This window comes from Cryptotermes secundus, unplaced genomic scaffold, assembly GCF_002891405.2.
Source record: "Cryptotermes secundus unplaced genomic scaffold, Csec_1.0 scaffold1064, whole genome shotgun sequence".
NCBI lineage: Eukaryota > Metazoa > Arthropoda > Insecta > Blattodea > Kalotermitidae > Cryptotermes > Cryptotermes secundus.
Window position 1 is genome coordinate 444,784 of NW_019720585.1, and position 55,232 is coordinate 500,015.

Here is a 55,232-nt window from a genome sequence, read left to right on the forward strand (position 1 = left end):
ACCGCCTTCCGGTAGAAATACATTTTTCGTTCCACTTTCCCTTCGTGTATTGCCAATGGAATGTCGTGTTACATTTATATTGGAGTAATTATAAAGAGTTGACTGTGTCCTCGGGAGAGTAATGATTTGCTAGTGGTCACGCATGTAACATTCGAGTGCCTTAGACACACAGAGAAATACATGCAAAAGTTTAAACAGGAGACTTGAAAGGAAGAGTCTATTTGGGAGAACTAGGACTGGATGGGAGGAGAATACTAAATTGGATCGTATGGTTATAGTGTACGTGTTTCTGCTTAATCTAACGCTGAATAGGGTGAGTTGACGGGTTATGTTGAGAAAGATTAAAAAAAAAAGTGGGCGAATTTTCTTGACTGAGTGAGTAGTGGTTTCTGTGACAGAACTCTGCTCTATGGCGTTATTGTGTTCTACTCAAAATCTCCGGATAAATTCCTACAAGCATAAAGATAATTCTGGAAACAATCATCATCATGGTTGATGAACCTGCAAATATTGACGCTTAAAATTCTGTTCATAATAACAGACCATTATATTACAGTATGAAACGGCGTAATATAAGCCTGTAATTATGAAGGATAATAATGTTCTTCGTGTGCATTAGTTTCTGTACTGTAGAGAAATCGCGGGTTCAAGTCCCGATGAGGTCATTGGGTTTCTTTCAGTTGACCTAATCCTTCCAGCCGCACTAGGCCCTGTGGTTTACTCAGCCTCTAACAGAAATGAGTACCAGGAATTAATTAAATAATTTTCGTTGGGACTAAAGCACTGCCGGCGCGTAGGGCTGACAACCTTACCGCCATCTTTGAGCCGATTATCTAGATAATGTGGGACCCTCAACGTCTCCCAAACCTATTGGCCTTCACGGCCTCTTATAGGGATAGCTTCACTTTTTTTACTCCCCGAAATACAAGGAAACATTTCGCTTNTCCTGTGGAGAAATCGTGCCTGTTGCCACAACGTAAATATTAAAGAAGTTGTGTCTAAGGTTTTGGATTGGACTCATCTGGTTCGGCATAATATTTTGTAATGGGCAGTTGTGAGCACAGTAACTTCCACGTTCCATAAAAAGCGGTAAATTTCTTTGAGTGGATGTCGCCTTCTCAAGTAATACTCGCTTCTTAAAGTCAGTAATTTTTTTTCTTCAGATTTTATTATTTTTGAGAACTGAGCATCGAAGAATTACAGAAGAGTGAGTTGATGAAGTGCAGCTTCAAAAAGATTATGTGAGCTGTCGGCATAGCTTTTTAACTGCCCAAGTGATAGTTCATTAAATAAAGTCAATATATATAATATTCGAACGACAACTTTATTGAAATGGAGAAAGTTGTTATTCGAATGACTTACTTAACACCTCTCAGTATCTACTGAGTACAAGGAAATGCAACAATTCAGTTTAGTTGCTGGTTATTTTATTTGTAAGAATATGAGCTCTATTATTCAACAATTTAATAAAGTTGAACCTTTTTTTTTTTTGCCTTTGAACCCACGCTGAGCTTCAAGAAACCATTGAGATCTCTGTACTTGTGATTTACTTCGCAAAATCCTATAATTTCACGAAGACACAGGAAGACTAAATCAACTCTCCTTCTGCCTCATGTTAATTTGTAGACACATCATGTTCATGTATGTAATCTCAGTATGGTGTTACAGTATTTTACAAGCACACCTTCCCTCTTTTCCTCTCAGATCCTCGTACCCCCAATTAATAAATGTTCGCCAAAAGTAACTTAAACTTCAGACATCTTTGCTGGATTTTTGGTTCTCAAAGCGTTAGCTACGAATATTTCCATCTTCTGGGATGAAACTTCGTGTAGTTCGGCGAAAACCACCACTAAACGTTTTGGAGCAACATATTACCTACATCTTCAGAGTTTAATAATAAGCCAAAATATGAGTAGATAAACAAGAAGTAAATTCTGCTTGTTATCTGGCTAATGCTGGATTCTCACCACGAAAAAGGAATAATATGTTCCTCCGAAACTTCGGCTGATTTTCGTTATGTTACAAAAGATGTTACTCTTCATGTTTAGTTCAGTCAGAGGGGAAGCAAAATCACATTATGATCTCTTAAAATGCAGAATATACATGTATTTACAAATATAGTTGATGAACATTAGTTTATTAACGTTATTCAGTACATTTGAAATATATAAGACTAGATAAATAGAGATTATGTTCGTCGATAGTTATGAACTTAAAATATTAAAAAAAAACGCAGGTATTTTTCTTCCTTTGAAATCAAATTTCTGAAATTACTTTACCTTTTTCACGTCACATTTGGAGCCAAGTTGAGCGCAAACTGATATTTGTCTTGGAGATTTATACTCCATTTCTTTTTCTTATTCTTTGGCCAGATGAGTGAATGTCAGTATCTCAGTAACAATTGTGCTTCATGAGTCAGTTACATGCCAAGTACAGCTGTCGTCTTATTATGCAGAGTGGCACAATACTCAGTTAACCTCAAACATTCTCTCGTATTAACGGGAATGTTTAGATTTAAACCGCCAGTCAATTTATAAGAAGGTATCATAGCGTTGTGAGTTATTTACTGAACACGGAGGACCTCATCTCGATAAAATGTTGTAAATTTACTGAGTAATAAGGACATTTTGGCGGAGACATACAGTAGCGTATTTGATTGAGGCATTAAGCTACAAGCCGGAAGGTTGCGGGGTTTGATTCCCGATGAGGCCAATGGATTTGTCAATTGACCTAACCTTTCCAGCCGCACTATGGCTCTGGGATCCTCTCAGTCTCTAACAGAAATTAGTACCGGGAATATTCCTGGGGGTAAAGGTTAGCCAGAGCGTAAATCTGACAACCTCACTCCCATCTTTGAGTCGGTTTTCTAGAAAATGTGTGACCCTCAACGTCTCACAACCCCATGGGCCTCCATGGCCTGTTACAGTGATATATTTATAAAGAAGTTTGTAATGAAGTTTAATTTATATTTTACCAAAAATTTAACTGACTTCTGGGTCAACCTTTGTACTCAGTAACGGAAACTTATTGAAATGGAAATACATTTTATTTATTAATGCTATCTTTAAGTTCCATCAGAATTACTTCACAGTGGTTAGTTGGTAATTGCTTAGTGTGGAATGCTTTCACCCGAACATTACTCTATTGTTTATTTTAGACTTTCACTGTAGTTGACTCCTGATGCCAACAGCGAGCCACCGTGAAATTCTGAAGTCAGTAGTTGCACACCCCTGTGGGGACGACATACATCACAGATTTTGTTTACCAAGCATCACGGGGGATCGAATTTAATTTGAATGAATGTGTGGGTTCGAGAGTGTTCTTACACATTTCCTCATGAAATTAAGCCACTGAGACCTTCTGTGCAGTTAGAAAAAAAGTGACCGACAGTTGGTAAATTAATTTTACAATGCAAAATAACAGCATTTCAAATCGATATTCTGTTCATTTGAACTAAAGATGTGTCAGTAACTCAGAGCCTTGAAAGCATCAGTTCTCGCCTAGCATTTTTTCATTTCACATAAATATATTGATGAAGAACAGTCCTGAAGTGATGCTGCTACTTACCTTAGTGACGTCACAAGGTAGGGATGTCAGTTGATATGAAAAACTGTACCGATATTGCAGGCATTTATACTGATATCAAATAGTTTTATTGGTCTAGTGTTTTATAATTGAAATATAGGCCTACAAAATTATATCTAGCCTTAACATTTATATTCCCTGTATTTGTATCACATAGATTTGTTGAAGCACTGTTTAAATAAAAGCTTTAAAATATATTAAATCGAAGAATGTAATTTAAAATATTACATATTATTTCTATACACATCGTACCAGTAACATATTTATTAATTTTCCTCCTTGTTTTTAATTTAAGAAGTGGGGGGGGGGTACCGGAGCCCCTCGATATTGCAACATAAAATGTGATTCTTACAGCAGCTTCTAATGATGCATGAATATATGGCATTGATGAAAGCATAAGTGGCCTGAGAAAGCCAAAGTTCTGAGTGAAATTAATTTTGATCACCATAAATTCAAAAGATCTTACCATGGGCACTGAACCCGGGACTCTGCGCTAGGAAAGGAAGAGCCCTAGTTACGGCATGGTGTGTCTTCCTTCTTAGTAGCCAAGTAAATTGTCTTCCCAAATTCTATATTATAGACAGATCACAGCTATTTTGTTGTTTGGAAAGAATAAAATAACTTATGCTACCAAGAAATTACACATTTTTTCTACATAACTTCAGGAATTACCGACATCAGTTGGCATCCCTACCAGAGAAACATTATTTTCCATGCTCGTCTGAGGTATTCATATCTCCAGATACATATTAATATTACTTAAACCACTAACGTAGTTTAAACCACAAGTTACTTAAAGTAAAATCATAAATTTCTTAGTTAGCATCAATACAACAGGAACACTTGGACTTCTTTCATCATTTCTTTGCTAAATTATTCTAAAAAATTGATAATGCGCTTTTTATAGATTTTTAAGAACACAACTATTGTTCAATTGCAAAAATAATAGCAGCACTTCTTTACAGACGCAGTTGAATGTCATAAGATGATATAATGAGGGTTAGGCCTTCGTAAATGTTGCTGAGATCTCAAAGTGATCTTCTGTGGTCCTTGACCTTCGCCGGAGCAGCCATTTGAAAAGTTCTGTGAAGGATCATTTTATGATCTTAGTTTTATATATAACTGCATTACAGATGATTATGTCACACTTGAAAAATAATGCCTAAAATAGTCTTATGAACGGCTTGTGAAACAAACGTGCAAATGACGTACGCATGCTTCTGCATGACACTCAGCATCATGTGAAAATTTACATTAATTTCATGCAATAGCTTCCTTCAAGAGAAGTTGATTTTCACTCATCTGTTAAAGAATTTTCCCGAATTTTCCTTACAGAGTATCCAAGAGCCAATTATTGGTCTCTATTCTGAGCCTGTTGAGTGTAATATACATTTTGATAACAGAATTCGTCAAGAGCCATTTTAATGTTACCTCCCGTTTACGTCTGTGTCCCTCAGAGCGAGCTGTGTGATGTAGCTGTAGCGATCACTACTTAAATTCGCTAGGTATTTCCGTTGGGATCTCGGCCGCAACTTTGGCTATTTTGATCAGGGCTTTTGTGCTTTTCCGCGGTCTCGTTAGGCAAATGTCGGGGTAATAAACTGAAGAAGCCACAACTACCTTCTTCCAAGTCCCTTCCAGGTTCACTCCTCAGTTATCTCACCCCTAGAAGCTACATACTTTAACCTAGTTACTGTTACCGTCGTGAAACAAACCTCAAAAAGAAAAATGGTGTATCAGTTTGACAATTCGCTTCAGATATTTCAGCTAAAATCTTCTGTTCATTTATTGCCTTTTCTCTACATGCTCCGCCTATCATGTCCTCCTTTATTTTATCTTCGTAATTGTATTTGGTGTAGTTTAACTTGGACCGCCTCTGTGGTCTAGTGCTCAGAGTTCCTGGCTACAGATCCAGAGGGCCGGGTTCGTTTCCACCAAAACAGTGAGTCTGAAACGGGGTCAACTAGCCTCGTGAGGATAATTGAGGAGCTATTTCAAGGAAATAACGGCTCCGGTTCAGGAAACTGAAATTAACGGACGTGGGGATTAGTTGTTCTGACCTCACGACACCCTCTATCCGCTAAAGTTGGCACTAACTTCGCCGAAAAGCGGCGGTCGCTAGTTCGGTATAGTTCGCTTGCGGACTAAAACCACGGAGTTAGTGTGTTTTTGTTTGTAGTTTGCCTTGTGAAATTCTTCATTATACAATTTCCTCCAGTGTCCTATAATTTTTCTCTCCTGCTTCCGAAAATTCTTTTCAACGTTCCTCTCCAAATACATTCTTGTCTTGTGGGGTGGTGCCTAGTTTTATACCCATGCAAAACAAGATGCAAAATTACGTTTGGAATGTTCAACCCATTTTAAACCGCTTTCAAATTTTTCATTAACACAAAAGAGAAGAGAGCGTTCAGATTTTACACTCATATAAAATTGTGGATTTTCCAGGAAAAGGGAAGACAAAAAATCTTAATTAATAAGATAGAATTTCCTAATTTTCGAATTCAAAATTATCTTAATTTTCTAGAGAATTTTATTTCCATTTATTTCTGTTGTTCCAAAATATTTGAGGTTTGCCCTATTTCCGAGGGCTGCATTGGATATATTTACATTAGATTACGAAATTTTTACAAGCGCAAAAGTTCCTTCACACTCACACATTAGAAGTGGTCGTAAGCGTGTCCTCCATTGTGTACGCTGTGTCCTGACTTGGTGACCACAGCATTGAAGCCGTTGTGTTTGTCCGCGGTGTAGTCCACGGTGCGCACAGAGCCGTCCGGTTCCACGAGGCTGTACTGCCCCTTGACCACGTCACCATCACGAACCTCATGTTGGCTTTTCACATCTCCAGTGTGGTAGTCGTTAACGGAATACTTGAAGCTGTACTTGGGGTGGGCCTGGGACACAACAAAGCCGTTCTTAAGAAGTTGGCAGCATAATAAGGCTACTCCAGTACGTGTGGCCTCTGATTTCTCGATCATCATTATATGCAGCCGAGTCATTCTTGATAAGTTCCCACTCACAATTTCATAGAACTGAAAGACTCTTTACCGTGTTCACAAGAGACCGTCACTGTTACCTTCCCTAAGTCAAATTTATTCAATTCACACCACCCAGTTCTGTTTACCCACGACTGATGTCAATATTATTTTTCCATCTACATCTGGATATTTATAGTGGTCTCTTTCATTCAATTCTGGTCGTAGGAATATTGCATCTAATGCTCTTCTACTTGTGATTTTTACATGTCCTGTTCCCCACAACTTTGACTCGATAATTCGAACTATATGTAGCGAAGAACTATATGAATTTATTCGTTAAAAACATTTTCCAAGCCTCCTATTATTTCATCCCTCTTCGGTCCACACATTGTCCTCAACACCGTGCTCTAAAATACCTTCAGTCTATGCTCTTCTCATAATATTAATCACCAAATTTCACAGTCATACAAAACTGCAAGGAAAACTTAATATATATCAATTCTTACAATTTCAGAAAGCAGACGAGAAAACTAATGTTTCTGAACTGAATGGCAACAACCAATATCCGAGTTTAATTTGCGTTTATTTTCCACATCGCTCAAATTTGGTACTTTACTGTCCTTCCCAAATGTTCGAATTCAGCCACACTATCAAATCGTCTATTAGCTGTATCTGGATTATGATTTTGCCTTGTATTCTGGTGACTGGACATAAACATATGCTTAGTTTTCTCTGTGGTTATGTCTTAACTAATATGGCTTCTAGCACCAATTACAGCTTACTTATACTCACTAACTGCAGGGAGAAGAATCCTATATGCGAACCCATGTCACTGAAATAGTAAAGAATACGCCTGTTCCTCATCTTTATTTATCCCGAACGAATATTATCGTGCTCACGAGCTCGCTACTGGCCCTAATTTGAGTAGAATCCAGTTCACACTCTCACATCCTCTCCTTTAAAATCGGCATTCATATTGTCCCCCCTTTATGCTTTCATGAGCTGATCACAGTGAACGTGGTGTCTAAGGCGTAAACTGTCTTCGCCCGCTCAAACAGTGGGATCGTGAGTTCGAATCCAATTTGAGGCATGAATGTCTATCTACCTTTATTCTGGTGCAGGTAGCTGATCCCCTGTCCAAGGTGTCTACAACTGTGTAAAAGATGAAGAAACTGAAAAAGAGGCCAAGGCCCAACAAATGACTGCAGATATATAGATACGAGTAAGTAGATAGATAGATAGATAGATAGATAGATAGATAGATAGATAGACTTACGTGTCGCTAGTAGTCTCTTCAGTTCAGTATTTCAATTTAAAATATTACATGCATTTCTTGTTGCTCTCATGCCTGCTACACGTTCTGCTCATCTTCTCCTACTTTTGCTACCCTAACAATGTCAGGTATAAAAGAGAGGTTATGAATCTCCTAATTATGTAAGGTCCTAGCACCTATCTTCATCTCTCGTAGATTAAGATATTCCCCTAAACATCCTTTTCTCAAATAAGCTCCAAATTATTCTTCCCTCATGGTGGAAGACTACATTTGTTTCATCAGTAACACAGACATATGGAATACTTGCTTCAGTGTGCACTGTGAATTCCTGAAGGAGGGGCATTATGAAATGGGAACTTGTCATTTCATCTTGAGGAATATCCACTCAGCTTTCCCCTCCTCTGCAAGTAGCGTTCATTTCGAAACAAAATCAAACCAAGATACTTACGTAATAATCCACGTCATGTTCCGTTTCGCCTCCGTGTCCGCCATAGGCACTAATTGCGTGACCTTCGAGGCCACCTGCTCCTTCCAGCGCCAGTCCATGGCCTTCCAATGACAGTCCGTGGCCTTGGAGACCTTCAGCCCCGTAACCTGGGTACGGGTAGGCACAGACAGCAGCTAGAGCCACCAGGAAAGCGAGAGTGGCCAACTGGAAGCGTGTGTCACTGCCGTTAATTGTTGGTAGTGTGACAAGCTACAGCAAGCAAGTTCAAACTTTGCACGCTAAGATAAATATGGACAGATAGTACTGGACGGCGAAGAGGCTGTGAAATCGTATATAATACAAGTTCTAAGCCAATGTGGTCTAGTGGTCAGAGTTCCTGGCTACAGATCAAGAGGTCCCGGGTTCAATTCCCGGCGCTACCATATTTTCTGAGAAGTAGTGGGTATGGTACGGGGTCCACTCAGCCTCGTGAGGATAACTGAGGAGCTATTTCAAGGAAATAGCAGCTCCGATCTAGAAAACCAAATTAACGGCTGGGATTTGCTGCGCTGACCACGTGACACCCTCTATCCGTTAAAGTTGACACAAACTTAGCCGACAGAGCACAATAGATCACTATAGGTCGCGGTGCATGGTCGAGAAGGCCCACCCCTTATACAACTTCGATGACAAGCGGTGGTCGCTCGGTTGATATAGTTCGCTTGCGGACTCAAATCACGGAGTTTGTTTCTTTATAAAATAAGTTAATATACCCCCCCCCCAAGTCTCTTGCAGAGCTCTCATGGCTAGAAGACTTATGCTATGGATAGTTTCGTTAAATATGACACATTTAAACCAAAAAGTACGGTGCCTGGAATTCATAAAGAAGTCATATTGACAGAAAAACATCCTCTCACCGGTCTTTGTATCATCCAGACGAATATAGTCCATGTCCTCAGACCTGTTACTTTAAGATCTACTTTAATGTTATCCTTCCATTTACGAGTAAGTCTTCCATATTTTTGTTCCCTCAAAGTTTTCACACAAAAATTTAGTGTGTATTTGTCATTTGTGTTTCTTGTTCCATAATGGTACGCCCTATATTGTCATGAAATTACAATATCTTAAATAAGCGCTATGCATTCTCAGTTCCGTGACGCTATCACAGATTTGAAGCTATGTTTACAACCATAAGATTGACTGGATATTATGAATGTGTTGTATATTTTACATCGAAATGTTACTTCATCTACTTCCTAATTATTACGGAAACAATTTACTAGAAACTTTGTTGTGTTAAGCAACAATTTTTTGGGTCTATTTCGTATTTATGACTTCAACACTAAGTGCTTACACAGGGCTAGCATTACCGTAACGTAAGTTACAAATCTTACCGCACTGTTTATATTTGTATTTATAATATCGTTACGAAATGAATTTAAGGTCAGTAAGGGCCAAATTTGCAGTTGTGGGGGCCCCGGACAAAGAAATTTAGATTACGAAAGCTCTCATGTACTTTATATTTGTTATAACAACTAAAAATACGAACTAACTTTTCGTGATTCTAGGAAAACAAATGTCTCAATAAAACCTGAGGATAACTTTTCTGTTTTGCGGTGAGCCCGGGGTGACCATCCGGGTCGATGACCCTTAAATACGACCCTGAGCTGAGCAGCGTTTTCCAATTTTCACGCACAGATAGCCAGGATATTAAGAACAAGGCAGAAGTACTTACCGCCATGAATGTCATTTCTTGGTGTGTGAGGCGGCTTGTTTTATTATCAAAAAATATGTGAACTGATACAGTAGCTCGCTCCACTTTATTTATATACGGTAGGTCGGTGTAAGATGGGCATGGAAGCGAATCGCTGAATAGAAAACCATATCAGTGGAAGGGGAAAGGGGGGGGGAGTGATATTTTGTCGTAGCTCCTCTTTCCGCCCTTTCCAACGGAAGCGTATCAATAATTAGTGAGAGTGGATTCCTTATATTAGAAAGGGACCAAAATGTGTGTTTTGTCAAGTTTGGGGATGGGCTAGCAAGAAATACTGTATTACTTCTAATATAAGCTGCCCTCGAATTTAAGATGCATCCAATTTTTAAATGAGGAGTTTAGGAAAAAATTATAAATATGTATTTAATTCAATAACTTCATTTTCTCCTCTGTGGTTCTACAGCCCTTCGGAACTTGGCAGCTTATCATTTCCCTATTTTATACATAGTTGGAAGGGCACCTTGGACGGGGAATCAGCCTGTCCTGAGGCCCTTATCTACACACAGAACAATAAAAACAGAATAAAAGCACAGAGATATCCATGTCTCGAGTGAGATTCAACCCACGATTCCAGTGTTCGAGCGGACGATGACAGTTCATGTCTTACACCCTACCCCTGTGATGAGCATGGCTTTATTTAGAACAAAGTATTTATAGCCAATTAGAAATTTTCATGGAAAATATACCAAAAAGAAGTGGACATTTAAATTTTTCACTACATGCACACTCTTCTGTGTCTTCTTTATGTACTTAGAATGCTCATCCAGTGATCCTTCAGTCACACTTTCATTTTCAGGAGGTGATGAAATCGCACTATTTTGTTCTGTGTCATCCCAAAGAATGTCATCTTGCATTCCATCTTCTGCACTATACATTGACTGGAGCTTCTTTCCAAGCTTTTGATATCCACTCCACTATTACTGACACTGATGCTCTTTTTGTTTGGTCACTAGTTGTCAATACCTGACGGTCTTTTTTTTTCAGCCCAGCGTTATAGAGTTTATACACACGATGCTTGAATGATTTGTTAGTTGACAATCAAGTGGTTGTAATTGACTTGTCATGTCACTACAAATTATCACTAGATCCGTGTTTTTGGTCCGTCACCTGTTTCTGAGTCTGTCAGAGAAATGGCACTGAAATGCAGCTGCTGCAGGCGTGTTCTGTGGGTCCACCGGTCTAACGGTCCCATACACATCCAAGTCAGTCTTTCATTAACTCCGATGTCATACATTGGGGGTGGGGGTGGGGGGCGAATTATTACATTTTGCAAACATTTTCTTTTACCACTTCCACTTTTCATAGCCTGTGATTTTCATTGTCACTTCTTTTTCGCTTTTGAAATTTGTGGTATAATTGGGAAAAGAACCGCAGTTTCGTCTGCATTGCAGGTTTGATTTCAAGCATGCTAATTCCTTTGGTGTCGTCCAGTAGCTAAACGATTAAATTCATTTTATTTCCAAATTCGAAGGAAGTTTTGACTAATTTTTGTCCTTCAACTTCTCTTTTCATAAAATTTTCACGCATCCACGACTGGTCTTGAAAATATGTTACTATTCCTAGCACATTCTTCTGCTTTTGACATTAAGGCTTCCTCAGTTAAAGGTAATCCCTTATTTTGAATTGTCTCATTCTGGTCCCCTGCACTATTAAGTTAGAAAGTTAATAGAATTTTCCGTCCAGTGCGGCAATAGATGTCACTTCACTTTTATTATTCTTGTCTTACATGTTTCGTTTTAATTAAAACCATCATCAGAGACACTTTCCATACGGCAGAAGACACTGTTAATTAACCTGGTTTGATGTTCACTTTCAGTTGTGTTATTCAGAAAAGTATGTTTCGTATTATTGTCGTAGGTTTTAGTTACGAGGGCACTCGTCGTATAAAAACATAAACATGTAAAATAATTGAGTATGCCAATAGGCTATAAATCTTTGAAATACTCTAAAAGCGAGGCATCAATCTCAGGATTTCCAGAAAATTCATTTGACTGCTACACCATACGTAAAATCCGTTTCTATGGCTAAATCTGATAGAAAAATGAACACACCTGAACGATAAGACTGTCAAGCAATGACTAAACTAAAAGTTGGAGGTTGTCTCACAGTTAAAGGTAGGGGGATGATGTGACTTGATATCTTACTCCGAATATATTTACGTTAAGTTCATTCCACGCTACCCCGTGGACAGTTTGCAATCTGGTGAATAACTCCTCGAATTTAATAGCACCTCAAATTTTCAACGGGGAAAGTTGTGAAAAATGTGTCTTATTCTCGAAGCATTTTACGATAAGATTACAGAACATGTCTTAAACGTGAGTTAATATTGCTGCATGCTTCTTTCAGGTGTTCATAGTAGAGACATAGAATAAAAGGCGGATTTTTTATATAATTTTTTCTGTTTCTATTTAGCACACGGACAAAAGAATATTTCAGACCTCGGCACTTGGGAGGCAAAACGGTAACCGTAAGAGTGCTGCATAATTACATTCATAATTATATTTTATACACCGAGCAAAAGTAACAATGGTCTTAATCGTATACGGAAGGTGCCATGTTCGAAGCTCGGCTTGAACACCGAATAACCTGATTTAAGTTTTCGGGATCTTGCTCATCCCTCCAAACAAATGCTTGAATAGTATATCAAATCGTGTTACAGCTGCTGCCTTTCACATAATTTCCATTTTATTATTTATTAATCATTTAGTCATATGTAAGATTTGAGGCTTTCACAGCGGCGACTAGGAAGAATGCCTTCTTCTGGGATGTGGCTGCAGCCACTGCTGACGCTGGTTCCTCGCTAGCGGATTTTTATACCCTGGAAATGGAGACGGTACTTTCCTCCGAAACGTCGGTTCACACAAGATCTACATGGTGCAACATCCTAGAAGACGGTATTCTTCCTTTAGTCTTATGATTCAGTATTACCTTAGATGCTGACATTATCATTAATAATTCACAAATAAATAAAAATAAACTACATTATATTTGTATTTGACCGATTAACTCTAAAAGCAAATAATTTTAAAATATTTTTGTAAAATCTGAAGCTTTAATGGCGGTCAAAATTTATAAAGCCTTCTCAGACTATCAGGCATGACGATTAGTTGAAATCGACGCTTTTAAACCAACTGATAAAGCTGATAGTTCGAGAAGATTTTATTAAATATTATTTGTTGCTTATTAAGGCTGAAGTAGACCGCTCGATAGCTCAAGCGGTTAGTCGCTGGCTTCACAGCGCGGCGGCCCTGGTTCGATCCTGGGTCTGGTAAAGTGGGATTTGTGGTGGACAAAGTGGCGCTGGGGCAAGTTTTCTCCGAGTACTTCGGTTTCCCCTGCCAATCTTCATTCCACAAATTGCTCCACAATCACCCTCACCTATCATCTGGGGCTGGCACAATAGGCCAGAAGTGGCCGCAGTACAAGGGACTTAGTCCCACCCCACTAGCAATAAAAAAAGGCTGAAGTAAAATTATTTATCCTCTTATGAAAATGTAATTAATGCACTGGATACGAATCAGTGGAATTTCTGAATGTTTGTATTCTCACGAGCAAAGAAATATTGATTTTAATACAGTGGATAGTGGAAACTAACAGAGCTAAGTTAAAGTTCTTGTATTCACCTGCAAGGAATAAAGGAACTGCACATAAGTCTGCCATTAGAAATTGAAATAGATATATCCCTACTAAGAAAGAAAAAGTGGTAATCCCTCCCTTACAAGTGTGGTACTTGGGGCCGCTGGTTGAGTAACTATTATAAACAGAAGCTCTCGTTCCGCTTAGCCATTGTCTTAGATAGAGACACGTGCGGTTCGTCTGCAGGTTTCTCTACTCGTTACGTCAGATTTAGATACGAAAGTGAAAATTTAGTTGAAAAATTCCGCAACAGATAGAACGATAAGCAGTTCCGAAGCGGCAGTCTTGGTACTACTCGTGTTCTTTCTCTTTCCCGCTCAACTTGCTGGACTAGAGCGCAGCTTGCCGATTCCTCACGTAGTATGCAGTTCTGTACATCTCATATTCGCCTAAAGATGTATAATTAAAAAGAGATTCGACCCCATTCAACGTATGGCACAAAGGATGCCCGTGCTCACAATCATTTCGCCGCAGAGCTGGGTCACAAGGAGATGTGTTTATGTTCTCAACAGTCAGTAACACGGAAATTGCTCCTGACAGTACCTGCAATGATAATAATGTTGCCATAATTGCTACAGCTATTGTATTGTATTGTATTGTATTGTATTGTATTGGAGAGGGTGAGTTTCCCCATGCACTTAGATCATCTGTTGGTCCATTGTGCGTCCTCCTATGATATTCTACCAGTCTCTATTCCCTACCGCTACTGTTGCGTGCCATCAGTCCCGACTCAGCCAGCGAGTTCGGCCTCTACTGGCTCAGCGGTATCTCGATGCTTCCCCCATCTACCAGAGGCGTTAGAGACTACTGTTGGGCGGGAAATGTCCTGAATTTGGCTCAGTGGTCCCCTTGGGACATGAGGTTCTTTTACGTGCCGTAAAGCTACGACACTGGACCCACGGCTTAAAGTCCCTCCCGGAGGACTTGTTCCCTGAATTTTTCTGCCCTTAAAAATTCCACGACTTCCTCCGGGTTTGAACCCGCGTTACGTTACCCCTAGACTACTGAGGCCGCTAATTGCTACATCTAACACTAACTGGGATGACTTATATTCTATAACGTTATTAGCAATGTACCTACTTTTGCTTTCAGTTCAGGCTAAGAGAATGATGTACACGCAACGAAGGCGGAGATAAGTGATCAGTTTCACGCTGAGGAGCTTCGTAAATTCTAGTATACTCTTCACCACTTATTATTCATTCATTCATCAATGGCCCTACAGCCCTTTGTTGGGCCCTGGCCTCTTCTTCAGTTCCGTAATCTTTTTTACAGAGACTGTAGGACTCCTGGGACAGACGAATAGCCCCTAGAAAGGCCGCTACCTACACACAGGTCAACACAAACAGAATAAATGCACACAGACATCCATGCCTTGAAAATAATTTGAACCCACGATTCCAGCGTTACAGCAAGCGAAGATAATTCATGTCTTAGACCTTGCGGCCACTGTGATCAGCCAACTTATTATTAGGGTAATTAAATCAAGGAAGAAGGGATTGGCAGGGCATGCGACCTTAGTGTGTACGTTATTTGCCTGACTTCAGAGCTCGTATTGGCGGGATGCGTCGGAGTAAATTGTAGCTACTTCAATAACAACCAGAATTTTGGTAAATTTTCACTCATGTTCCAATTCTAACACCAATATTTTCACAACGTACAAGGAAATCGCGATGGGTTTCCTCGGTCGCTGCTAAACAGATACAAAATTCTGGAAACTACGAGAAGAAACAGATCAAATATCTGTTTAGTTGGTTACGAACCGATACCACTTTTGTATGTAGTGACATCAAGCAGAGAAAGAGAGAGAGACATTAAATTCGGTCCACTTTTGAATTAATGGTAATAATTCGTAATAAATAAAATACCACGTTATTTTTTCCCAACAGAAATTTGCTGCTTATACAGTTATGTTTCGACATCAAATTTTTCTTCCTTTCAGTATTATTGCACCGTGTAAATCATGTAATGAAAATAAGATACTGAGTTTTATTTTTAAAAATTTGCTACTTTGTGTATAATTATAAATCAGTATGATTTAACGCAAGTCTTAAATAATGAATCAAAGAACATGGTTCCGACAACACGTGACATATGACATGCCCATTCGTCTATTTTTCCAGGAGATTCAAACGTACTTCACCGGCACTTATTTCCTTTCTTGTTTTGTATTTGGAGAAGATATCCACTGGAGACTTTTTCTCTACATTTTTAATTGCGTAATTGTATATTTTCATTTAAATTTCTTTTTGTATAAAGGGACATGTGTGAAACTACTCTCTCAAAACATACACTACTGTCAAAATAAATTAAAAATAACAAACGGGCCAATATTTGGGTAACGGCAACACACAACGAATTAAGTTCTTTTGGATAATTCTCATGAACAAGGATCCCACGTTTTACCATAAGATTATTATTATTAAATTAATTATGTCAACCTGAAGCTGACCAAAAGATAGGGTAGAAATATGTAATGGCAAGAATAAAAATACTCTTGATACTACATAATTATTTAAAACATTACAGGATGCTAAAATCAAAAAGAATTAATTTTAAAGTTTTCCTTGCGACTGTTTCAGATATTCATTAAAAATATTCTTTTAATTTCCGTTCGCCCCCCCCCAGTTTCTTTTTACCACAATTTTTCGAAAATGATACTATTTCCGTCATTATTATTATTATTATTATTACTATTATTATTATTATTATTATTATTATTATTATTCTACTCCTGTTGCTCTAATTTGGAGAATAGAACATTCTTGAAATACTTCGTTTCGCTTCAGTGTCTTAATGTAAGACATTCGGTAGGACCCTTGGACGGGGGATCAGCCTGTCCAATGCCGCTATCTAACAAAATCACAGAATTAACGCAAACAGACATCCATGTCTTGAGTGGAATTCGATCCCACGATCCCAGTGTTCGACCGAGGGAAGAAATTTCACATCTTAGACCGCTCGGCCAGTGTGATGGATATTTCTCTCATAAGGTAATAAAAAACTCAATTCAGTTGATCCATATGTAGGGCTAATCTGAAACCATAGGCGCTCAAGGAGTAGTCTAAATAAATTTGAAGGTAATGTTCATTGACCGTCCTACAAAGTTTGGATTACGTTCTTGAAAATAAAATAGTCTAATGGACAATAACAATAACAATGTAATTCTTCTCTATCATCCAAGTGGTTCATAGCCTTGGATTTTCATTTGCCTGTATACGAAATACCTCTTACAGTGACCGCGCGGTCTAAGGCATGAAATGTCTCTGCTTACTCGAATGCTGGGGTCGTGGATTCCAATCCTACTGAAGGCATGGATGTTTGTCTGCGTTTATTCTGTGTTTATGTTATCCTGTTCGGGTAGCGGACTTGCCACGGGCTGATCCCCGGTCCAAGGAGTCCTACCGAATGTCTGCGATTAAGAAATTGAAGAAAAACGAAACGTTTCACGGATGCCCTTTGCTCCGAGTAGAGCAACAGGAACAAAGGGAAGGAAGAAGAATACACGAAAAAAAATTAAATCTAAATTCATAGTCACTGATAAGGACCTCTAATTCTTTATTGCCCCGCGGCCATCACAACTCCAAATCCAGCCCTCTGTGCATATCAAATGTACCTCAAAGAATATGTAGTGAGCAACATAATAATGATGTGATGAAACCAGTCTCGTCTCCGAACTATAGATCTTCTGTAAGCATCTGTACAGTTAACGAAATGCAGTACGTCAGTGCTTAGAAACGTAGCGTGAAGAACCGCACCCGTTGAGACGGTCTCCACGTCTCTCCTTACTATGGAGACTAGGGCCTTTTGACTCGGATAGCCTTGGAAACATTACCACTTGCTATAACAAAAACATTTCCTGCCGGCGGCTGATTAGCTAATGCAGACTCTGTCCCCAGTTAATAACGAAAGGGAGCTTGGCTTTGACGTCTCTGTTTCTAATAACGGATATATCTCACTTCCGGGATAATGTTATTACATTAAAACATTTAAACTCACTGTGGTGATGTACAGAAGCGTAATCTAGTCACTGTCAGCTTTGAATTAGTCAGGAAACGCTTTCACCTGTAAATCTGTAATGTGATTTTAATAGCAGTCTTCCCAACTTCGGCGAAAAAGAAGTTTACTTGTTATAAAGTGTTGTAAACTCACGTCAAGGAACGGAGTCCTTCTTGAGAATTTGAGTTCATCACGAAGTTTACTGCCTTTTATGAAACTATGTCCATTACAGTGTTTAGAGTAGGCAACTACTGAAGTCGGGTCAGGAAAAGGATGAAAACTTAGGCTGTTCCAATCACCTGCCTAACAACTACGCCGCCTCTGTGTCCTTTCCTCCAGTTTCTTATATCAAAATGGGGCTGTCTGGACAACAATAAACAGAGCCGCAACGCGAACAACACAACAACAACAACAACAACAACAACAACGGGGATCCTTTTGCATAAGCATACGTGTAAGCATTAAAATTTATGCTTGCACAAACAGAACTGCGCGAGAAGGACACAAGACAGAGAAACCTCAGAGCAACCCTTATACAACAAAAGAAGTAAATCAACGCTACAGAGACTCTGAGAAGGGCCTCCTTACTTTGCTTCGAACTGCTACTTAGTAACATACCATCCCATCAACATATAACTACGAGAAAGCCTAATGACTCCAAAAACTACTTCTAATTTTAAGCTTATTTTAGAACCAGAACTATATTTCAAGCGTAACTCGAGTACGTAATTTGAAAATTTTGGAATATTTTTAATTTTAACATTTAATTTTTTTCTTCAAGAACAAAACTACATTAATAACTATGTAACGTTAAAATTCAAACTACATAAAAAGTTATCAGTCTTAATATCTAAATAGAATAAAAACTATATTTTAGAGTATTTTAATGTGTATTTATTAAATATATTTAATAATAAGGTAGTATTCGCTATCAGAAATAAACAACTGTAATAATATGGATCCATAATAAAATACAATTCAAGAATTAATGCCGAATTCTTGTAAGTACGCCTGATGATGACCTCTTGAAGGTCGAAACATGTAGCGCAACACCTTTGCACAATAAACGAAAGGTGCCACAAACGTATCGATCAGTTTTTGTTTACATTCATAGATATGAGTGTTATGTAGACGGCTTCATTGGCGATATCATGACACAGAACACGATGCATGCCATAAAGATTCACGGTGTTGCTTTCATTTCAACAGGCTCTCTCTCTCTTAACCTTCCCGGTTCATCATCTGAGTTGACGGAGGGAATTTGTGAAATGGAGCCAGTGGGGGGAGCAGATGACACACTTGAACCCATATACGCAACTTGCATTAGTTTTTTTCCGAGTTGAGCGCAAGCCCTGAACATAAGCCACACCCTCATAGTCTATTTCTTCAAAATGGTGGGTTATCTGTGTTTAACTTACAACCGTCAAAATCGTGGATCATTCATTGAAACAGAAAAATGGAAATCTGATACAACGACGATATAAAGGTGTGTCTAGTTTGAAATTTGATCTCAGCTTGATATGAGCGTTATGACCATCCTGTTGCAAAAGAAAAGGGAGCGGCGAAATTCGGGGGCCATATTTTCTCTCAGCAGAAAGTGCTGACATTAAGCGGCAACTAAGTAAACTACGCCTACCTATCGCAATGAGTCTTGGGTACTACGGGTTGCCGTACCGTTGAAGGTTGTGTTATAAAACAGGGCTCACGCTGAGAACTTCGTTAATTTTATAACTTAAAGCCCGGAAGCAACTGAAAGTAAGATAAATTCTTCATTGCTTTTCTTATGGAAATTAACAGAGAGGTATGTAATAGTATTTCGGATGCTGTTGTGTAAGTAACAAAGCAATTATTTTCTACAGTTATGACACAGTATTTCCTGAACTCAAACAGTACCCCTCATTAGTGGGGCAAAAGGGGTACTGTCCTGTTGTATGAGTATCTCATCTATATTTTCTTCTTCGAATCAAGTTGGTATCTTAAAATACTTATATTTATGAAGGAAATAACCTGAATTAGATACGAGTACACACAGAACAATGCTAGCAGTATCCGAATGTATATACATGTATATGCAGGCCGTAACTAAAATTTGTGGACAAATTTTGGGCACGAGTTCCATAGAAGTATTATGTTTTTGGACATTATCCATTGTTTTGTCTATTTCTAAAAACCGTCCAGTTTCTTTGTAAAAACACAACGTTTCGGAGACTGGATTCTGTTCCTGCACTCAGGTAAAATCTACTCTCTCTGGAGATAGGGGATAGCTCTATCTGTTGGACCCAACTGAGTAGGTTTTACCTAGGACAGGGACAGAATCCAGTCTCCGAAACGTTGTGTTTTTAAAAAGAAATAGGACGACTTTTAGAAAATATACAAGACGATGGATAATGTCCCAAAACATAATACTTCTAGCAACAGACCATCGTCACTAACTTTTAGATCATATTCACGAGTTCCATATTCCGAAACAAGAAAATTTCTAGATCAACGTGTGTCCATAAACATTTACTTAGTGAGTTACAGCTGAAAGAATACTTTATAATACGTGCTCAAAATGTCCTCCATAAGATTCAATGCACGTCTCGACAAGTCTCATCATGGATGGCCACATCCACTGAAAGGGGCCGAGGTAGTTGCGGGCAGTCTGACAGACATTCACAGTGCGATGGTGAAATGCTTTTTCATTGTCAACAGGGGCTGTTACACAAGGGCATTAGGTGTCCCCATAGGTGCAAATTCACAGGATTCAAATCTGGCGAGCGTGGAGGTCATGCTATGGGTCCTCCATAGCCGAGCTAAATAAAGCACCATAGAATTGAGCCTTCAGAGACTCTTAAGGAAGGTATAAGTGCTCAGAATATTTGCTCATCTTTAAATTCATGTTTTAAGTTCCCTGAAGTTCCCAATTCTGATCACAGTGGACGTGCGGTTTAGGCATGAACTGTCTTCGCTTTCTCGAAATCTGGGATCGTGGGTTCTAATCGCGCTCAAGGCAGGAATGTACGTCTTCGTTTCTTCTGTGTTTGTGTTGTTCTGTGTGTAGGTAGTGACATTACGACTGGCCGATCCTCCATCCAAGGAGTCCTACCGGCTGTGTAGAGATCAAGAGAGTGAGAAAGCAGCCAAGACCCAACAAAGAGATGTAGAGCCAGAGATAGAAATTCCCTGTGTAATTGGGACCCATGCAGCAACTGTCAGTGTTGGTTAGAATTATAGCTTTTGAGGTTCAGACAAGGGTGGCTATGAAGAGTTCTATTTTCTGGGGTATAAGGCCATGTCGTCCTTCCAAATAAAACCAGTGTTACGGAGGAATATATCGCCTGTATTTTCAGGTTCAAAGGAACGAGCATGGAGCGGGGAGCACGTAAGGAAAATATATGTTGAATTTCACTGGACTACACAGTCACATATCTGGCAAGATAAAACTCTGGGTTACAGATATTTTTATACCATGAAGGTAAAATAGGACTATTTTTTATTTCTTTTTTAATTCGCTTAGTGGGGGGGTGGAGTCCAGCTGGGTCCACTCGGCACGGCGGCCACTGATTAACCTATTTTACATGCCCCGGGTGATTATGATGATATAGAATTTGGTGGAATGAAGATAGGCGGGGTAAATCGAAGTACTCGAAGAAAACCCGCCCCAGCTCCACTTTGTCCACCACAAATCCCACTTGACCAGATCCGGGATCGAACCCGGACCGCCGCGGTGGGAAGCCAGAGACTGACCGCTTGAGCTATGGCGCGTCCATAAAATTGGACATGAATGTATAAGGGGTTGGAGTTCTCTCCCCTTGCACCACGACCTACAGTGGTCTATTGTACTTAAAATAGGATATTACATGACTAGTACATTATCCAGGCAGTAAAATGAGGGAAACATGTGTAAGGGTGTTCCGTTCCCTTCAACCCTATATATCGGTCCACATCTACGAAATTCTCATAGTAGTGGAAGGAACAATTTTACGGCGATTGTAACGCCAAGGAATCCAGATATTCATAAATCTGCATACAAAATGAGCAGGAACTCCGTCAAGGAATTATAACTTTGAACAGAACAGCAAGATCACATGGCATCCTTGTTTCAAAGAGACTTCGACATTTGCTTATCTCGTCTCTGATTAATCGCTTTTGTAACAGTGAACTGAGTCTGCTCCCCACTCATGATGTTGCCCGCAAGGTTACAATGTTCTTAGTTAGAGACTGTACATATTAAAGCTTGAAGGCATTCTGATTGTTCAGGAACCTGGAACTTAAGAAGCAGCCTCTAAAGAGTCATACAAAATATTTTCAACGACATTAAAAGTAGCATTGTGTCTGTGCTGCATCACTGACCTCGGAATTGTAGTGATTCATACATAACGTACCCACATATATAAATAGCCAAAGCATGCCATTCTGTGGTTATGTACGCAGGTGCTTACAAGTAGGAACAAAAATGTACTGTACAAGCTTGATATTTAAATGGATTACAAACCGTTTTATTGGGGTTAAATATGCTTTGCGGGTTTTATTCTGTAGACAACATATATTTAAATTGTACAATATTTTTTCACTAGTTTCTATGTTGGGGCACGTGGGAGCGTAGTTGGTTGAGGCACTATGCTACAAGCCGGGAGATCACAGGTTCAATCCCCGATGAGGTTATTGGATTTCTCAATTGACCTAATCATTCCAGCCGCACTATAGTCCTGGGGTTGACTCAACCTCTAATAGAAATGAATACTAGGAATCTTCCTGGGAATAAAGGGCGGCTGGCGAGTGAGGCTGATAACCTCACCGCCATCTGTGAGCTAATTGTCTAGAAAATTGGAATCCTCCACATCTCACAACCCTACCGACCTCCACGGTCTGTTACAGAGATAGCTTTACGTTTTTACCTAATTTTATATTAGATTTTATACAATTCTCTTACACTTATTTTAGACCTGCTCCTCTCAAGTAATGTTTTTTTACCTTGGCAGTACAGCCCCAGTGGGCCTAGGCCTACCTCCATGAACTCCGTTCACTTCGGTTTTTCTAGATCTTACACATTCGGTAGGACTCCTTGGGCGGGTGATCAGCTCGTCGCAAGGCCTCTACCTGTATACAAACACAGAAAAATGCAGACAAACATCCATGCCGTAAGTGGGATTCGAACCCACGATCCCGGCGTCCGAGCGAGCGAAGACCGTACATGCCTTACACCGCTCGGCTACCGTGACCGGCTCTCAAGTAAATGCTTAGCGATATATGTCCACAAGCGCCACTCAGACACTTCAGAAATGTGTGCCTTAAAACGAATTCAAGTTTACTTACTACAGACAGAAGACTATAAAATGTTATTAGTTACTGTTTCCTTTTTCCAAATGAGAATTCCAGATACACGGTGGTTGACATTATCGTCAGAACTATCGGCCCCAATACGACGATGTGCTTGCCTCCACTCACGTTAACGGTCATACTGCGAACTAATGAACTGACAGCAAACACGATCGTCTGTTCAGAGGCGGCGTAGCTAACGTTGATTAGGGAAGCGTGATAACTGTGGGGTCTCTGAAATATTGCGGTGTACCTGCTCCGTTACAGCAAACCCAGATTCCCTATGATGTTTATTCGGGAGATGATGCTCACTAACAAACCCAGGTTTTCAAGCTCAATTGCTTCGTAAGGGAGTGGTCTTTAATGTGAAAGCTATAACAGGCTCAATTACTTGAATACCTTACCGACTCTCAGCCCACATTCAGGTTCAGCATTTGATGACCTCTCTGTTTTTGGAGTGTAAGTGAACAGGTTAGGTACAAACGCACTAATGTATTCTTTCATTTTCATTAGTGTCTAATTATGTTCGGCAATATACTCATAATCTTGAGTAGTAAATATTATAGACATTGAAAAATACATTGTAAAATGATACATATATGTGATTCTTTGTCAATGAAATGAACTTCAACGTGTTTAGATTGTGTTCGTTTAGTCTAATGAAAGAATATCAAGAAGGATGAGATAAACGGGTTATGTAGCACAAATGAGAGAGATGGTAAATGCATACAAAATTTTAGTCTAAAATACTCTAGAAGTGGGGTCCCTAAAATTGGTCTTAAGGAAACAGATCATGAAAATATCAAGTGGGTGAACCTGGATTAGGACAGAGACCACTGGATGGCTTTTGCGAATATGATAATAAACCTTCGGTTCACCGAGAAATTTCTTGACAAACTGAGCACTTCTTAAGATGAACACTGCTCCGTGAAGTAAGCAAGTATTTAGAACATCGCTGCGAATATGGCAGAACTTCTAATATGTGAAGTAACAAGAAACTAATTTATTAATTGAATACATTTAACTCAGTTGAAGGACTAAGCTTGTTTTTGTAAAAATAATATAGAGAATTTGCTGGAGAATAAAGTTTTGAATTTTGAAATTTGTTGTATTCGAAATTTTGTTGTTTTCCTGATATTTGATTTATTGGTATGGAGTTAATTTGGCGTGGATAAATAGCTTCGGCATCAGAGTTACTGCCCACAAAGCCACCAGCTGATGAGTGTCGTCCATAACGCTTCTTGCTGTTTTCAATGGTGACCCTGTTAACAAAAGATTGATACACTTAAAACTGCGAAAAATCACAGGAAATCGCGATTGAACTCAGGTAAAGCTTGCTACAATTCAGGTCAGAACCTTTTGTCTTCTCGTCTGCTGTCCAAAAACATAAAAATTAGAATATACAAAACTATAATTTGCCTGTGGTTCTGTATGGGTGTGAAATTTTGTCTCTGACACCCACCAAACCTCCTATCCAATAGGTGCCGAGGGCTCTTTCCGTGGGGTTAAAGCTCTCGGAGAGTGAAGCTGACCACTCAACTCCTTCTAGTGCTGATGTCTAGAGTGGTGGGGCTAGAACACTCACACGTGCTTTTTCGTGGGGTGGTGCTTAATTAATTGAACACAGGGACGAATTTACTTTTACATTTACCTTCTCCTGATAAAAATTGTTAGGTGGATGGCCAAAGCGTTGCTAAGCAACGGCTCGGTAAACAAAACTCAACAATAGACTGTTTTCTATTGGGTCCACGCAATGACCGTTGTTATGCAATGGTTCGGTACACGCGTTTCAACCGTAGAGGTTGCTTTTCGTTGGGGTCCGCGCAAAAGCATTTTCTTAACAAAGGGCGCTGCGCTTCAGTTCTGATTTCTGAGTTCTGAGTTCTCGGAAGGAGACATTCACAGGAAGTTCGTAAAAGACATGTGAAACTTAAAGTGTGATTTGAAGACTTTGTGTGTGTTATAATGCAGTTGGATTTGGAGTGTGTAATTTAGTGAGACTTTTATAGTTCCTGCACTATAAATCCGTTGCCAGGAAACGGATATTGAAGACTAGTGGAAATAGACTGAGAAGATTAGTGTGGAGTGATGCTAATTTATGTAAATCAGCAATAGTGTTATAATTATTGTAGTTAAGACTTGTAGGTTGCTAATAAATCCAATTACCGATCCAAACTCGCGTCTCAGTCACCCAAACACGTGACTAAATATATATTGAACCAAAATAGTTTTCCTTAATAATGTCTCCTTCAGTCACTACAGAAATCGCGAAGATTACCAAATTAACATTACGTGTTTCCATTTACTTGGACCAGTTTCACTCTGAGAGAAGAATTGCTAGAAATGTGCAGCCCTGCGGAATGCGCAGTAGAAATAATTGCGTGGAAATCACGTGGCGTATGGAAATAACTGCGTTACATGTTCGCATTTCGCTTTCTACACAGTCACGTGAAACGTTTCCGGGACATCCCCGCCCCCGCAAAACGATATTGCAGAACGTAAGCAGCAACCTCCATGTCTGTAATGATGCCTCGGTGACGTTTGTCTGAGTCTGATATTTGCCAATTTCTTTTTTTACGGCCCTAGGACTGTTTTATGTGTACGGTTAAATTGAAGAACATTTATTATATGTGTGCTGATATACCTGTCTGTCTGCAACACCTGATCATCACCAGAATTTTTTTCATATCTGCTTGCCAATCACGTCTTTCAATTCCAAACCCGTACGTCACATTATGGTTAAATATATTGTCACGCATAAGGGTGATTATAGGCGGCATTTGGATTGGACATTGGATTTATTGACTGCTTACACACACGACTAGTAAGTACAACTAATTACAGTGCCATTGCTTATCTTCACAATTAACAAATTAACACAGTACCAGCTAACGGTTTTACAACTCACGCTATCTTCAGCTTTACGCTCTCAGGTCTTCATTCCATAGCCTCCCTCACAGAACTGAACTCCCAACTCCCAAGTCCAAGTCACATTACGAGTGACGGTCAGTCAGTCAGTCAGTCAGTCAGTAAGTTTAGGTGTTTATTACTGTATGGCATTTACGGTCTCGTTCTTGTTGGGCACCCTCTCAGACGAGAGCACGGGCCTGTCTTTTGTATATGCTGCTGGCCCTTGCCAGTGCCGTCTTTCTCGGATCAGAGTCCCTGGAGACTCGCGACCATATTTTACTCTCTCAGATTTGAGACTTTCATTTTCGTCGCCTCCTACGACTCGCAGGGTCACGGTGGAGATATTCGATCCCTCCTTCACACGGGGAGAACTCCCAACTGACTTTGCCCCTTGCTTATAACATCTCGGTACGGACCACATAGAAAACATAGATCTAGTGTTGCCTCAAATTATTGTATTGTTAAGAAAATGCCGCCTAGCAACAGGAACATATTTACCTAGCCTTTGCCCAGAAACGGTCTTTGTCTAAAGAGTCACATCTTAGCAACGGGTTTATACACCGCAATGTTACTTGAAGATCCTGTGTGAGGGGTCCACTCAGCCTCGTGAGAATAGTTGAGGAGCTGTTTCAAGGAAATAGCGGTTCCTGTCTAGAAAACTGAAATTGACGGCCGTGGGGATTCGTTGCGCTGACCACGCGACAAAATCTACCAGCAAAAGTTGGCAATAACTTCACCGACAAGTAGCGGTCGCTCGCTTGGGGACTAAAACCACAGAGTTTGTTTTTGTTTTTTTGAGGGTGAGATGAAAATGTAAGTGATTTTGGATTGTGACCACTTGAGGACTCTTGTAGGCTTGTTAGCTGTGTTGACCCTTGGTATTCTTCAGTATAGAGACTATACAGAATCAGATGATGGGACGACTGAATGATTGGAATGGATCTGGAAGGAAGCGGACGTGACAAAATCGAGGTACTATCCCACAATTTGCTTTGAGGAATTGAGGGAAACCACGAAAACCTTCAGCCAGTATATCTGGTGTCCCAACTGAAATTCGAATTTAACTTCTGCCGGGTACAAAGTATTACACCTAGCCCACCTTACTCGGAAGCTTCCTGTTGCTAGAGAGTTGGTTATATGGTTAGGTGATAAGACGGCACTTGCAAGGTAACGTGACTAATCCCTGCAGCTAAGTCTTTCTTGAGAAGCCAGCATTTGATTAATTATTTCAAAACTTCCTGTGTTTTATGGAACCGGAAGGTTTTTTATCGTGTTCCCAGAACCCCGCTACTAATCTATGTCCTGAGCCAGATGGACACAGCAAACATCATCATCCTATTTCCCTAAGATCCAACTTAATATCCTTCACCCACCTACGCCTAGTTCTTCCTAATAGTATCTTTCCTTCAGGTCTTCCTACCAAATCCTTGTATGGACTCTTTTCCCATACCTGCTACATTCCATGCCAATCCCATCTTCCTTGATTTGATTATTCTAATTATGTCTGGTGAAGAGTAAAATTTATGAAGATCCTCATCACACAGTTTTTCTCAGCCTTGTATTATTTCTTCCTCGGTAGGTCCAGATATTCTCCTCAGCTCCCTGTTCTCGGAATAAATTGAATAATTGAGATTAGTGTTTTAATTGAAGTCAAATTTAGGTCAGATCATTAGCCTGCTACTCGTAAGACCCCGGCTTCGATCCCAACCGTCAAAGATGATCTATAAAGGCCAGTCAGTATAAGTCTAACGATAATTACTTGCCCACAGACGGGAGGAGGCTCAATAACTGAAAGGTCTCGCGTTCAAAATATGCGTTAGAAAATGGACAATATCCAACTTAATACCGCTATATTGAATCTGCCACTGTTGCAAACGTTTAGATAATCAGAAGGTTTGTTTTCTGTAGGACTTATATTATCAAAACTTATATCAACTACATAAGATAATTATTATGAAATGAAATCAATGTGACACCCACCAATTTCACTAAACAGTATTGCTGCTGACTTATACCCGGAAACTGCCTGGTTCCAATTTCGGCCCTGTCGTATTCTTACAGAAAACTCTGTTGGATTTTCTCAGCCTGCCCAAGCAAATGCCACGTTAGTGTCTTAAATTAAACATTCATGATACACTACCATCCAGTTATTCATTGCACTATGCTACAAACCGGAAGGTCGCGGGTTAGAGTGCGGATTGGTTTTTTTTTTTTCAATTTACCTAATCCTTTCAGCTGCACTATAGCCCTGGAGTTGACTAAGCCTCAAACAGAAATGAGTATCAGGATTGTTCCTGGACTGTAAAAGGCGGTCGGTGCGTAAGGCTGACAATCTTACCGCCATATGTGAGCCGATTGTCTAGAAAATGTGGGAATCTCAACCCCTCACAACACTAGGGGCCTTCATGGCCTGATACAGGGATAAATTTTCCTTTTTTTTTACATATTGTAGGTTGTAGACCCGTTGCTAGGCAACGACGGCGAAATAAACTATACAATTGCCGCTGCTAACTAATGGCTTTGCCAGCAACCATCGTTGCTAGGCAATGGTTCGGTAGCGATCACGTGATCACCCCAACAGACACAAACATAACAATTGCACTGCAACAGAGAAACGATTTTTTCTACGAGGCCCAAGCCGAGATGTTATAAACAAGACCAGTTGGCTGTTGCAGTGAGTTGAGTTGTGTTGGTTGGTGAGTTAGTTAGTTAACGAATTGGAGGACTGCTCCGGTTCTGTCGTTATGAGCTGTTGCTGTTAGCAGCTGGTAGCTGAGGCCTGGGACAAATCGGGAAACCAGAAAAAAGGAAACGTACGCCGTTTAAAGCCGCTACCAAACAACAGCAACGAAGACGTGACTGTGAACACTAGAGTATGTGTAATAATAAGCTGTAAAGTGTTGTCGCAGCCGGTCACGGTAGCCGAGCGGTCTAAGGCATGCACTGTCTTCGCTCGCTCGGAAGCCGGGATCGTGGGTCGAATCCCACTCAGGGCATGGATGTTTGTGTGCGTTTTTTCTGCGTTTGTCTACAGGTAGAGGCCTTGCGACGAGCTGATCACTCGCCCAAGGAGTCCTACAGTATGTGTAAGATCTAGAAAAACCGAAGTGAACGGAGTTCATGGAGGTAGGCCTAGGCCCACTGGGGCTGTAGTACCAAGGGGGGGAAAAAAGTGTAGTCGCGGGCTGTATCCAAAAGTCCAGAAAATCCGGTCATCAATCCAAAACCAGTCCATATTCACTAAAACCTTGATAATATACTGAATTACTGGTAACATGCTTAATTAAGCTACGAAAATTATGGAAATTTGTGCGGGGAGGGCGACACACATTAAACTGTGAACAACTATACAGAAGACTATATTTCATGATCAGACCTGCCTTTTGCCAGAAGCCTAAAAAATTTGTCAGAAAGAAAATTGCGCCAGAGAGGATGGGGAACTGAGTATCAACTCAGTCTTTTTGACCAAATTCAGATCATTTCGATGGAGCTACCTGTAGCCCATGCTGTCGGCAATGTAGCGTACTATTCTCACGTTTCCGTCCGGCTCCACTACTCCGTAACTTCCGGTCACTGTGCCGTTGGGGAGGCGCTCCTCCTGCCGGAACTGCGTGTTTCCGTTGGCAGGATCTTCCACGTCGTATCCAAAGGTGTATGTTCCAGGACCCTGTACAGAGGATAACTCAGCGTCAGGACTCAGCAAACTGCAGAACTGCTTATGTGTACCTACCAGTAACAATGCCATACAGGACTCGAGAGAAGAAGGTTTGCAGTACCAGAAGCTACTTGTTACTTCTAAATGGAAAATGTTACAAACATTGAAACAGTTTAATGGAAATACGAGTATTTTATAGGGGTGTCAAATCATAGTGTAAATAACGATGAAGTTACAGGCAAAGCTATTCCAGTAACAGGCCGTGGAGGCCCATAGGATTGTGAGACATCGAGGTTGCCATATTTTCTAGAGAATCGGCTCACAGATGGCGGTGACGTCAGCCTTTTAAAAAAAATCGCTTAGTGGGGGTGGGGTCCAACTGGCTCCATTCGGCACGGCGGCCACTGATTATCCTATTGTAGTCTGCCCCGGGTGATTATGATAATGGAGAATTTAGTGGAATGAAAATTGGCAGGGGAAAGCGAAGTACTCGGAGAAAACCCGCCCCAGCGCCACTTTGTCCACCACAAATCCCATTTGACCAGACCAGGGATCAACCCGGGCTGCCCTAGTTGGAAACCAGCGACTAACCGCTTCAGGTATGGCGCGGCCTACGTTGTCAGCCTTACGCACCGGCAGCCCTTTATCCCCAGGAAGATTCCTAGTACTCATTTACATTATATGTTAGAGGTTGAGTCGACCGCCGAAATATAGAGAGGCTGGAAGGATTAGGTCAATTGAAAGAAAAAAAATGCAATTATCTCATCGGGAATCGGACCCGCGACCTTCCAGCTGATAGCATACTTCCACTTACCGATGCGTTTTCATGGCATTGTATTTAATTCCTACGTTTAATTAATTAAACACTATGCCATGAAGATGCATCGGCGAGAGAAGGTATAGCTCCACCATTTTCGATAGTACGTAGAGTAAAGTAAAATATTTGGGACTGACGGTAGCCAATCAAAACTTCAGTCATCAAGAAATTAGAAGCATGTTTTACGCGAGGAATGCCTGTAATTGTTCAGTCCAGAACTGAATGCAATCCAGGCCAATATCTAAGAAGTTAAACATTAAAATATTCGCAGCAATACATCGAAGTCTCAATTGTCATGGGTTTGAAATTTCGTTCCACATCCTAACCATAGAATATACGTAGAGAATGACTGGTAAAAGAATGCTGAGGAAACCTTTGTACGTAAGAAAAATGAAATGTTAGGCGGTTTGGAAATATTAATTTATTGAGGGACGTCATAATAATGTTTTTCATTTGTGTGATTCGACCGCCTCTGTAGTCTAATGGTCAGAGTTCCTGGCTACAGATCCAGAAGTCAGGGTTCGATTCCCGGCGCAACCAGATTTTCTGATAAGTAGTCGGTCTGGAAAGGGGTCCACTCAGAATCGTGAGGATAATTGAGGAGTTATTTCAAGGATATAGCGGCTCCGGCCTAGAAAACCGAAATTAACGGCCGTGGGGATTCGTTGTGCTGACTGCCAGACACACTCTATCCGCTAAAGTTGGCACTAACTTCGCTGACAAGCGGCGTTCGCTCGGTCGGAATAGTTCGCTTGAGGAATAAAACCACGGAGTTTTTTTTATATGCGTGATTTGCATGCCTAAATCAACGCGGAGCCGGTCACGGTAGCCGCGTTGTCTAAGGTATCAACTGTCTTCGCTCGATCGGAAGCCGGGATAGTGGGTTCGAATGGTACACAAGGCATGATGCTTGGTATGTTATTCTGTGTTTAGGTAGAGGCCGTAAGACGAGCTGATCTCTCATCCAAGGAGCCCTACCGTCTTTAAAATGGTCATGAAACTGAATATTTGAAGCCACGGCCCGACGGAGCTGTACAGACAGAAGAAATTAACGAGGAAGAAATCAGTGCCAAACCTAGTATGCACGGACCGACAGTAAATGCTTATAGAATTTAGTCCGAATATCAGAAAAGGATAGACTATTTGGAAGTAATAAATCTAAATGAGACGATAGCACTAAAAATATGTGTATTAAACGAGAGAAAGGACTGAATTAATCTGGCCAAGGGTGGAAACAAGAAGCTCTGTCCCATAAAAGGGATAGGAAACGTACTGGTTCCCTAAAAGGCTTGAAGCTTTACTAACTGAGAGACTATTAACTTCTCAAAAAATGATCTACATTCTGATTAGGCCGGTGGAGGGCATATTATAACAAGAACGATGTAACTTCGAGACGCACAATAGCAAGATAAGAAATACTCTGTCCCAAGCTGTTCGTTATTTGTTTAGTTAGTTAAGTAATTGAACGACATAAATACATACACCCCTCCAGTTCATGGTTTTAATTACTAATGGAAGTTACATAAATTTAAATTTAAGATTTTATTCCACATTAGAGCCTTACTTGGTGCTCCAGTTCATGATAACTCTCCCATTCAACTTGGGAAAGTCTGCCAACTGACGGCGCGCTCTCTGAACGTAATATCACCAACAACACTGCTGACATCTGGTAGAAGAGAACAATACTTTAAAAAATGATAGGAACCAATGAAACAAAAGAAATATTGCAAAAAAAATAACAGAATTGATTCAATTATCCATAAGTTTCAAAATCCATAAGAATATCACGTGAATCACTGCGTCACTTCCCGGGATGCCTCAATCGTAATATTTAGGCATACGAAGTGGTCAGTGTCAGTGGCATTCACGTAGACCTAAATTGCACAGAAGCTGTTTCAGAGCAGAGGCTAATAACATGTCAGGTGTTTTTCAATATAGTTGCTGTCTTGCAAAATTGATGAACTAACTAATTAACTCCATGAAGCGTGGTCCCATTTTACAGGTAATAGCCCCTCAGCTTATCAAGGAATTTTCCGCCTTACACGGATCCCCAGTGTCCATCACCGTATTCACCATAGCCCGCCATTAAACCCTATCCTAAGCCATATAAATACAGTGCAGAATTCACCTCCGTTTCTTTAAGATATATTTTAATATTATCTTCCAAAAAATGAGCCACAATAGTGTAGTCGGTATATAAACTGGCTAAGGACTAGACGACTGAAGAGTAGAAGTTCGAGGCCCAGTAGGTCAAGAAATTTCTTTTCTCTACGTAGTTCAGGCCGGCTCTGCGGTTCACCCAACCTCCCACTCAATGGGTACTGGGGGGGGTATTTCTCCGGAGGAAAAGCGGCCGGAGCGTGAACTGACCACTCACCTCAAACTGATGCCCAGGTCAAGAAAACGTGAATCTATATCCATTCCTACAGTCCTTCGTGGCGTAGTGCTTAATTAGGTAAGCACGGAGACAACTCCACCTTACCTCCAAATAAATAAGTCCCTAAGCTGTTTCTTCCTGTCAGGTTTTCTGACTAAAATTTTGTGTATAATTCATCTCTGCCATGTGTCGTACAGAACAAAATGATTATTCTAAATACAGTTTGGCAGCACGGTAAGGAAGGCATGCAATATATATCCGACATTAACTGAAATTCAGTCAGTATTTTCTATGTAGTGATATTTCCCATTGTAATGGTCTCCAGCGATTAAAATTCAAGTGGCATTTAGGCTAGTTCAAGAGTCTGGAAGAGAATAGGGTACCCATTTTAAGGAATCGAACACAAATTCGAAAGATACGAAGTTCTTTGAGTTTCCATCCTCGTCGTGAGTCTTAGTATTGTCAATGTATATATAGTACAATCTTTAATAGATTTTCCCCTCATAGTCCATGCTTTCATGTAGATTTAACGTCATGTTTCGGTCACACAACGCCATCACCATGTATATAAGATGTTTTGTGTAAATTGTTGTACTGTACTGTACTATTGTCACGTATTTAGGAATGCGTGACTATAGGCTGGGTATGGATTGGTGAATTTGATTTATTGACCACTTGCATATATCTCTCGGAACTACATTTTACAGTTTATTGACACACACAGACTAGTGTCCTCAGTCTATTACACTCCACTAGCCGTTCTCTGGTAGCAGGTTTAACAATGTGGAGATTCTTCAGCTTCCGTGGTCACGCCGTTGCCCGCTGGGTAACACTCGGCCACCTTCTCAGCCTCCCTCGTAGAGCTCGACTGTCGATTCTTTTTTTTTTTTAGAGAGAGAAGAGAAGTGATCGATACTACATTGGGGAGGGGGGATAAGAAACTATATCTCCGATTTTGAAGGTTCCCAGGCAGTGCCCGCTTGTCCTTCTGGTATACGTAGAGCATATAATCGGATTTTTTTATTTTTTAAAATGTTCTTATATTCTTTTAATGACGCTGGAAAGGATGCATTATAGTAAAATTTTTGCTAATGTTGGGAGGGCTATATTAGGGCGAAATTTTGATGTTACCAATGCGAGGGCTGTATTTAAGGCATGCAGTGCAACGTGGAATTTGGGTACCAACTCAGCATTTGCTCTAAGACCGAAGAAAACCACAGAAAATCTTGGTCGACTGCCGATTCTCAGCTGAACTCTTCTTTATAACCACTTTGCACGGGCCGAATAGAAAACAAAGTTTCCAACAATACCACTATTATTATAGGCATGTTCAACGATCTGTTACTTAGAATAGGAGTTGCAAAACCCTGTTGTTTTATTGTTGCTATTATCTGTATTGTGGACGTTACCTATCAATTGCCGCTCTTAACAAAGTCACTGCTTAGCAACGATTTCAGACACAAAAATATTATATACCTGGTGAGAGCTCTACAACCGAAAGTTTTAAAACCCAAATTTAATCTTTTTAAATAATTGAATACGCAAAATGATTTTGAATATTTTAAAATATATAAAATGATAAATGATATATCCACACATTCTGGCCACCAGAACGCACGTGACCAAGATGCCAGCAACGAAATATACGTCGCTTAAAGATAAAATTAACATAAGAAGATGAAGATCACAACTCACAGCACACAGTTTTACATAATTTATTAAACTCATTTTAAAAACGAAGTAATTTTAACAGTAAAGAACTTGGCATTATAGGATTTTGGGGCTTACTATTATACTCCATTGTCAGAACCCTTTAGTAACTAGGAAAGAATTTGTTTTAAATAAACTTTCGGAAAAACACTTACACCGGCTACATACGTGTAATATTACAGTACAATATAACAATTATTACACGTGGTTGGTGATTGTCCTGTGTGACAGAATCACGTCGTTGCATTTACATGAAGATTTGGACGAAGTTGTGATTCGACCAATGATATGTGATGTTGCATTGGAAACTGTACTACCTATATATATATGTATCAAGTGATCAGAATACTCAAAACAATATTTGTACTGTCAATTTAAAATGCCTTAATCCGGTAATTTCATTTAAAATAGCACCATAAATTCAGGGATTTATATCGGGCACTCTGTGTAGACAGGGAGATCTTGTTAGATATATTAAAACCGGTTAGTGTCACACCAGATCCGCAGGTGTGTAGATGTCTATATATACCCATCAGCTTATCTATCGAATTTGCTAAAGTTATAAAATGGCCTGCAACCTACAGTCTTCTGGCCAAGTGGGCGATACTAATGCACTAAGTAGAGAGAAATCCTAATAGGACGTGAAGTCTATAAAATAGCCTAGAGCCTTTCATAGGTGATTTGTGTAATCACGTGTATAGCCGTGGAAAAGAGATTGTGGTATGAGTTATCAAAACTGAACCAAAATTGAGGCGTAGGAGGCAACATTCCTCTTATATATTACAGACACATTTGTAACTAAGAGTAGCCACGATAAAAAAATAACCTATTGTGGCGTATTTGCCCAGAGCAAGAACTGTAGAACCAGAGAAATAGCCGTTGCTAGTCAATGTTCGCACGCAAAAATAGAGGGATTTTCACGATACGAGTTGTGGCGTGTACAGCCGCTGCTACGGAGCAACTGAGTATACACTATACACATTTCTGTGGAGGCAAATACAGGAAACAGTAGAAGAGCTGTTTTAGTGCGGTCCGTACCGAGGACCTATAAAAAGGACAAATAAGATTGTTTGAGTCTGTTGAGTTTCGACACGCCAGCCTGCCAGGATATGAGCTTGGGAGTTGAAAAGTCGTTGTCAGAAGAACTGAGAGGGTCTCATGAGTTGGCAGCTGCAGCGGAGAACTGGACTGAGAGTTCCAGAGTTGGCAGTTGGCAGATGATGGCGAAATCGAAGGGGTTCAGTTGAAAGCTGAGTTCAGCAGTGAGAGATAGTCTTCATGAATGCTGTAGGACAGTGATATTGGAGTGTGTGACTCAGTGAGAATGTTATAGTTCCTATGTTAAAATCCGTTACCAAGAAACGACTAGTGGATATTGTAACTGACTGAGGACACTAGTGTGTGTTTGTAACGGCGAAATGTAATGTCCGGAGTTAAGCAACAGCTCTGTATAGCCTATAGTTCCGAGTTCTATGTGTGCAAGAGGGTCAATAAATCCAATCATCCAATTCATACTACAGTCTATAGTCACACCCTTAATATGTGACACCATAAGAATGTTATAAGCATTTTACCTCACTCGTAGAATGCAAAATCCAGCAGGGTAATAACACAGCACTCATCTACAGTCTCACAAACCTGACGATGACAATTAGGGCCGAAACATATAGTGTTAAATATGTATTACGAAGAGATGAAGGGTCTCGAAGTGTGAATTAAAATTATGGACGGAACTGTACAGAGACGCTGAAGTGAGAATCCTAAGATTGGGATATATTCCTGTTTTGCATTGGACATACACTTCGAGTATTGGACCTGTCCCTCTTTTCAGAATGAGGATTTTCATGATTTCCTACCTTTCAAAGGGACTAATTTTGAAAAATACTCCCCCCCACCCTGAACGGTTGCGACTATATATAGTACAATTTTGTATAATTTTGAAGGATGCCCGAGAATAATGTGACCATATTTGAAACATTTGAACCCATCTTCTTTGCCTGCCGAGGGTTCGCTCCATTCTCCTTCTCCTTCTAAGACTGATTTCTGATTTACGACTGGAATACTTATATTGTTCCGAGACTGACCTATTGAAAACACGTCCGTTGCCCAGCAATGGATATATGCGAACTCCATAGAAAACACCTCTTTTTCTATTGTATTTACAGCGCGATGTATAGCAACGGAAGTTGTATTGTTGCCTGCGCATTCGTTGTTGCGGGAATGTGTTTCCCAAGTCGTTGCCCAGCAACGGGTCTACATGTCACAATATGTTCAATATGTCATCCATTTACTCCGAAACATAACGGACATTGCAGAACAACGGATATGCAAACACTTGCAGTGGGGTAACTTTATTCTCGAACGCACTGTATGATTAACACAAATGAAGCTCTCCCTCGAATGACGTCACCCTTCACCTGCATAAGAATTTAATGGTATCAGCCTCGATTAGGTGAGAGAATTTTTAAAATCAGATAAAATTAATAGGCATCATGAATCAGAGTCCTTCTTGAGATCTGATAATCTTTCATCTGATCAAGAAATTGTCCATATTTTACGAAATCTGAAAGTTTATTTTCGTAATGGCAATTTTTGAGCCAGCTGAACCCAGTCCACCTCGTCATGTCCATTTTTTTCTTAATATTCTCCAGTATTATCTTCACAGCAGTTTTATACTTTTAATAAAAAAACTGATGCACATAAGAAGATGTAAAACATATGAATGAAGATTACCTTCCCATCTGGACCAAGACTTCCGAAGAGGTATCTTGTATTTAAATAAGTAACTGCACAATATAATCATTGATAAATAAAGTAAATACAATATTTTACCATAAGTTATTAAGAAAATGTATCTTAATAGAGTGGAGCATTCAGTGAAACATTTATTGAACTTTCGGGTTTAATAAAAGAAGGGAATTCTTTGATTCGTAGAGGGTCAGTTATCTTCTCAAAGTACGAGTAGATCTCTTCATTAAATTTAATTTCACGATAATAATCTTCACTGACGATAAAATCTTATAAAGCAGCACTAAACAGGTTTGGAAATAGTGGGATATGTAAGCTCTTCATGTATGCATACTTCGAGAAGAGGGTTATATATAACGCTACCCAGTTAATTGCAAAAACACATCACGACTTCGAAGAGAAATTAACTAAAAACAGTAATAAAAATAATGACTCTATGCCGGCCATTAATTCAAACTGGTACCAGTTTTGAAAAACTTTTTTTTGCAACAAGAATAATTTCCGTAGGAGAATTCTTAAAGCATGGACAAAAATTTCGTATCTCTAAGTCACAAACATTTGTTCCTCTAATAACCGACGTTCTAATTCTAAGGAGCTGCACATTGTTAAACAAACAGAGAAGAACATTTTTTCTTTCTTCATGTCGGTATGTGTTAAACACAATAAAACTTATAGGACAAATGTGATGAATTTGTGAAGTGCCCTGTGCATACCTCTGACCACTTATCTTTATGTAGATCAAAATTTTCGTAGCGCTTGGGGTCATTCTTTACTCTCACATATGTCACCATGTCATGTTAATTAATTAAGTGCGACAACAATTTTATATTACACTCTCCCTGTGTTGTTCTGCATACCGCAATAATATGATGTCGAAATCTGTGTAGGAACACGGCATAGCATAAGCACTGAAAGAATTTTAATAAAAATTGGTATTACATGAAAACACTCAACATTATCAGTCAAACCTAATTCTGGTTCCATATTTATGTTCTTAAGGCAGTCAGTGGACCACGAAATAAAATGTCAGATGGTAGGATATTAGTGAATAAAGAATTGGCGAGGATATGGAAGGGAGTGTTCGTGGTGTATGTTGGTACTTCACCATTTGCATGGAAAGGCAGAGGAATATCACAAAATCACGAGAAATCTCAGGCAGAACAGTGGGTCTCCGGGCTGAGACTTTAAGCTTGGACCCCCGGAATAGTAAAGGGGAGTCTTAGCGATTCGATAGAGACTGATTCGGCTCTTTTAAACTTAAGTTCAAACCTAAATGTATCGATTTTCTTAAAAATTGCTCATTATACAAAATATTATTACATGAAATGAAATTAATAACATTTACTTCATGCTGTAGCGTAGTTGGTTGAGGCACTATGATACAAGCCTGAAGGTCGCGGGATTGAATCCCGATGAGGTGGATTTTTTCAATTTACCTAATCCTTCCAGCAGCAATATGGCCCTGGGGTCGACTCAGCCTCTAAAAAAATGAGTTCCAGGAATCTTCCTGGGGGGTAAAGGGCGGCCGGCGCGTAAGGCTGACAACCTTACCTCAATCTATGAGCCGATTGTCTAGATAATGTGGGAAACTAAACATCTCATAACCTGTGGGCCTCCACTGCCAGTTACAGGGATACCTTCACTTTACATTTTACTTTTATTTCAAAGTGTATTTATATATGCAATATCTAAAGAAATACGATTCGAATAGTATTTGTCCATTTCCATTGTAATTAATTATGTAGAAATATATTTGTACCTGCGACAGATGCGCCCTGGAACCAGAGAGCTATGAGAAACATCAGAGGTCATATAGCAAGCCTCCCTTGCTACTATGTTTTGACATGTAGACCAATGTCTAGGCAACGCCCGGAATACGCGCAAGCAAAAACAAGAAAGGTATTGGAAGAAGTGTATTTTAAGTGGTCCGCGCCGAGCCCATTCCTAGGCAACGGTTCGCTAACCACAAACAAACAAACAAACAAACAAGCAAACGCCCGAATGAATCGGATACCTATTACTGGACAACGACCCGATAAAGAGATTTTGTCAAAAATACGTGTAGAGGCTGTGTTTTCCGTGGGATCCGTGCAAAGTAGCTATAAGAGAGTGGTCGAGTGTACGGAATTGGCAGCTGCAGGAAATGGCTAGAAAGGTTTCAGACTGTGTCATAAGGGCTTCTAGTTCAGTTCAGTTTTGGAGTGTTAACCAGCGGGCAACGAAAGTTGAAGATTCGTTACCAGGAAACGTCTAGTGAAAACACTGGAGATGAATAGCCATTGTAGAGAGCTGTTACCAAGTAAAGGCTAGTGGAAATAGACTGAGAAGACTTAGTGTGGAATGATTTGTAGTTTGAAAATCTGCATTACTGTTATAGTTATTTGTAGTTACACCCTGTAAGTGGTCAACAAATCTATTCACCAATCCAAACCCAATCTATAGTCACTAATACACGTGACAATATTTTCATTTTTGTTTCAACTCAACTTTCCTTATTGAAACTCTGTGATATTGGAATATTTAATTAAATCAAATTATTTTCATAATAAATAACCCTGCAGAGCAGAGTTCTTGTTAAAAGCTGTTAGTTGCTCAGCTAGTCAAGAATTTACCTGCCGTTTACGAAACTCGAAATTTGATTTTATTATTCACAAGAGCCCGCTACTCAGCACTACCGTATTACTCCAGCCAATATCCTCACAGCCTATTTCTCTAGGAGCCATTTCAATATCATATTCCCACCTACGTCTAGACCTCGCAAGTGGTGTTTACCTTTTAGGTCGCTCAGTAAGATTGTTTGAGTTTCCAACTTTCCCATGCGTGCTACATGTCCGCCCATCTCATCCTAATAATATGTTATGAAGAGAACAAATGTCGAAGCTTCTGATTATGGAAGTTTGTTCACTTTCCTGTTATCTCTTCTTCTTTGCCATTGTAAATACTCTTCAGTTCAAATTAATTGTGCGCTGTGTTGCACTTCTTACTACTTGTGCTTCGTACTTGGATGTTACCACTTTGAATATTGGCTGGTGGCCTGCTATCCCGGTTAATTTTCCCTGTTCCTCTGTGGTACTCTTTATACTGTGACGTGTCTACCCATTGCTAGGCAACGACTCGGTAAACACATTCCTGTGCAAGCAAACGCGCGCAAAAATAGGACGTCTATTGCCTGGTAACGGATCAGTAAGCACCCCTCCGTACCAATAGAGGCTGTACGTTTTGCGTGGTCCGTGCAAAGTGGTTATAAGGAAGTGTTCGTCAGTGGAGAACAGCAGTAGTCGAGAAGTGAAGAGGCGAGTTTCGGGAGGCCAGCCTGCCGGGATATGAACTTGGGAGCAGAGGAATTGAACTGAGTCGAGCCTTCTGAACTGGCAGTTGTAGAATAGTGACAAGAAAGGAATTAGGCTGTGAAAAGAAGACTTCATGTTTGATTTGAAGTGACAGTGAAACTGTTATAAATCCGTTTCCTGGATACGACTAAAGAAAGCTGAGAACCCTAGTGTGTGTGTGTGTCGGTTCGTGTGTGTGCAACTGTGAACTGTAAAGTGTGTAAATCATCTATAGCACTGTAATTGCCTCTAGCCTCGAGTTGTGTGTTGTCAATAAATCCAATCATCCAATCCAGAACACCGTCTTCTAAGTCACACGCAAAATCTGAATAAGTAAAAAGTAAGTAAGTAAGTAAAGCTATCCCTGTAACAGGCCGTGAAGGCCCATATGGTTGTGAGACTTTGAGGGTCCCATGTTTTCTAGACAATAGGCTCAAAGGAGCCTTCCTGGATAGTCTCTTTCCAAAATCAGAGATACCATGTATGCGAGAGAGGGGCGGATACAAGTGACCAGAAGACGAGGAAAAAGACGTAAGAAGATGCTGGATGACCTTGGGGACAGAAGAGGAAATTTTTATTTGAAGGAGAAAGCTCTGCATCGCATTAAGTGGAGGAACTGTTTTGGAAAAGACTGTGGACCTGTCGTCTGACAGATTACTGATGAATGAATGAATGAAGGCTCAAAGATGGCGGTAAGGTTGTCAGCCTTACGCGCCGGCAGCACTTTGCTCTCCAGGAAAATTATTTAATTAATTCCTGGTACTCATTTCTGTTAGAGGCTGAGTAAACCGCAGGGCCTAGTGTGGCTGGAAGGATTAGGTAAACTGAAAAAATCCAATGACCTCATCGGAACTTGAACCCGCGACCTTTCGGCTTGTAGCACAGCCCCTCAACCAACTACGCTACCGCGTGCCCCCGCAAAATCTGAATAATTGACAAAATTCAGACTGTACACACTCATTATTTTAAGAGATAATAATAATATGAATAACAAATATAACTGCAGGCTAAATAGGAGTGTTCACTAAGGTTGCTTATTTTACATCGACTCTGTTTGCAGTGCAGAGGTTTCATAGAGGCCAATTAAAAATTATATCGTAATTAAGTAGAGTTACAGAAAGATAAAACCTTGTCCTGATGTAATATGTGATCAATCTTCTAGCCTAGTTTTGAACTCGGCAGCTAAGCTATAATTAGCACTAATAATATTTCAACTTACTCAGATTAAAATATAAAATCTCTTAACCGTTGTACTAACCAGCTTTAATGTAAGTCAGAGATTCCTCATGATTTAAAGCTAGGAATAAATTTCGTCTGTGACAAAATGATTTGTGGAATAATTTGTCTTATTGGATGATTAAATACGATTTAACATTGAAATAAATTTACTTTATTTTGCCAAATGAAATTAAAAACCCTTTAACTTTTTCGACGAGAATTATAATTTCTTTTATTTTTAACTTCAGTAGGATATATATAATAATAGTTTTAATCTGTAATATTAGTATCTTTTTACTGCTGGTGAATTATGATTTTTATAATTTTACGGAAACTGTACCAGGTGTGATTTTATAATCTTCACATCCACTGACGTCAAACATTAATCGGTTTATATTTTCTACTTTACTCAGGATGGATTTTTAAGACGAAATAGAATTAAACATTAAAATCTTGATTTGAATTACGCTGTTGTATTAAATGTTCACGTCTCATGACAAGAGTTTCGGACATTCTTTTTCAACTTGCATACTTCGTGTAAGTAGATTTATATAGACCGGAACACAATCTGCCCGTATTCACATTTGTTATGTAATAATAAGCACATACTTTGATGCTGTTATAATATATACAGACATAATAATTTATAAATATTTGATTACTTTTTCACTATAAATTATTAATGCAATGTGTTATAAATTTGTTTTGAAGAAATTTTCAAATTATAGCTCAGCCACACAAAATATGATCCAATAATACTGATCACTATTTGTTTCTATGCTGATCGAGAAAATTTCCACATATCCTATACATCCAGTACACAGTATGCATGCCATTCGTTGTTCGTTCTATACGGCCAATTGTATTTCATGCTGAAAACGTCGAGCACTTCTAAGAAAATTTAATTGCCTTGACGTACTATCCTTAATCCTTCGAACAATAATAATAATAAGAAGAAATATGTAAATAATGTTACCTGGAGGAACAGATGTGACATGGTGGCGTCAACAATATGTTGTGCTACGGCAGGAGAACTGTTTGTTAAGTCGCTCGCGCGGCGATAGTTATATATATAGACCGTGGGCCCCTCCTCCCACATGGGTTGGATGCGGGCTTCGAGAAGGGCCTGTCCCACTAGGAAGGTACAGTGGCGATGTTCTTAACCTGGAAACTGGTCACCCAGATTAAATGCTTATAAAATTCAAGAGAACAGAAAAAGCATGTTTGTCTCTTGGGTATACAACCAACCGTTCAACTTAAGGGACCAAAGAGAGAGAGACAGACAGATACAGAGGGTAAGAGAGAATATAAGAAATTATATTGGGGTAAGAAGGTGGCAGACCGGTGACGGTAGCCGAGCGGTCTAAGGCATGCACTGTCTTCGCTAGCTCGGAAGCCGGGATTGTGGGTTGGAGTCCCATTCAGGGCATGGATGTTTGGTGTGTGCGTGCACGCGCGCGCGTGCGTACGTACGTCTTTGTGTTTGTGTACAGGTAGATGCCTTGCAACGAGCTGATCACTCGCCCAAGGAATCCTACCGAATGTCTTAGATCTAGTAAACCGAAGTGAAACGGAGAATTTCATCGAGGTAGGCCTAGGCCCAAATTGTGGCTCTAGCGCCAACAGAAAAAAATAAGGTGGGCGAGAACATGTAAATATTTTGACAACTCTTTCTGATATTCTGGATAAGAGACACGTGGACTCCTCACTGAAGAACACACCCACACAGGCTGCTCGTAAATTCAAACCACCCACAAGAGAGAGCCGTCATCACTACATCAATAGAGACAGCACAAGTGATCTGTGACAGGTCCAGCCAGGCCGCCGAACTAGAAAATGTCAGGTTCGTGTGCCAGACCAATGGCTACTCTCTCCAGGACATCAACAGAGCAACCAAGGACATTTGCACAAACAAGAACAAGAAGCAAGACCACACAGCATACCTACCACGCACCACTGACCGCATCTCCAACTGTCGAAGAAAAAACATTCATACAATCCATTAACCATTTAACAAAATGGTAGGTCGCAAGAGGTCCGCCAGGGACACACGGCTAAAATGTTGGGTTTGCAAGATTCCCCGATAATGCAACAAGAAATATATCAACCAAACTGATCATCATATGTCCACTAGGATTTAGAACACATCAGCGTTACCAGACTGGGGACCCAGGGAACACACCGCACAGACGAAACACAGCATCAATTTCGAGAGAACAGAGGTAATGACCAACATCCGGACCTATCGTCCTGCAACAAAAGGAAACCATCGAAACAGCAAAGTACTCCTGTAGTTCTAACCGTGAAGACGGATGCAGATTCAGTAAACATCTCAAACCCACCACTGAATAACTTTCACTTTTCAGTCCATTTGGGGAGAAGAAGAAAAATAAGAAAAATTGTGGAAGATGAGACAGTGGGTATATCTTCCATCATATTTTATTGTAATTAGGGAGTCGCTGAAACATTTCCCCCACCTCTTCTAAGTACCACGATTTGTCCAGATCATTTCTTATCTTCATTAGACACTTGATCATTTCCTATTGTCTAGAATCTTGTCCTTCATCCAGTGGCGGCTTCACCTGCAACAATTTGGCCAATATAAGAGCTGTCAAAACCTCTCCAAAAGTTTTCAACCCTGAAGAGAGTAGGGACAAGGCTCACCGAAATGTTTGAAAACTTTCAAATTTCGAAGCGGTGGAGTCCCCAAAGTCGAAGACACACATTAAATTTCAGCTACAAGTATAATAAATATATTAACATTTTCTGTGTTACATATTCATAATGTAAATAAGCGAAATATACTTATATGTGTCCGGCCGTCCAATAAAACTTCCAGATTCTTTTAATACCAGTATTTTTCTTGCCTAAATGACTTATTCGGCTAAGGTGAGTTATTTTAAGGGACTTCTCAATCATATTTCTGTGTGCATATTTTCTTTCGCCTGATTACTGCAAAGGAATTTATGAGGTTAACATCATAGGTTTATCGGCTGGAGTTTTGTGGCTGTAATCATTATATTTACCCCTTGACACCTGCTCTGGGCTAGCACAGTCCGCACCTTATCGCTTCACTCGGGATATCGCTTGCTGTAACTTATCCATTTTTCTTTCATTGTTTTCTGATGTGGTCTTCAAGGTCATCTGTATATTATGTATAATCTGCTATTATTTGTCAATTTTTAAAATGTTATACAACTCTTCCATTCGAGATTTTCGATAAGGTAAGGGAACTCAACAGTCAAAATTGTTAGGAGCTCATATGGGTCTTTAACGCTTTATAATTTGAGCATCTAGTAGTTTATTTTCTTATAATATTTTAGACGTAGCTACTATCAATATTTTATCACAAAGGACGAAGTCTCTTCACCACTGGACAGCTTAACAGGTGTGGCACCAAACCAGCAGATACATGCACATTTTTATGGGGAAAGGGGAGTGGGAATCAATTTGTATGTGGAGAGGGACGTTGGAATCAATTTTTATGGGGAGAGGGGAGTGGGAATCAATTTTCATGGGGAGATGGGAGTGGGAATCATGAACTAGGTAAAGTAAAAAGTAAGTAAAGCTGTCTCTGCAACAGGCCGTCGAGACCCATAGGGTTGTGAGACGTCAAGGTTCCCACATTTTCTAGAAAATCGGCTGATAGATGGCGGCAAGGTTGTCAGCCCTACGCGCCGGCCGCCCTTTACCCCCAAGAATATTCCAAGAATATTCCTGGTACTCATTTTTGTTAGAGGCTGAGTCGACCCCAGGGCCATAGTGCGGCTGGAAGGATTAGGGCAATTGAAAAAATCCAATGACCTCATCGGGACTTGAACCAGCGGCCTTCCGGCTTGTAGCATAGTGCCTCAACCAACTACGCTACCGCGTAACCCCTCTCATGAACATGGTACAGGCTTTTTTGTGCATAAGGTAATCATGTCAGCAATTAAGAGAGTCGATTTTGTTAGTGACTCTGAAGATGGAGACTACGTTTTCCGCTTAAACGTCGGTTAACTTTCCAAGAAGTACGTGGCGTTATATCCCAGAATGCAGAACTCTTCATAACCAGCGCTGTGAGAACGTCACGTCCTGTATACTTTGATTATTTTTGAGAAAGTAATACTGAGTAAAGCACTTGCATAGAAGAGAAGCGAAAAGAAGAACTGAGAAAAATGCATAATGATGAGTCTCAAAATGGTACCCTATACTAAGGGCACGCGGTAGCGTAGTTGGTTGAGGCACTATGCTACAAGCCGGAAGGTCGCGGGTTCTATTCCCAATTAGGTCATTGGATTTTCAATTGACCTAACCCTTCCAGCGCACTATGGCCCTGGAGACGACTCAGCCTCTAACAGGAATTCATCATCATCATCATCACTGGCACGACAGCCCTTTGTGAGCCCTGGCCTTCCTCAGGATTGCTCGCCATTCTTCTCCATTCGATGCTACATTCCTCCAGTTCTTTACACCTTCTAACAGAAATGAGTCCCAGGAATGTTCCTGTGGGTAAAGGGCGGCCGGCGCGTAAGGCTTACAACCTCACTGCCAACTGTGAGCCGATTGTCTAGAAAATATGGGAGTCTGGACGTCTCACAACCCTAAGGGCTTCCACGGCCTGTTACAGGGATAGCNTGGCCTGTTGCAGGGATACCTTTATCTTACCTTACACTATGCTAAATATCACCACGGTGATAAAGTCGATGAGGTTCAAATGGCTGGGATGAAGCAGGTAAGGACGAGATGAGCATGCACAAAGACAATTTGGGAGATCCAAATGTATGTGGAAGTGTAATATTAAAATGTATCTTAAATAAGAAATGAGGTTTCGGGCTGCATGGGGGAGTCAGAATAGGGACCAGTCATCGGCTCTTGTGAACACGGTAATGAACATTGGGAATCCATAAAGACAGGGGAATGTATTGACGCTACCCTCTGAAGAAGAAGGGTTGTCCTTGTATTTACATTTGTTTAACAAATAAATTTTATATTACTTGGCACTATTAGGTTTAGTGGAGACATCGGATCAAAATTTATTTGAAATATTTTGAATAGTCTTGGGTATTTATTTTGCAAGAACATGAGAAGACAGAGTGGCAGACACACAGACACGGTTTCCTAATTACATATTCATTATACATTTTATTTAAAGACTACGAAATAAAAGTGTATTGTAGGCTTCAGTATTTGTATCTTGAACACATTAGCGCTGTGCTGGTCTGGTGGGGATACGAATATTGGAGAGTGACTGGTCTTAGTGCTGCACTTGTAGAGCTAGATGCAGCGCAGACGCAGAAATGTCCTCTTCGTCTCTTTATCCATGCCCACTTTTGGGTACACCCAACGTCGCATCCAGTGGAAAAGTGGATCTCTTAACCAAACGGTCCTGCAGTTGTGCATTTGTTCCTACCCAGTGCAGTAAGCCAAAACTTATGCAGCAATGTAATCTCCATTCCTCCATGTGCCTTCAAAAGATGACAATTAATTTAAGAGCAGGTATATGTTGGAATGGCTTCATCCTTGATTAGAACAGGAGTCTCTTCTTCTTCTTCTTCTTCTACTCATGTTGCTCCAACTTGGAGCATGACATCCTTGAAACGCTTTGTTTCACTTCAGTTTCTTAATCTCAGACGGTAGGACTTCTTAGAAGGGGGATCAACCCGTCGCAAGGCCGCTTACCTAATACAAACACAGAATAAACGCAGATATCCATATCTTGAGTCGGTTTCGAACCCACGATCCCAGTGTTCGACTGGGCGAAGATACTTCATGCCTTAGATCACGAGGCCAGTGAGCTTGAGCAAGAACAGGAGTAGCTTTATCTTAACGATTTATGGTGTCGAAAGTTTGCACCATTATACAAGTTCATTTTGGTGTGATCCATCTAATTGTCCCATTGTGTTTAATATGCACTGATGTTACTTAGATGCTTCGTACCGTTCATTTACTGTAACATCAGTGCATATAAAACAGAAGTTTTAATTCCTTGATTTTTTTAATTCAGCAGATTGGCTGTAATAAGCTTGCCTTAACGCGGAAGGCACCCTGTATCCACGCAGTTCTTCCTCACCTTGAACCTGAGAGATGACGCGGGGTGTTGGCGGTTCCTCTTCTCATCGGTTCTGCCTCGGGCACCCTGCAATGTGAGTGGAAAATTACAAGGTCTGAAGTGTTTTCTGAAGTGGGCGGTCCTTTATAATTTCTTGACCAAGACAGTTACGTGTGTCCGTTTATGATGTTAGAAACCATGGCTCAGGTATATTTTGTTTTATTCGCTATGCTGGAGGATGGTTGTGCATATATTACCTGATACCAAAATGGCTGTTGCTTCATGTAACTTCCCAGAGAAGGCAATGAACTGGTGCCCATTCTTACAGCTTCATGGCATCCAGTTTTATAGCGCTTGTTCCACGCCCGTGTCTTTCTACACTGAATCAACAAAAAGGATGTGTAAAACTAGACTTATTGTGACATGACGCCCCCGGAAGCCGGAATAGTGAAGTCAGAATACGCATTCATTGTTAGGCAACGACTAGGTAAACAAAATCCCGCGGCAACCAATACGCAAGCAACAATCGAATAACTTCCGTTGTTATGTAACAGCGCTGTAAACTTGCCTTCCCAACAGCAGAGAGGCTCTGTTTTCTGTTTGGCCCGTGCAAAGTGGTTACAAAGAAGAGTTCGGATCAGAAGAGTTAGTCGAGTTTCGAGACACCAGCCAGCCAGGATATGACCTAGTGAGCAGAGGAATTTAATTGAGTAGTCTTCGGAATTGGTAGTTGCAGAATAATGGCAAGAAAGGAAGTAGGCTATGAAAAGAAGGCTTCATGTTTGATTTAAAGTTATAATGAGACTGTTATAAATCCGTTGTCAGAACACGACTAGTGTAGAGTGAGATCCCTAGTGCGTGTGTATCGGTAAACTGCAAAGTGTGTAGACCAGCGATAACGCTGTATTGCCTGTAGTCACGAGTTGTGTATATAATGTGTCAATAAATCCAATCATCCAGCCCAAAACCAGTCTATACGTCACGCGCAAAGTCCTACAAGTGACGATATTACTGCTACATGTTCCTCCCAACTCATTTTGTTGTCTTGATTAGCCTACCCTTAAATATTTGCCGAAATGCAAATAATTACTTTGAGCCTCCTAGGTTTTCTTGGGTTAAAGGGCGACCGGCGCTTAAGGCTAACAGACTCACAGCCATCTGTGAGCTGACTGTCTAGAGAAAGTGTGGGACCCTCAACATCTCACAACCCTATGGGTCTCCACAGCCTGTTATAGGGATACCTTTACTTTACTTTTTTATGTTTTAATATCGCTTCGGTCCAAATATTCTCCTCGTCGTCCCGGTCGCAAAATTATGCAATCTCTGTTCTTCTCTGTTCTTTACATTTTCAAAACAGTATTAGGATGTGAAGTGACATAATGCCGATCAGAGTGACCTCGCGGTCTGATGCATGAACTGTCTTCCCCCATCAAAAACTGTGGTCTTGACTTCGAGTACCATCAGAGGTATGAATGTCTGTGTGCGTTTATTGTATGTGTATGTTGTGTGTGGGTATGCGGCTGTCTTACGACGGTCTGATCCCCCGTCCAAGGAGGCCTACCGACTTCGTATAACTTAAGAAACTGAAAAAGAAGCAGAGATCTAACAAAGGGCCCGCACAGTCATAATAGAATAGAGCCGAAGAGGCATTATACGGTTCAAGGGCAAATGCTTCGTGGCTTCGTATTTTTTTTAATTCGCTTAGTGGGGTGTGGAGGTCAGTTGGATCCATACGGCACGGCGGCCACTGATTGGTCTATTGTAACTGCCCGGGTGATTATGATGATGGAGAAACTGGTGGAATGAAGATTGGCAGGGGAAACCGAAGTATTTGGAGGAAAACCTGGCCCAGCGCCACTTTGTCCACCACAAATCCTAATTGACCAGACCCAGAATCGAACCCGGACCACCGCGGTGGGAAGCCAGCGGCTAACCGCTTGATCTATGGCGCGCCCTTATTGCTTCGTAACTAGAAGAATATATTTTAATAGGTTGTTCCAAAAATTTGTCATGCCACTACTTCGAAGATATTTCATAGGCATTAACTCATGAAGTTTTAGAATGACCAGATTTTATGAAAAAAATTTTAGTCCAATAACGTGAAAATGAAAGATTGCTTCTAGGTTTTGACGTAAGTGGGAGAATAATATTAAAATTGATCTTAGTGGAAAGGGATACGAGTATGCAGACTTCATTCAGGTGGTTCAGGGTAATTATCAAGTGGTCTCCCCCAAAGTCTGAATATTTCTTGACCAGCTTATTGAGGAAGACCTTTCTCCGTGTAATTAGTGATCTAGTGACAAAGTAAAAAAATATTTGACATAGTCGCACGCCTGTACCCCAGGCGCAATTACTTGCAGACGCAAATGAACTAGTACTGATTCAGGTCACGTGTCCCTGCTTCCGTCGTCACAAATGATTAATTTTTTCCCCCTTGGCACTACAGCCCCAGTAGACCTAGGCCTACCTCCATGAACTTCTCCGTTCACTTCGGTTTTTCTAGATCTTACACATTAGGTAGGACTCCTTAGGCGGGTGATCAGCTCATTGCAAGGCCTCTACCTATCGTGCTTTTAAGGCGTACTGAAATTATGCAAATAGAACCAATTTTAAGACCCAAACTAACCTTATATATATTATCCTATTTGCTTAAGTTAATGTAACATCTAAACCTTATAAATACTTCTGTAGATTTTGAGTTTTCACAGCGTTCGATATGAAGAGTTCCATATTCTGCGATATAAAACCGACGATATGTTTTGACTATCATTGTACTATACCGCATTATATCCCAGAAGATATCTCTGCTTACCAACCCTTTTATCCTGCCCAATATATATCAACACAACCGTACCTTAATCAATACAAAAACTGGGGAAATTTATGCCTAGTTCGAATGGACGGAGGAATCGAATAATGAGGTCATCAAGCTAACGGTGCTTTTACTGATGCAGACGTTCCGAAATTTGTCGAATACTTTTCGTAATATGGTGTAGAAGGCGATAGTACGTGTATATAGAATCAATATTTGACTCTGCGGTCTAAAATGACGCCGACGTGGGAACTGAGTCTGACAACATCCATTTCTATACAACTTACGCTTACGGGCAAATGGATATGCGTCCGCGATATCAAAATATCTGAAAGAATCGAACATTACATAATTTATTAATACGATTTCCCACACAGTATAATGTTGTGTGCCGATCACGGTGGCCACACGGTCTAAGGCATGAAGTGCTTCGCCAGTTTGAACACTGGGATTGTGGGTTCGAAACCCACTTAAGGCATGAATTTCTGTTTGTGTAGGTAGCAGCCTTGCATCAAGCTGATTCCTCATCCAAGGGGTCCTACCGACTGTTTAAGATTAAGAAATTGAAGTGAAACGAAGGGTTTCACGGATACATTACGTTCCAAGTGGGAGCAACAGGAAGATATTGTAGTGTAACTGTACTTGAATTGCTGACCTTTGGTTCGGCTGATTCTTATATAGTCCTAAAAGCATGTAATATTACTGTATACTGTTTTATAGCTGGATTTATATATCTATGCTGAAGGAAATGTTCTAAAAGGTGGAAAGTTAATTACCTTGGAATTCCATTACAAGCACATTTACTGCACCTACTTCATAAACTGAACACTTCTTCCGCAGAATAAATAACATTTCGTTCGTAATAAAACGAAGTCATGACCGAGGCAGAGACAGGCCAGTGAAGTGTGTGTTGGTCTGCACGGACGGAGTTGACAGCTCGTTAGCCGGCCAGTGCGGTTACACCCAGTGACCTGGCCCTCGCTATGGTCCCGGCGCGTAGGAGCACTGGGCATAGACTTCCATCACCGATGTGGGAGTCTGGCATTGTAATTTTTCATTAACACAATTATGACTGATACATAGAATGTGAAATGGCACAGTTTCATTTATGACCGCACTGTTATGTTTATATTAAGAATTAACTCGGAAATTCATTTTTAGCCAAAGTTTCTTACCTTACGCTGCCTGATGTAGGTGTAATTCATGGAACTCTGTATGTCTTGGATAGAATTTTGTGTATATATTTCATTTCACCCATTCCTGCTACATACACGCCTATCTCATTCTTTGGTTTAATTTTCAGAATAAAAGAAGTTCAAACTATCCCTGTAATAGCCCATAGAGTTGTGACACGTCGAGGTTCCTACATTTTCAAAACAATAGGCTCACAGATGGCGGTGATGTTGACAACCTTTCGCGCCGGCCGCCCTTCACCCTCAGGAAGATTCCTGATATTCATTTCTGTTAGAGGCTGAGTCGAAGTCAGAGCCATAGTGGGGCTGGAAGGATGAGGTCAGCTGAAAAGAAAATAATCCACAGACTTCAACGGGCATCGAATCCGAGGCCTCCGGCTTGTAGTATTGTGCCTCAGCCAACTACACTACTGCGTGCCCCCAGTCTTCTCAATAGAAAACAATTTTGAAACGGGAGAGGGAGAATTATATGGATCTTATGGAACAAGGGTGGAAGGTTGATCGACCTGCCTGGAGATTTTTTTCGAAAGACAAACTTTGTTGCTCTCTTTGTTAGTCTCTGAGATTCTGCTACCAGAGTGAGGTCACATCAGTACCTGAGGCAATACATGAAGGCAATATCTCCCAACAGGCATTTTAATATGTATCTGACTGTACTCCAGTTATGTGTCTCTAGTCCATTTCACTGAAATGTCGATGGTGTAAGAGAACGTTCCATCATCCATAAATTTAGACGTTTACAACCAGAAACCTGCATCTGGAGGCTGACTCTAGCTGTTTCCAGATTTTGCGAGGTGTAGGTTTTACCAGTAACTCCTCCCCCTATACATGGCGTCAGTTTGAGAAGCTGATTGTTGCAAGCACAAGAAACGACAACCAGACTACACGCCAGATTATAACAATGTGGGTACGACACAAATTATTTATGTACATTATGGAGTTTTTTTTGTCGTTTCTTCTGTACGTAATTCTGAGTTGAGCGGTCATTGTGAATACTTTGAGTTTATAAACTCCTGATAATTTTAATATTAAATCAGTTTCTTGTTTGATCTGATTATTTACTGATACTTTTTTTATATTTTCAATTCAGTTAATAATTCCATAATCTTAGTCTGTGTCAGAGAATATGGAACTTCCGTCTAGAAAACTACAATGCAAATGGCATTATATTCTTGTTATTGCTGCATTTTCGGCAATAGTTTGATTTTAAAATATTATAATTAATGCAGCCAGCATATTTTAACAAGAATTAACTTGTAGACTTTGGCCAATATGCATATTCGTAGCAAGAAATAAGAAATTGCCTGAAAATGATATCTACGAGTATGTCCGAAATACCTAACAATAATAAATAAATATTGTCACGTGTTCAGTGACTATAGACGGATTTGGATTGGTAATCAGATACGCTGTTAAACAACTCGCAACTATACATCACAAATCACTGCCGCATACAGACTAGCATTTTCAGTCGCGGTCTTCACTGCGCTGCGGGGTACATTCTTCCAGCAGTGGACGTTCCTCTGCGCTCCTGCGCTCTCTTCCTAACAGGCTGGAGGCCGTCTCACAATAAACTTCTACACTGCTGGATCTATAGATCTTCTTGGGAAGAAGGCGAGGAGGAAGGGAAGTAAGAAAGAAAGAAGGAAGGAAAGTGATGAATAAATAACACGAGAAGAAAAGTTGCGTTTCGGATTAGACGAATGTTTATTGGATAATTATTTTTTTACACTCACAAATATAATCAGTCTCAGTAACGTCTTCAGAGGTTTCCTCTTCAGTGGCTATACTCTTGCACCGCTACTCTCGGCGGAGCCTTCGTTTTGGTTCTTCCCTTGTCGCTAGTTGAATCTAAACTGTCTTGGTCAGAGTCAGAGCCCATATGGGTCTCATGACCAGATATTTATTACCATTTTTACAGTTACGGCCTTGTTTTTGTGCTGCGCCCTCTCTGACGAGAGGACGTCTCTGTCTTTAGTATATGCTGCTCGCCCTAGCCAGCTCAGTCTTTCTGGCGTCCGTGTCCCTTGGGGTTCGCGACCATATTTTACTGTCTTAGATTTGAGACTTCCGTTTTCATCGCCTCCTTGGACTCGCAGGGTCACGGTGGAGGTATTTGACCCTTCCTCCATACGGGTTGCTGCATTCTGTTTATTTTATGAATGTCGGTTTAACGCCAATCAGTTCGTCTTGGCGTCAGACCCCTTGAGGCCCACGACCTAAGATTTTCCTTTCCAACTCAACTCTTGCGGTAATAATCCCTATGTAACACCCTCTCTGACAAGATGATGGGGTTGTCTTTTAGGATGCATCAACAAGTGCCCAGGGGGCAAATGCGTGCATTGACCCCTTGCGGCAGAGCAATACTAAAAGTATATCACTCATTAATATCATTGCCTTGACGGAAGCCTAACATTAGGAGTTGTAAGCTTTCGTGGTGTTTTTGTGTGCCTTCTCCGTCTTCGTGGAGTATTTATATCGCTAATATCACAATCATATTTCATTACTCTTGAAAACACATGCCTTCACTTGTTTTTTCTGACTAATTGGCGCTGTCAGTTCTGGCGAATAACCCTGGAAGCAATTAATCTTAAATTGTTTCTTAAGAGTAGGGAATAAAAGATTGTTGTGGCGGAGACCATGCACTATATCGTAGTTTCATCTAGTTCGGTGTGACGCTAGTGACATGAGTAGATGGCAGCATCGTACGTTTATAGTGAGTCAAGCATTCATTCTATGCCTGAGAGATAGATTACCCAAATAACATACTTGTGTTGCTGGTTGCCGAATTGGAGTTTGAAGAAATGGGTGCAAATTCTTCCTACACTTCTCTATGATTACGCACGTATGTTTTCGTATACGGATTCGCAGCAAACTCTGGGGAGCAGCGTCCTTCTTGGGACGCTAATACTTTCTCATCTCGTCGAGAAATTCCCTTCTTTTATGCGATCCAATCATTCATATCTTCGCTTGCATGAACCTCACCATAAGCCATGGCGAACACAATTTACATTGACCTATTTTGTTCCTTTACCGTGGAGGTAAACTTGTCGCTGTTCTTAATTAAATACAGCGCCATGAATACTTATAGGGTGTGGAGTTATTGCTCCACTATTACTGACTTCGGCACTAGATGGATGTGAGTGCTCAGCCTTACACCTTAGCAGTTTTACCCACGGGGTCAGTTGTTTCTTTTGAGGTTCATTTTAATATTATCGCAAAAGCTGCATTTAGCAAGAAGAAGAAACTTTTTACCAGCAAATTGGACTTAGATTTGAGGAAGAAACTAGTGAAATGCTATGTTTGGAGCATCGCTTGGTATGGGGCTGAAACATGGACACTTAGGGCAGTAGATCAGAAACATCTGGAAAGTTTCGAAATGTGGTGTTGGAGAAGGATGGAGAAGATCAGTTGGACCGATTATGTGAGAAATGAAGAAGTGTTAATTAGAGTCAGTGAGCA

The 55,232-nt window shown here is 40.4% G+C and overlaps 1 protein-coding gene across 1 annotated transcript; it reads right to left on the reverse strand.

Annotated features, from left to right (window-relative positions):
- Positions 1-22,864: 22,864 nt before the first annotated feature.
- LOC111869998 lies at positions 22,865-42,752 on the reverse strand. The gene is made up of 4 exons (XM_023861922.2): positions 42,711-42,752; positions 31,917-32,018; positions 29,375-29,547; positions 22,865-24,232 (listed from the first exon to the last, which is right to left on the reverse strand). Exons 1-4 carry the CDS (start codon positions 42,729-42,731, stop codon positions 23,977-23,979), a joined length of 552 nt encoding a protein of 183 aa, XP_023717690.1. The 5' UTR covers positions 42,732-42,752; the 3' UTR covers positions 22,865-23,976.
- Positions 42,753-55,232: the final 12,480 nt, after the last annotated feature.

Excerpts from the sequence above, each read along its gene's own strand:
- LOC111869998 (XM_023861922.2), bottom strand. The coding sequence starts at position 42,731 with ATGTCACATCTGTTCCTCCAG. Across the intron at positions 32,019-42,710 it reads TGTCACATCTGTTCCTCCAG|ATGTCAGCAGTGTTGTTGGT; the intron begins GTAACATTATTT and ends CTCTTCTACCAG. Across the intron at positions 29,548-31,916 it reads ATCATGAACTGGAGCACCAA|GGTCCTGGAACATACACCTT; the intron begins GTAAGGCTCTAA and ends TCCTCTGTACAG.